We start from the raw sequence: 72,089 nt of genomic DNA, 5'->3' as shown, positions 1-72,089 counted from the left end.
TCACAACACAATCTATTTTGTACTATAATACCTCCAATATGGTAATTACTATTGTTGGTTGTAGAAAACCGTAAAGTTTCAGTCTGGACAATTTCATCTGGCCTTGCAATAAAGCTGACTCCACTTTCAGTTGCTGTTGCTCAGCATATTAAAAATTATGTGCCACCGAAAACAGCAATAAATAGCCAGACAAAAATATATAATTGTCTGGTATTTGAGCATATCCCTTAAAAACAGATGATTCAAATGCAAAAAAGCTTTCATTAAAAATAGAAAGAAATTGCACTGAAATCCGCTATTGGCTTTCTTTTTGGTAAAATCCAAACTCACTGCTTGTGAGATTGTTTTCCAAGAGGAACAGCTGCATTTAGATCATGAGAAAGACAAAGTTCTGAACAAAAGAATACTGAGTATGTTACCTATTCTAGCAGCATGCCTCCAGCCTGGCACACCAGCTCCAAAGCAATGCCCTCCCCCAAGCCAGGCTACTAAAGGTATTTAGGACCACTGTTGGTCTGACATGCAGAAGGTGTCCAACCTCAGGAAATCATCAGTCCGAAGGACAGAAGGAAGTTTAATGTCCTGGAAGTTATTTCCTCTCTCTGTTTAATCTACAAAGACTTCATGGCTGCTTCCACAGCACACTGAAGTGCTTGGAGACAAAGTCACATCCATTAGGCCTAGCTGGACAGACAAATTGGATGTAATAGGAGTGTTTGAGACCTCTTGTGCTGAGACAGGTAATGCTGATGACAGACTAAAGGCACAAAGGGGCTGAAGTGATCAGGACCAGCCAGGACATGCAGGCAGTGATAGCAAGAAAACATATTTTAAGCCTCACTTGCAAGCTGGAGCAGTTCCCAGTGCAAAACATGTACATGTGCCATGTGACCACAGTGAAACTGGTCCTTTTGCTGTTTTAGTAATCAAACACAGAGAATAATTTTTTCAAAGGGCAGCTGTGCCGTGAATTCACGTTCTGTACCTACAAGATGAAGGCTACAGAAAATGTCAGACAGCTTCCTCCATGCCCCTCCCAAACCATCTCCAACATCAGGCATATGGGGCAAATCAGGGAGTAAAGCTGCAGGGAGCAGAACTCACTGTGAGACCCCCACTTGTGCTTCCCTGGGGCAGCACCTTTCCAGTGAGACTGCAGCTAGTTTGTAGGGAAGAGTGGGCAGTGCCAACCTCTTCCTGGTGCAACAGGAGGTCAGGATCTCTCCAGCTCCCTCTGATCCATCTTGGCTAGTTGTTCATTGCCCATTTCTGCAGCAAAACAGTCCGTAGATAAATGCTCATGTAACCTTTGTTTCACATGATATTTGCAAGGGAATGTCTGCAGAGCTGACCACAGGAGCTTAACTTGTGTACTGTTCTTTAAGAGGTCTGCAGATGGAAGAGCAGTGAAATTCGTTTTCTTCATCCCTTTGGTGGCTTCATTTGAGAAAATAAAAATAAGACTGTCTATATCCTACTAATGTCCACAAAATTACATTCCCAGATATTACAGCAACCACAATGGCTTTAAAAGAAAAGCCAGCTTGAAATTTAGATTTATTAATTTTCCTGTCTAAGGCAGTTTGGGGCTAAGTGTGTATATTTTCAGGCTTTACGTGTTGAATGTTTTGGGAGTGCTTTGGGAGGTTTTTTTATTAATTTTAGAAATAAGTCAGTTTCCACTTAGAAAAAAACCCACGGAATTTGGTGCATAGGCCACAGGGAGAGAGGGAGGGAGGGAGGGAGGGAGGAAGGGAGGAAGGGAGGAAGGGAGGAAGGGAGGAAGGGAGGAAGGGAGGAAGGGAGGAAGGGAGGAAGGGAGGAAGGGAGGAAGGGAGGAAGGGAGGAAGGGAGGAAGGAGGAAGGAGGAAGGAAGGAAGGAAGGAAGGAAGGAAGGACAGGAAGGAAGGAAGGCAGGAAGGAAGGAAGGAAGGAAGGAAGGAAGGAAGGAGGAAGGAAGGACAGGAAGGAAGGAAGGGAAGGAAGGAAGGAAGGAAGGAAGGAAGGAAGGAAGGAAGGACAGGAAGGAAGGAAGGAAGGAAGGAAGGAAGGAAGGAAGGAAGGAAGGAAGGGAAGGAAGGACAGGAAGGAAGGAAGGAAGGAAGGAAGGAAGGAGGAAGGAAGGAAGGAAGGAAGGAAGGAAGGAAGGACGGAAGGAAGGAAGGAAGGAAGGAAGGAAGGAAGGAAGGAAGGAAGGAAGGAAGGAAGGAAGGAAGGAAGGAAGGAAGGAAGGAAGGAAGGAAGGAAGGAAGGAAGATTTTGTGATTCATGGGATTCTCCTCTCATTTATAGGAGTTTCACATTCATGTTAATGTTTGATTTCAGTGATTGAACACTGCTATGAACAGAGAAGTGTTCAAAACCCAGGAGACCAGTGTTTCCAATCAGAGCAACTGGAACTTGAGCCCAGAGTGCAAACATTAATGAAGATATGTTTGCAGAGCAGCTACAGACCAAGATAGATTCTCAAAGAAAAGTAAATCAGAGTCAGTATATTTAACAAATTTATGCTCTTTACTGATGCCATTTGGACTAAGTTCTTGTACTGAGTTAAGAGATTAAGGGACCGATTCAGGGGGGTGTAAAGTGCTGTAGTAGAGTGCTTTCAGCAAATAGTTTGAGTTTCTGAGCAAATAATCCACTGTGAAGCACTGCCTTTCTGCAGTCCTCACCTCAGGGGCTAATACACTCTAGCTTGTAATTACCTAGAGCTGTCTATCCAGTTTGGAAGCATTCTGTTGGAGAGGAAAACATTTAATCCTGCTTAGTATCCTGTTGGTCAGGTTGTCATGTGGGCACATGGTGCAATGCAGCAGGCAGCACTTTACCTTTCTGGAAAACTGTTTGTGCTTTTTGTTGAAGGTCCATTAATGGAATACCCATGGGTTTAGTTTCAGCAGGGACTATTTTCCTATGTGAAGGGTGTTGATGTTTCTAGAAGCCAGAACAGAGTGTCCTTCTCTTCCCTGGAATTAATAACTAGGTCATTTGAAACAAACAGGTTATTTTCCATCATGCCAGATGAAGAGGAAATTAATTTCAAGAACATAATGGTTTTAAACTGACAGTAGGCTTAGATAGACATTAGGAAGAACTTCTTCACTGTGAGGGTGATGAGGCACTGGCACAGGCTGCCCAGAGAAGCTGTGGAGGCCCCATCCATGGCAGTGTCCAAGGCCAGGTTGAATGGAGCAACGTGGTTTAGTGGAAGTTGTCCCTGCCCGTGACAGGGAGGTTGGAACTGGATGGCCTTTAAGGTCCATTCCAACCCAAGATATCCTATGGTTCTATGGTAACAAAGGAGCCCTTCTGTGTTAGACTCAAAGGTCCACACAGCTCACTATCCTGTCCACTAGGGTGACCAAATGCAAAGAAAGGATGTAAGAAATAAGAATGATACAGAGTGAGATAACTTTGGTCTGACCCTCCTGAGCCAAGCCTTCCTGACAATATGGAATGGAATTTCAGTCATTTCAAATGAAGTTTTATTTCTATTATTCAGAATAAACATTTAGTTCAGATTTTAAACCTGTACATATATAGATGACTGATTTCTTTCCACTTGGTAAAATACCTGAGGGAAAAGGGAAAACAGGCTAGCTATACTTTTTGTTGTCATCTAATTAAGCTCTGCAAACACTTTCCCCCTTTTAATTATGATTTTGTGTCATTATTAACTAGCAGCTTTGGATATGGGACTTCTAAACTGCAGATTCCTTAAGCACTCAGAGATTTAGCTGTTCACACAGATTGAATTCGAATTAGGATGATACACTTTTCTTCTGGTTTTGGGATCTGATCAGAACTGGGATCAGTGCCAGAAAATAATCAGGTCCCTGAATACTTCCCCAGGGAGCATGCAACCCAAGGATGTCCCAAGGGAGCAGACCACCTGGTGATTCTCCTGACAGTCCTCTGAAAACAACTGAGGGTGAACCTCAGGGTCAGATGTCAGAAGATCAGCCTACAAGCAAACCTGGGAGCAGCAGCAGATTCCTGAGAGAAACTCCTTCAGTCTAAGCCTGTGAATCTTCTCCCACAGCAATCAGAACCCCAGGAAGAGGCAGAAGGGATTGCTCCTTTCCCATGTTGCTCATCAGAGCTTATTTCTTTTGTTGCCAACTGAGCTGGCAGTTCTCTCTTTTAATGGAACTGGGAGCACAACAAACTCAGAGACTCCCTATGTTGAAAGCAGCATTTTGCCTTTTGCTTTTTGTGGGAATGGTTTGTTCCTCTTTGCTTCTACCCTCTTCCCTGTGCCTTCCTCCTACTTGTTTTAGCAGTGTTTATTTACAGAGTGCACAACAATGACCTCTCACCTGCAGCCAGATAGTCAGGCTCCTTTTTAGCAAGCTTCTTGTTATAAACCCCCAAAAGTCTTCACCTCAAAACCCACATGTTTGCTTCACAGTCTTTGTTCTGCAACTCCTTTGGAAGTTCAGGGACTATTTCTAGGGGCTCTGGGAAGAGAGCTAAGAAAAAGCAGCCTATAACCAGCTCACTCGGTGTCCTTGAACACGGCCCTCATGTTTCCCAGAAAATTGTTCATTTCTCCACAAGTCAAACAGGTTGAAATTACTGGTTTACTCTACAGCCATGAGATATGAAATGTTAAGAAGAAATAAAATTTGTGCAATCACTCTTCGATGACAGAGAAACAGTAGCAAAAAGGAATAACCACTGTCACCCAGGTGATATCAACACCCCCTCTCCCAGAGAGGAGCTGCCTCCCACGAGTCACCGAGGACGCTGAGGAAGCCAGGGTATTTTTCAGACCTGAAAAAGACCCTTATCTCTCCTTTGGGAGTAGAGAACCACACCATGAGGTCCTGCCAGCAGGGTTTTCATTCAGCCTCTGCCATGACAGAGAGCAGAGGTCTGTTCTCAGCCCCAACACACCATGGAGCTTAACAAGCCTCAGCACAGTAAGCTGCTCTCCAGCCCCTGCTCCCTTCCTCAGTTCTTCCTCCTTTGCTTCCTCTGCTTCTTTCTTCTGGCTACTGCATTTTATTCCCCCTCACTCTTGTCGGCAGATAATTTATCTCCTGCACTTTCCTCGACATTTCAAAGATTTCTTAGTATTAAAGGTGTGATTTGTAAGAGCAAACTGTCAATTCTTTATCAAAAAAGCAAATTAGTCAGGATTTTAAAGCTGCTCAATGAACAAACAGCTCAATGCAATTTGGCAGGTTTCAGGGGAAACTTGACCTTGCTGAGCTATCACATTCACATTCAGGATATTCCTCTAAAGTATAAGGAGTGTGCAGACCTTAAAAAAAAAAAAAAAAAAAAAAAAAAAAAAAAAAAAAAAAAAAAAAAAGTAATGGGGTAAATAAAAAAGAAGTTATTTAGAAGTTATTTTCTCTTTCTTCACATAGCATGCCATTTCAGCTTTTGCTAACTTGCCACATATCTGTGACTGATTTCTGTGGAGCTCTTGATCATTTCACTATGGTGAAATCATTTTCCTAGCCATCACAGCTGTATATTGCACGCAAAATTCACAATGTACTAAAACAGAGATAGATCTCGGATTTGAGTCTCTGGGCCATAAAAAATCATGACAAGTAATCCATGTTTACTTGGTGTGTTGTTTTCTCTTTAAATTCTCTGTCATCTTCTCCTTCAGAAGTCAAAGAAACAAGGACTAGACAGAATTAAAACTTGGATAAAAAAAAGATTCCAATTTATTACAATATCCAGGCTGTACTGTTCAAGAATAATTTAAAGATCCCAGTCAATGTTTATTAAAACTGTAGGAAGCTTTTGAGCAAAACATTTGCAAACTTGTTGTTGACTGATTTTCCCTTCCAAATACAGAGCAGAAAATTCACGTACAATTGTTGCTATCAGTTTTCTTGCACTTTTAGAAAAATAAATACCAGGCTGTTTCTGATTGCCAGAGGGATGAATTAGTCATTTGCAGTAGAAAAATTATTAAAGAAGTATTTAAATTATTAAATAAATGAATGTCACCCAAATCTTGCTAGGTCGAATGAGAGAATTTAACAATATCCAATAGCTGAGAGATTTGTATTTCACAGTTACTATGGAGAAATAATAACACCTCTGTGTTTAAGTTTGCAGCTGCAATACCTGTGGTAAATCTGCTTTTGATTTTCTTTGCAATACAAAGAAATAGGAAGGAATGCTTCTTGACATTTGTGGAGTTGTAGACATGCTATGTGACTTCAGGAGTCATATGGCACTTGACCAGGTATCCTGCTTCTCATGTGGTGGCAAATCTTTTCTTGGGGACTGAATGTAGTATATGGGGATCTCAGAAGTGTGAGGGACAAACCTGCAAATACCGTTGCATTATGTTCAGACCACTTATTTCTTGTGACCTTGATGGAATTTCCAAAATGCTTTTACACAGTCATGCTGCCCTGTAGCTCTGTTTCCCTGTGCTGGCTCTCTACAACTGGATGAAGCTCAGCTGAGTTTTTCTGTATAGATTGGCTTCAGAGAGAATCCATTTCATATCAGGAAATGAAGCTGTTTCCATTCCTAGCTGCACACCTCTCACATAAATGAGCTCAAAATTCTGAGGTCCATAGGTCTTTGTAGGTTAAGAAACGAGCTTAGTGTTTTGCTGTAGGGTTAACCCACTCATCATTTTGGGCTTTGCTGACTTTAGGGTTGATGGAGAACGGGAGTAGAAATATCTTTGGGAGTTGAGGATCCCTTTTTTTTTAAGCAGAGTGTGGATATTAAGCTGTAAAAGAGGAGAAAAGGCTCTCCTGCACCAGGAAACACTGGCTATCCAAGAGTCACTAAAACAGAATCCCTAATTCTGACTTGAATCACCTCATTTTCAGCTGTGTTTCCAGCCTGTAGGAAGTTGATCCTGAGGCTGTGTTTTCCCCATCTAGCTCGTTCAAAAACTCACGTCTTGCTTCAGTGAGAAAGCAGTCTGAGAAACTAGCCCAGCATAGATTTTTCTAAAGAACCTTCATGTTGTCTGAAAATTTTTTCAGTGGTTACTGCTGGAAAAAAAGATTCTCTGTAAATAAAACCACTGTAAGAGCTTGGGTCATGTTTGAAAGCAGCTGTGAAATGCCTTTCATGAATAGTCTTAGCACACCAACAAAGATATGTGGAAGTAATTGCAGAGTTTGGGTTTTTTCCTTGTGTTCCTGTCAATATTCCTGTATTTATTTCTAATTGGCAAGAAGATTATTCATGTTTTTTGTATTCTGCCATAAAGACAGGAAACCTCTTTCAACCCTGTTTAAGGACTCAATTACCTGACATGATATGAATGGTTATCCATGGCACATAATGGAACTTATTCTGTTTCTTTTATTTTGTCTCAGAAGCTGTTGCTATAGAAAGAAATACAATGCCATTAGCTCTGTACAGATTACTTTGGAGGCAGGAAAGACAGCAGAGTGAAGAGAGTTCTGAGGTCTTGAGAATATTTATTTTGAAACCAATGTATCTTCTACATTGACATACTTGGATTTAATCCTACCAAGAAAACACCTGGAGTTAAATTTTTCAAGGTGTTTAACAGCTAAAGCTCAGAGAGATTTTCTTAGTCTAATTTGTTTGATTCCAGTATAGTGATCTCACGCTCTACAGGTTTACAATGACACTGAAAAAGACCTGCAATGCTTTTGAAAATGCACATGGTGCCCGCCTGCAGCTCTGGATTCCTACATACCTTGTAGATTATGTGCTTTATGCATCAATATCCAATAGGCATGGTAAGAATTGATAGCCTCTATCAAATCTTCCTAAACAGAAGTTTACATAAAGATCCTGCCCTCAACAAAGGCATGAGCTGGTGAGCCCATAGACAGTCCCAGCAATATGATGGTGGCTCAGTGGGATCAGAGGTGATTAACACCCTAGGGAGGAAGTGCCCTTCTGGCCTTTATCAGGCAGACCCTCACAGATCACAGCATTTCTACAATAAGAATTACTGAACCACTCAAAATTATTTATTCATTTCACATTTCAGGAAAATAAAATTCCAAAAAATATTTTCTGATCCCTTCAAATCACTTGGACTAAGGAAACATTTCAAAGAAAGGAAAAAGAAAAAAAAAGGAGGGGGCAGGAAAAGTGTCAAAGCCAGGTTTCAGCTTTATTCATACATTGAAAGAATAAGAGGTTTACTAGTAACTGGATTTTTTGAGTCTTATTTCCACTGCATTTTGGTGTGATGTCTGCACTTGATAAATAATAAATTACGCTACTTCTGCTTGTGAAAGACCAGGCATCTCTGTCGTGCAGCATGGTCTTTACCATGGTTTGCTCATAGGGAAAATAATACAGGGATTGAAGGCCCCTCCAAGCTGCTCCAGAGCACTGACTCCTCAGCAATGTGGCTGCACCAGAGTTTGAATTCTGATGGACACCTCTGCATCACTCTGCTGCCACTGCATGTAGGTGCCTGTTGGTTGTTGTGGGATCCATTGAGCAGCACCTTCTCTGGCTGGTATCCTGCATCTGCTCCTGGCACCAGCAACACTGCTGCTCCTCAGGGTGTGAATGCTGGCACAGCTGGAGAAGAGCAGGGAGGAGGAGCTGCTGCACCATGCTGTTCTCCACACAGCTCTTTACTGTCCCATAGACTGTCATTTTGAGAAGCAGGAGCTGAAGGGATGGTACAGAGCACACTGGTGTTTAACTGGAGTGAGCAGGTGGCTAGGGAAATAGCAATGCAGAAGGAGGAGGTTTCAGGAAGAATCTCCATAGCTGTTTTTCTAGCCAAGAAAACAAGCAGCAATTTGACAAGAAACTTAACTTGTGCCAGCTTATGGTTGGTATTCAGCACCTTGGGACTTAATTCCAGTAAACTTGAAATATGGTCTATACAAGTGGGGGGAAAAAAGACACTAGGACAGATTCCTGTCCCTAGTGCAAGACACAGCCATGAGAAGAAAATCTGCTTTTGCATGATAAATTACACAGTGCTCTCAGCTGGCTCTACATATTGCAGCCAGGGCTGGTGTGATTCGAGGGAAGTACAAATGATATTGTTCTTTACAAGGATCTAATTCAAAGAATTAATTATGAGATGCAGGCAACTGAAGAGAGGGGGAGCAGAACAGGCCTTTGACTTTGAATCTTATCCCTCAGACCTCCAGTGTGAAGTGAATCAGCTGTATAAATCTCTGTGGGCCAGCCTTGGTAATCTTAAAGCTGTTTGCTTTGGAGGGGGTCACTGCCTACTGCCTTGCTCTGCACCCCGTTTAGCCCACACTTAATTTGATTCACCAGCATGCAATCAGCATGCAATCAGCATGCAATCCAAGAAACTGAATTCAGAAACAAAAATTATAAATAAAAATTAGACATCCCACTCTCTCTCCAAGTCTACTGGCACTCTGTTTCCAACAGAGGAGCATTACCACTGGGCTGCTTTTTAGAGCTCTGATTTTCTTCATCCCTTTTGGAATTCATTGTGGTCATGGGTTTCACAGATGAAAAATATACATGTAAAAAACATTCAGGTATTTTCTTTGCTCATCTGCTGCCTGAGCAGTATTATTGTCTGCTTGCTAGATCCTGCATTATGCAATAAGACTTCTAGGGAGGTTCACTGAAATCAAAGTTACACTGGGACTGAAGGACAGTACCCTCTGTCTCTTGCCACTGGTTCCTTCCCATCTCATAATGACCTTCTCAGACTGGGGAGATGACAGCCTGTAGAAAGTTGAGCTGATGGAAAAATATCAGGAATATAAATTTCAGTTTATGGATTAAAATTAGGAAGGAAATAAAGTTTTATCAAAAGTGCAAATGCTGACTTACAAACCCAGTGCTTGTACTAGTACATCGAGTTGCTGACTAATCTTTTTTCCTATTTTACAATCTCCACATTAAGTGAAATTTCCACAGCCCCAATTCCTGTAATTATTTTCTCTTAATCCAGGAAAAGAAGACAGGTGAGAACTGAATCTGTGAGAGCACAGTAACCTTTGAACATGTTATTGGTAGCAGGTATAGGCTGACTCGTGAAATTATGAAAATACAGAGATGATACAGTTCTGGAAATAGTACTGTATTTGTGAACAGCTCTGGGATTTTATGGCATGATTAAATCTAGTGATTAAATTTCCTAATGCAAAACCTGCTGCTAGGAATGGCTGAGCAGTACATATGTTCTGAAGCATAGCTACCAGTTTCTCCCATGCCAATCAACACAAGAGATTAACATTTTAAATGTGTGATTTGTTATTTAAAGAAAAAGCAGGGGCATTATCCATTATTATTGAATTTGATGGTTTGTCACAGTTTAAGGATCAATGAGGAAAAAAGTACAAATACAAGACAATAAAACACAAACAAAGTTAACTGCAAATGAAACAGTTGAGCATTTCTTAAGGGCTGAGAGCTGTCAAATCTGCTCCCACCATTGTTGCAAGTATCATTTCAAGTATCTAAAGGATTTGACCGAAAAGAAGCGTGAGAAATTGATTAGAGAAAGCATCTGAAGAAACAGGATATTAAGCAAACAAAACTTTAGAAAGGAAATCAGGAAAAAAATCCTAATAATTGTATTTTCCCAACTGAAGAATCATTTCCCAGAGGAAAATCTGTAATCTCTCTTGGTGAAATGATTGAAAGTGAAGTTGAATAAAGTACAGGCAGTCTTATATAAGGACATAATTGGTCTTTCACACTGTATTTTTATTATTCTGTGCTACGGTTTCCATCATTTTGTGCTCTAAAATGACTGTCAATAGCAAGACAAAAATCAACCTTGCAAAAAAGAAAGAATCCAGTGCAAGAATAAACAATTAGCTCTTTCCCTAAAGGTTTGTCTCCTCTAGACTATATTTATTTTTTAATAGTAGAGTTACAAAAGCCCAGAGGCTGGAGTTCTCCATCTTTTACAAGCTAAGAATTGTGCACTCATTTAGAAACTGAGAAATTCCCAAGGGGACAGTGACGACAAGCTTCACCTTCATTTTAAACAGACTGTTCCCAGGCAGTGTGTTCTTCTGTCCATGGTGGGACACAGCAGACCACAGCTCTGGTCCCTGCCCTCCTATTTCCAAATCCCCAACTGCATTTGGATTAGCAAACCCCTGGTTATGATCCAGAGTGTGCCCAGGTGGCCCAGAAGGCCGATGGCTTCCTGGCCTGGATCAGCCAGGGTGTGGCCAGCAGGAGCAGGGCAGTGACCGTCCCCCTGTGCTCAGCACTGCTGAGGCCACAGCTCCAATCCTGTGCTCAGTTCTGGGCCCCTCACTGCAAGAGAGACATTGAGGGGCTGGAGCGTGTCCAGGGAAGGGCAACGGAGCTGGGGAAGGGTCTGGAGCACAAGTCCTGTGAGGAGCAGCTGAGGGAGCTGGGGGTGTTCAGCCTGGAGAAAAGGAGGCTCAGGGGGGACCTCATCACTCTCTGCCTGAGAGGAGGGTGCAGCCAGGTGGGGGTCAGCCTCTTCTGCCAGGTAACAAGTCATAGGAACAAGAGGAAATTACCTCAAGCTGTGCTGGAGAAGGTTTAGGTTGGGTACTAGGTTGGTCCTTTCCAACCTTAAAGATTCTGATTCTCTGCTTATTGTGAAGCAGGACACAAAATTGTTCAGATATTTGCATTACTCTTTGGTGACCTACCTGTGATTTAGTGGGAATAAAAGAAACGTTTATTACTGTACAGGGGAGATGAGCCCATTCCACAGTGTTAAAAGCAAAGAAGTACTCAGAGAAGCTTTGCCAGTGTTTGCTGGCAGACCCATACAGATTTGCAGGTGTCCCAACTCCCCACCGGAGAGGCTTCAGGTTCCCTTTTGGACCACAGAGTTTCTTTGGTCATATTTGTGCCGAAGCACAGCTGGGCCATGCAAACTATTCCCTATAGCTGTGCATGTCCCCAGTTCAGCCCCAGGCAGGACACACAGCCTTTGGACACTGCTCTGGTTCATGACTGACTGCCACAGCCTACTCAGCATAAAGGGGGCAGCAGGCCCCTTCATCTTCAATTTTAACCTCTTCCTCATCATGCTGCCTACTGTGTCCAAACATCCAGCACCAAGGGAGCCACTCACAGCCGCTGTGAGTATGCCAAGCAGAGAGCACCTGGGGGACAGAGATCAGATACACCTTCCTCTACTCCTGCTCCACTTCTGCACTCAAGAAAAGGAGTGCAGAAATGGAACTCCCATCTTACCTGGCTGCTTCACCCAGTTTGCTTCAAGAATAGCTCCAGAAGTAGTTTTGGCTCTGTCTAATGTCCCCCCTTGTTATAGTAGCCTCTTTGATCTAGGTCTAATAAGCTCTTGGAGGTCTATAACACACCTAAGCTTAGCTACCCTTGGAGGCATAAAAATCAGCAGGATGGCTTCTGTTGCAGTGTTGAAAACAAAAAAGTTTAATAAAAGGCAAAATAACAAACCAAGCTAGGTGTTAGAGGTTCTTGCTCTTGGTAAAACACCTTAGAAAAGTGATTAGTTTCTTTGTTCACTTTTTTTCCTAGTAAATTGCCCAGGTGGGACTTTTTGGCTTCTGTCCAATTAGCTCTCCTTAAGTTTGAGGTGAAGTCCCCTAGGCCTATGAGGGGGCTTTTTCACCTAATCGAGGAGAGAAACTCTGGGGCTTCTTTCCTTTTTGAGGGCACAAAGGAAAGTCACTCCATCAACAGGGGGCACATTCCTATACTCCCTGTTCATTAGCAAGGCTTAGTGGGAAACACCAGCACAAACACACCCCTTCACAGCCAGCACAAGGAGCAGCACCTGGAGCCTTTAGGACCACAAGACACACCCCAGCAGCATTCCCTGCCCCACCTGTTCAGCCCCCAGAAAAGGAACAGGCATGTGTCCCTCTCCCTGCCAGCCAGGGGGATTTGCCTTCCTGTGCTGTGGCTACACATTTACCCAACACTTTGCACACACAAACAGTCGGCCCACGGGCACAGATGGTGCATGATTCACTCTGGGGCTCTGATCACTGACTGCTGCTGCTGCCTTGGATGGGCCCCGCAGCTCCGGGAAATCACCGCAGGCGACTGGGTCACTCCATCATGATTCTGCAGCCAAAGGCTCCAGCTGCCCTTCCGTCAGTGGCAGCTTGGAACGAGGAGAGCAGCACAGGACAGCAGGACTTCAAACATCTCCTTACTTCTGGCAGCGCCAAAAGAAAGAAAAAAGCCCAAGCTGCGAAGGGTTGCACACTGGATCAGCAAGGCAGACTGCTGCAGCCTCCTTCTGCCCTCCTGGTACCTGTGGTCCTGCTGGCACTTGGTACATCCCACTGGATGCAGGGACAGTCTGGTAGAAACAGCCAGGTCAGCAGCTGGGACACTGGCCCTTTTGCTCCTGGAAATGCTCAGCATAATTAATTCAGGGACAGATGCAGCTGGATGATTTACCTGTACCACAGCAGGCTGGAATTTTTGCCTTAGCATGTAGATGCTTTCCTCTGTTATTATTAACAACTCTAGGAGAAGGCTGCTTTCTTTAAGCCCCTATAAACTACTGCAAATCCTGAGTCATCCTTCCAGATGGGTGCCCATCACAGGTAAGATTTTGTGAGTGTGGCCACCCAGCGACACGTATTTAAAGGTTCCCTAGGGATGTTATCCTGACACTGGCTTTTGAGAACAAACTTTAGGTAGCAAAAGGGGTACAAACAAACACCTCTTCTTTGGTGACACATGGCCCCAGAGCCCTCTTGAGACTTTGCAGACAGAGCATTTGGCTCAGTTCTGAAGCCCCTCACCAAAGGCCATCAGAGAGCACTGCAGGTGGAGGACACCCTTTACCACTCCAAAGGTAAATGTATTATTCACCTCTGTGCTGCCTAAATACATCTCTATGGACCAAGGAAGAACGTTGATTTAGGAATGACCAGGCACTTCCCATCATACATGTTGGCACAATCCTTCAGACTTCTCTTTGTTCATGAAACCAAAATAATAAAGAGCAAAAACAAAACAGCTGGGAAACTGCAGTGGACATCACTGACCTAAGAGAAACCAGCGTATGGACAGCACTGGGGAACACATTCTCTTGGATCAATGTGCCAGCTTGGTGTTGTAAAAAAGCTTCCCTGATACTTTTATTTTTTGTTTGTAAATAATTACAAATATTTTGCCCAGATGGTGTTTACATAACTGCCTAAAACAGTATTAACATAGTTTCAAATTTAAAAACAATTGTGACAAATGCTAGTAATTTCATGATAGTTACTTCTAGGTACTAACTCAGAGCCTAACTCTATGAAGCATTGTTACAAATAGATTTGTATGGGAACTTTTTAAAATAAAATTTTAAGGTAGACAGTAGTTTAAAAGATTACCCATTTTTAGTTGTACTTGCTTAAAATGGAAATCATTAACTAACAAAATCAGTGGCTCTTATTCCATGGATACTGGCGGCATCAGAGTTGTGCCTGCATTGTTATAGAAGTGGTTTAACTGTACTATTTAGCCTTTAATTTAAATCTCTACAATAATCTTGAAGTCAAGAAACATTTGTCCTTTCCAAATTGTGAGCGGAAAGAAGAATATTTACAGAACAAATTCTCTTTAATGTTGATTTAGAGACTGTAGGGAAACCAATTTAATTTTAAAATAAGCTTTCTGGATGTGTTTTTCCATTAAAAATCCCAAACACTTTTTCCCTCTCATTTGACTGTCTTAGCACGTCCTTAAAATAATGAATACACAGTTATGCCTACACACAAAAAATAAACAGTGCATGCACAATAGCTGTGTGTTGTGAACCTTGTTGTTTATTAAAGGAAGCACTTGCTTATCTTTGTAAAAAAAAACTAGAGAAAACAAAAAGTTATTCACTCTATAAAAAGTCTGTGTAATAAAAGTCATTGAAGTGCAAGACAACAGATTTATTCCAATGTAGTTTTATGTTTTGAAGCAAACAGTAAAAATATAAATTTCACATGTAGTTTGATGATGTTTAAAAAGATATCTTCAGTGTACTTATTAACAGTCAAATACAGACCACTTGTGGCAAAGCAGCTGCTGATTAGAAGACAGGAGCAGAACTGGGCTTTGTGTTTATTACAGGCAGAAACCAAGGCTTTTTGAGGAGGTACTGTTAGCAGTGTCACAGCACAGGTTGGAGGTGACTGGGTTGGAGGGGACTTCAGGAGGTAATGCAGGTCTGTCTCCAGTTCCAAGCAAATGCAGGTCAAGTATGGAATACAACAGGCATGGATTTTCAAGAATTTGACTCAAAGAAAGAAGCAATAGTAACTGAGAAGCAGAACAGCCCAATCAAAGCCAAGTTTCTGTAGTCTCCTGGCATGAATTAAGAACTTCTAGACTGTACAGGAGGAAACATGCTTTCTTTTAAAGACTAGCACCCATGACCTGGTTCATGTTTTGGCCAGGCAGAAGAAGTTTAGAGACAACCCCCATGAGCTGCCTGCTCACAGAGATGAGTTATTATCCCTGACTGGCAGGTGGGCACTGTTCATAAAGCAGCTGCTGCTGAGGCCATGTTATTTGCAGCCAAACCATTTCATCCCCAACAATCAGCTGTAATGCCATAGCTAGAGATGGCTCCTACAAGGGAATAACAGAAGTGTGCTGCAGATTGGACATGCAACACCCATCATTGAGGTTTCCATTCTGGGGATTTCTTATTTTGTTTGTTTCCTGCCTTCATCAAATCTTCTGAAAACCATAAAATAATGCATATCCTTGTGTGCAGTGTGCCATATGTAATGTGAGCATTTTCTCTACACAAATTGAAAAAAAAATACAGCCAGGCATGAGATCTTTCTGGAATGGGCACTACTATTCTCCATTCCAAGAACTTTGCAACAAACTCGCTGTTCAGAAAGGAGAATGGATTTTCTTCAAGCCACTATACCACTTCTCTGTCATCTCTGGCCCTACTGTGGGCTAGGAATGATTCAAGAATGACCTTCACTCGCACCCAGGTACTATGCAAAATTAATTGAACTACTTAAATTCAACTAGCTGTGCTTACCCAAAGCTCAGTAAAGTTCAAGAAACTGATAAAACCTCAGAAAAATATGCAATTATAATCTGGAATTAAACAATGAACTCTAGACACAGAAATAAGAAAGGAGCAATTGAGACATTTATTCACTCTAAGAAGATATGTTGAAGACAGCAGCTGTTCATCTAAAGACAATAAGGCCAGAATATCTTTTAATTCCTACAGAGATTAAATAGAGAACTTGAATGTCTGAATATCAACTGAGCAATTTGCATGTAGTCACTCATGAAGTCACTGGTGCTGCTAGGTCAGTCTGGTGAGGAACTCAGGGTTTGAAAAGCTCATTAAAAGCTATGGGGGATGGACAAGGCTTTCTGACCCTAAAGGTCCAGTTCCTTCCTGAGGCTTGGTTATGTTCTCTGCCATATTTGTTCTCCTCCTACTCTGTATCTTTTCCTTAAGAGACACAGTGCACTTCAAGATGGAGCTACTGAGTGCCAGAAGGCTTCTCCAGGAAGGTGCAGCATCCATTAGAAGCCTGTACTAATTGCTACTCCCAGGCACCCTTTCCAGATCTGTGAAAGAAGCAAACTGATCCCAAGACAATACCAAGCATTTCACAGCCTCCTGCAGTAAAGGAGGGATAACAGAGAACTGCCACTGTGTTAAAATAGAAATTCATTGTTTTGTTGGGTCAGTGGTATTTTATGGGACTTTTCATGCCAGGAAAAAATTTAAAGACAGCTACAGATTGCCATATTTCTTCCTTACCATTTCCAAGTTTACGATCAATTGCCTGATCTTTTCAGGCCAGCAGTATTTGCCATGTACATGAAAAAAGGATGTGCAGGGGCAGAAAGAACCCTTGATATGTACTTAGAGGCTGAGGTTGGTTCTGGCATAACTATGTGATGGAATTATCCACCACATAAAGTGAGTAAAGGTATCCCTCACACACAACCCTGCTCTGCAGCCACATTTGTGGAAGGCAGTATAAACACACTGCAGCCATTGTCCTGACAATTCATATTAATAAGAGGAAATGTAGGATTTAAAAGCAAAGGGAGAATGAACACATGGAGCAATTGCTTTTTTGGATATTTGGGCCTGATTCTTGCTGAATTAACTTCACCACGCCACAAGCTCTGCTACTGCCAGATGTATAAAGTGGCTTCAGTGATAGCAAAGAGATTTTAATTTCTGTTGATTTACTGTAATTTCTTGAGCTCACTTTGCAGTGTTTTGAGGCAAACAAAACTCACCTTTGCAAAAACATGTCTAGTCAGGTTGGGGAATGAGAAGCACAATCTGGGAGGCTTTCTGCATCCCTGTCTTCCTGCCTCTCTGGGGAGTCTCTGGGGAGACTCTGACTCAATCCCTGCCATGTCTCAGTGTGAGTACCTTGGTGCAATGTTTTCGAGAGATAACGATACCAAGGTCGATTTTAGGAAACTGAGAATCAAAAATATAGGATTTTGTGAATCCTGTGACATATTTCATCTCTGATTCAACTTTGTGGCTAATCCCAGTGAAGCCTCTGGAAGTCTGTATATACAGGCAGCTGTGATATACTGAGCACAGAGGTCCTGCATCTAACACAATGCACAGCTGAAGTTTTTAGTGAGTCAATATTTTGGGACTTCAGGGAAATAATGTGCATTAATCATACACATTATTCATCTTTATCAACTGAATCAGCTAAAGGTGAGCTTGAGGCACTCCTAAAATTAGTGGAGAAAGGAGGTAAAGAGAAGAAAATTTATTGATATTATTCTCCTGGTCATATAAATAAATAAAATAAAAGACTTGTTATCTTTTTGCTGTTTCTTGCCATTGAGGCTGTACCCAAAATGCAGTTTCATCAAGGGTGGATTACCCTGACATATTTTCCCAGAAGTATCACATAACAGTTGTTAGCAGGGAAAGCAAAAAGAAGCTAGAAAGAATTGCAAAATGTTTGAGAGCAGGCTTAGGGGAAGGGCTGACTTTCCCAGACTGCTGATATCCAGCCATTCTAGAGCTGCTGACTGCAAATTCCCCTGTTAACCACAGTCCCTTGTGTTGTTACAGACTCCCTGGCTGAGATTAGCAACTGTTATTTATTTATCTTTGCTGAGTTAACTTGTACATTAAAAAAGGAACAGATCAACTAAAGTTAACTGATGAAGGCAGGATTTACCCTAACTTAACAGATAAAAATAAGATCAACATGACTTCACAAAAAAAAAAAAAAAACGAAAAAAACCAAAACAAAACAAAAAAACCCCACACCTATTTTCCATGGAGATTTGGCATTTAGGATTGTTGCAGGTCAGTGTAGTGTCAGCTGCACAAACATCACAGCATTTTGTGTTGCATCATCCCTCGACACCAAGTGCAGCCTAAGGCAGCCATAAACTAGCAGGCATGACCAGCTATTCATTGCCTTGGATCAATCATTTCAGTGGAGAATGCAGGATGTTCTGCTGGCACGAGGACCACTACCTTCAGTACAATTAAGGGAGACTTGGCTGTCCTCTGGGAGAGCCCTGCTCCAGTGCTCATAGTAATTTAGAATCACATCAAGCTACCATGGTCATTGTCAGCTTAGCAGAGTGTTTTATAGGTCATTTTCCCAAAGTTAAATGGCTTCAAATTATAAAAAGAAGTCCAAGGTTGCTAAAGTTAGTTGTCTGTACTGGGACACAGCCCTGATGTCAAGAGTCACTAACAGGAGTGAGTGCTACTGGTGGAAATAAGGCTTTTCCTTGACTCTGCTCTAGGATTGTGCCTGACATTATCAGTTGGCCACCCACTGCTGAAAGTGGGATTAGTTCTTACTACTGAAAAGGCCTTAGGGAGTCCTTCTTTCATTGATTTCCTCTCTCTGGAAGTAAAGCCCACTGCCTTTTATTCTGTTTATAGAGAGAACACAAAAGACAGCGCTCTGTCTTCTCCTCTACAACTATATTTCCCATACTTGAAGACTGCTGTCATATCATCTCCTCGCATTTTCTTTTCTGGCATAAACTATGGCAATTCATTCATCTGTCACTCTTAGGCCACATCATTCAGAAGCCTTTTGCATTTTCTCCAAATCTTTCTCAAAATAAACACTATACACTAGCTTCCCAAACTAAACACTATATACATTCTGAATAGGAAGATTATTTCCAGAGATCCCTTTTTATGTCCCAACCAAATGCTTGGTTTTCTTATTGACATACCCTAAAAATATTGACTTGTGGTTATTTTACAAACCATGTAAAACCCTAAGTCCCTTTTTTTGGAAATAGTACTTAATCTATGTTTTCCCCATTCAATTTTCATGCAACAGAGTAGTCCTTTCTGAATACAGACACTCCATCAGCTTTAAGAACTTTTCTCAGTTTTCTCCATAAAATTCCAAATTCCTTTTCCAATTTCCATGCACTTTCACATGCCTTTGTCATAGGAGAGTTTAACAAGCACATTCTCCACCTGGTCTTCCTATTACCATTTCACACAGATCTAGAACCCAGGACCAGTCTTCAAAGTCATTGCTCTCATCTTGGAGCAAACCTCAGGTAGCTACAGTTTGAGTGCAATTGGCTGTAGCTCAGCTCTCCCTCTAGCTGTTCTCATTTATTTAACCCAAGTGCAAGGCCCTTGGGGAAAGGTTCATGACATGAACTTCTCAGCTTTGTGAATCTCCATGGCCACACTGTCTTCTTTTAAGAGCGTAACACTTCACACAATCCAAAACAACAGGGCCCACATATAGCTGCATTTGTCCCAGGTTTATGGAACTATTCTTGCCATTTCTTTGTTGGTCCTAGACATATTCATTCCCACATTAATAGGCTGGCTTGAGCACAAGGCCTTCTGTTTCATAAATGAACATACAGTCTACAGGGCAGAGCCGTGACAAAGAATAGCTCATTGCTGACATGCTCATTTTTTCAAACAGCAATTAAATCAGTTCGCATGTCTACCAAACCAATGAGAAGCCTTGACATTTCCCCATGTGAGTGGCACCGTCACAGAATATTTAAATGTACACAGCTAGAGTTATAACATCAGCAATATGTTTGGCTCAGTATTAAAAAACAGAATAAGGAAAATCTCTGTGACACAAAGTGTATAACTATGACATATACTAGACAGGATTCACTAAGAGATGTCAAATGAGAATAAGGAGATGTTTTTTAATTCACATCATTATCAAAATCACGTCACACTCCTATTTTCCTTCTCTCAGACACTGCCATGAAAACAGGATGCTGCCCAAAAACCCAGGTGTTACCTAGGTGTCAACGTTCCATAAATCTGTCTAGTTTTGGCTGTGTATTACTGAAATACTTTGGGGAGCAAACCTGCATTAACATGGGTCATTTCCTGGCAGGGGAACTGGTGGACAAGTTCAAGGAAACCAAAAGGATCTGTAAGATGAGAGTTTGGTTTTCAGCACATCATGAACAGAAATGCCCTTGACCATTTCCCAAGATGGACTTCTCACCAAACCGCATGATCATTTTTATTGCTAAGAGTTCAGTGTATTAAACAGGAAACATCAACATTTTTGTTGTCAAGATCTGAATTAAATTCCCTCAGTCTGTTGGGGTTATTTTCTGTCCGTTGCTTCCACATGAAATTAAAGAGTCATCTGCCTTGCCACACTGGCTGTGGCACTCCAGCTGGACTTCAAGCTTGTTTATGCTATGTACATTTAAAACAAACTTGGCAACTGGAACAGTGGGTTCTTCCAACATACACCTGCCTCAGGTCTCCCGAGCTGTGACATATGGCTTGTGGGTAATTGACTGCCTCAGAAAATGATCCCATGCAAGCAACAACTTGGCCTTGAGTAGGCTCAAATATTTTACCAGTATTTCAAAAAGCTTGTGTAGGAAAATGGCATTTTTCCTATTTCAAAAAACTAACATGCCAGAGATACTTTCATCAGATGCTTTTAAATTGCCATTCACAGTCATACCCTGCTGCGCTTGGGCACAAGCTAGTTTTCCACATCAGGTGGCCATAAATGCTAGCTAGAATTAAGAAAGATAGTGCAGGAACTTTGGCCTTGATTCATCACTTTGTGATCCATTTAATACCAGACAAATTTCATCAGCGTTCTACAATAACCTGCCAGGAACTAGTGATGGGTAATATTAATACTGCAAAGTGAAACTGAGCCTTGTAAAATTAATCAGTAATTCATTCATGTGTTGCCAGAGCAGGGGGGAACCATAAAAAAATTAATAATAAGCCTAAATTTGAAAGATGCCCCATTGTTAAAATGCTAATGCAAGCACTGATTTTCCAGGTCCCCTTGGATTATTACAATTCCACGAGCTGATGACCAGGACAGAATCTGGTGGCAGGTTATAGCTCTGCTGGCTATTCCTACTGATGCATGTAGGAATACACATCAGTCGGAACAGCCAGCAGAGCACACTCCCAAGGACCAGAAGAGGGCCAGAAAGGCAACCCTTTGAAGGCATAGCCCCTTCTGAGAAGCAGAGACAATGGCCTGGTGTGGCACAGCTGAGCAGCCTCCACGCAGCTTTTGCAGCGTGCTCAGCATGAGGCGCTGTGAGACATCACCCTGTGGCTCCACAGACTCATGCTGCACCTCTGCTCTACACAGTTTATTGCAAAACAAATATTTTCTACCAGCTCAGTGCTAGGATTTAGTGTGTGACTTTGGGGTGCTCTTCTCCAAGGTTATCTTTTTCTAACAGAGATCAGTTCATCTGCATCAGCTTCATAACAAGTCTCATTCTTATTTTCAGAAAGGTCTTGTGTTATAACTATGTGTACTACATGGACTGTGGCAACACACAGATGTTCTAAAGGGGATGTAAATTGAGGACTTTGCTTAATAAACAAACCTTTACCCATAGCACAGAACTGATATGAAATGGCCTAGTCCTTTTCTTCCTGGAACTATTTCATGTCAGTCTCCACAGCACCAGCTGACACAGTGATGGGGAGTGACCCTTCTTCACTCACCACATCAATTTACTGTCACTGCTTCTGTTGCTTTGTTATTTTCCCCTTAGCTGTTTGTCTTTTCTAGTCCTTTAGTTCACTCATGTGAAAGTACTGGGGCAGTCATTCCAAAAGAGAAATGGAAAGCTATAATCAAAATAAGTGGGATGTAATTTATCTATCACATAGATTGTCATCAGTGGTTTTGTGCAAGGAATCCTCAAAAACAAAAGAGCTTGTGCTGATACATATGGGTTTCTCAATTCCAAGACAGTAATGATTATTGGGTTTTGACCTCAATTTGGATTTTCATTTTCCTCTTGAGAAAAAAAGCCCTCTTCATTTTCTTTCCGACATACTCCCTGCCTTGCTCATGAAGAGCAAGGCTGAAAATGCAAATATGCTCTGTTTGCTTGTTCTTGAAGGTTTGATGTTAGAAAAAACTTGCTGATTAAAGTTCTTCTTCTCCAGTTATTTTAGATGAGTCTCCCCTGCAATGCTAGAAAGCAGTGTCTGGAAAGCTTTATAAGCCATATAAAATATTGGCTCCTAGTGATGCAGAATGAGGCTTTTTTTAGCTTTCTGAAGGACAACATGTGTTTGACCTTCCTGAAACAAATTACTACCTATGTCCTTTGATGCCACCTTTCTGGAAAAAAGATAGCTCAGCTGTGTAAGGAGGTCCTTGGTGTCAACAGAGATGGCTGACTGGCTTTCCCAAATACCCCTAATTTTCAGTTTTCTCCTGTCTTTCCACCTGAAAAATGCAACTGAGTGACAGGAATACTTGCAAGCAAAACTGGGGCTCACATTTATGGACATGTAGATACATATACAGTCATCTATAAACATATACATATTTATTGCCAGGGGTTGATGAATCAAGGAGCTCAGTAGAGGTGGGGCTGCTGCAGCTCCATGTCCCCAGAACACACAGTCCCTGTATCAAGACAATGGTTAAGGAATGGAGTTTAATGAGAAGTCAGGCCTGGCAGTGCTGACCAGGCACAGGGCACGGCCAGATGAGTGCACTGACCAACCACTCTTCCCACAGAAGGGGCTCCTTTTGCCTTCATCTTTGCACACTCGTTCCTGCCCAGACCACCTTGATCTTTCCCATTCCCCACCTCCCTGAAAAGCCCATGAAAAGTCCTGTACCATCTCCTAATGTACTTCCTCAGCATCACACAGTGTCCCATGCCCACCCCTCTGGCAGTGAGCCTGTCAGTCTGAAGAGTGCTTTGGAGAGCCTCTTCCTTTGGCTGTTTCTCAGCCCCTGGTGCTGAGAATTCCCTGGGACAGCCTGGGAGGGCTCACATCTCTCACTGGTTTACTGGGACTCCCTCCTCTGCCATTTTGCTCAAGGACACTCTAACACAGTGCACATCTATAGATTTACCTGCTTTTCCTGTAGGCTGCTGCTGCCACTCAGATGATGTGCAGTACAGGAAGAGCACTCAAGGTCTTCCTAGTATCAGGAGAACAGAATAAAATTTGTAGTGAGAGAAGTCAGCATTCTCTGATTCTGCACCCCCTTTGGAAGCTTACCTAAACCAAATTTTAAGAGTTTTCAGTTAGCTCTAGGATAGCAAATAAACCTTAGCAACAGTAAGTTCACCTTTACTTTGCTTCACTTACCGTATGATGTGCTTATCTTCTTTTCTGAAATAAACTTTTAATTAGCAGAGTGACCTTGTCTAGGTCACTTCATCTCTCCGTGTTTCTCTTCTCCCTTTTGTTCAATTAAGACAATAAAACAATGCACCCACATGGGCATTGTGAAACTTAATTAACTGATGTGTGTGGGACACTCTGAGGTTCTGCAAAGGAGAGCACCATAAGCATAGAAAATTAATGTTAGGATGAGTATTGCATAATAACCTGACACAGCATCTGTAAGTGAACAATTTTTAAAAAATCACTTCAGATTTTCTTATGCATTGAAATAAGTTCTGCAGCAGGGCCTTCAGAGTTAAGTAGCCAAAAGCATAAAAGAGGGGAGTAGCTTGCAGTTCCAGGTTAACTGCTCAATTAAATAGAATAGCTTATAGTTAGACTTGGTGATTTTGAGGCTGTTTTCCATTGTAAATGAGCCTATGACAAGTTCCATTCAAGTTTAATGCTTAGGTTATGTATTCTCCTCTATATTCATCTTAATCTTCACATTCTTCTCAGCACTATCATTTGAATAGCAGGTGCAAATTGACCCTAAAATCTGAGCAGAACAGAGCATCAAACAACCTGGAAAGTTTTTTAAAACTGGTTTATTTTACAAATCTGGTCAAGGTATATCTGATGACCTAGATATACCTATTAGATTTCCATTTCAGGAGTATCTCTGCCACAACTTCTGTCAATGCACTTTGTTCCCATTTCTAGTCTCATGCAAAGCTTGGGTGAAGCTTAGTAGGTGAAGACATTAAGCTTAGTAGGTGAAAGCAATTAAATACCATACCACTCAGAAAAAGAATGGAGTTCTACATAGTAAAATCAGAACAAGAGTGTGTGAATTTTCCATATTTTAAAATAAGTTCATTTTGTAGTTTAATATACGTGTTCTATATTATTTTTTACAATATTTTAAATTACTTTACCATGAGTATCTAGCTGTGTAGTTGAGTAACTTCCCCAATTATGACAAAAAAATCACAACCAAGAGAAATGAAGTTCAGCTTTTCAACGTAAGGCATAGCAGATGCCAGGATCCTAGTGATGCCATGGTCCTTAGAAGCCAGGTAATGCACAGTTAATTTTTAGACAGTTACCAGAACAGAAGGCCATGAACAACTCCTTAATTTTCTTTCTGAATCTGAGCTGCTGGATTTATATTTCAACTATTTTTCCATCAGAGGTCTTAGCAATTGAAAGAAGATCATGCAGTACATTGGTTAGATTAGATAAGTGATTTTCTTTAGCAGCTCTAAGTACTCAATAAATCTATTCCTTTGTAAGTATAATATAAAATTGCTCTTTCCATTTTCATGTGCTTAGAGCTAAGAAATTCTACCTGAAAGAAAGAAGTGAAGAAAAATCTCAGAGCCATTCTGGGATATTGCAAAAAATATAAGCCTGCAATTTTGCTTTTTGTTTGGATTTTCTTTTACCTGTCATTTCTGTTTTGACAGGTTTCCCAAACTGCTGCTATCAACCTTTCTAATAATTAACATTAAAACATGAATGATGGTTTAACACACAATGAAACATTCAGCTATGCTACAGTTTTTTTCTACTTCTCCCCCTTGCTTCCACCAACAAACAACTGAGTTTGATATGCTTACAAAAGAAAAAAATTGCATGTTTGCCTGGAGTAGGAGAGAACTCAACTTGAGGATCAAGATGTACTTTCCTCTATTATTGTTCTATAGTAGCACTAATTTGTCAAACTGTCTTTTACACACCAAAACCCACACTTAATACTCCCAAGTCATCCAGAGTCTGAGCTCAACATTTTTTCAAGAAGAAAAAATTAAATAGGAACAAATGGAGGTATCATTCTATTTTAGCATTTCATGATTTTAAAAATTGGTGTTTCATGCAATCTAATCGCTCTTGTGCTTTTAGTATATAATCATCATCACAATATCTCTGTCTCACAGCACAGTCAACAACTGCAGCTCCTCACCTGATGAGGTTTCTATATCCAGCAGTGTGATCTCATCTCTAAGAGGAACCGCATGAAACCACTGCCACACAAAATGTGAGCCCAGTGTTTCAGATGAAAGACATGAAAATCCATATCATTTTTCCTCTTGAGGAGAATGGAAGACAGGAACAAGGAAAGGCTCTAACTTTTCTACTTCACATACTGTGTGTTACCACTCTGCTACTTGTCCCTGTCTGCAGGTCCTCAGTATAATGAGTTTATTTCCACTATTATTTATGACTGTTACGGCACTAGCTTCTACACATAAGCTATCCTGTTCAATTGCAAACCCAGCGTGTTCAGCACTGCAGGAACGCAAAATATCACATTGCCAGCTTGTGGGGTTGAGTCACTGCAACGAACTTAGAGAGCCTGTACCTACCTCCCAGAGGTTCTTTTGAGTGTTTCTGTCATTAGTGTCACTCTAAAGCACAACCCACTGTACAATACGTGGGTTGCTTGAAAGGCTTGAGTGCTACAATACACAGGAATTGGATGCTTTGCCAGGAATCTTATTCAAAGCTAAGCTGAGATGATGCCTCTTACTCCAGTTTTCTGTAGCATCTGGCATTTTACAAAGATTGTTCAACTATGCCTAACATTTCCCTTATATTGGGATGTGTTAGTAACCCCAAAATGTGTGGGACAAAACTGAAATAGGCAGTGGTTGAAAGAAATATTTTGCTGCCTGCAAGTCAACAACGATGAAGCTGACTGTGAGTACTTGAAGATCAAGCTCTGGGTTCATAAGTGGTTTGAGCTGACCTAAATCAGGGCTGTTATTTGAAGGGATAGCTCTACCTTCTGCTCTCTGGCCCTAGCCACATTTTCTCACTTGTGCCAACACAAGATCTTGTGTGGATCTGGTTGGAGACGGGAATTTACCTAACTGAAAATACAGAAAAGAAACAACCAGGCAGATGGTTTAGTCACATCAAATGGACCATGGAACTGAACCCTCAGGTTCAATGCCCCTGAATTCCACTTTGGAAGAGCTGCACTTGAGGTAGCTGGGGGAGAAGAAAACTAAAAGGACATTTCGCTGTGCTGTGCCTGTTCAACATGGGTTGGATCAGCAAAACCCTTGCTGTGCACGGAGGGCTTGGGCTGTCCCTGCCAGAGTGGCCCAGAGCTCATGCACAGTCCACACTGGAGAGTTCCCTTGTCCTGTGCACTCTCAGCCAGAGCACATGCTCAGACTTGGCTGACAGCAGCAGTAAAGGTGGCACTGGTTTCACGTTGAAGTGGGGGAGAGTGGGGGTAAGTAGCCCTCCATCTTGGCTGGAATGGCAAAGAGATCCCTTTGCCTGCTCTGCTCTTCCTCCTGCTCGGTGAGATGGTGAAGTTCTCTCACTTCTGCTTCAGTCCATCAGCATTGAGGTGACACTGTCATCGCTTCTCAAATAATCCATGCTTCCCATCACTCCCCACCTTCCTTTCTCTGGTACAAGGACTACAGGTGTTCTCCTTTGCCACAAATGTCCCCTAAGCTTCCACCTCTTCACCCCTTCTTACTGAGGCCCCACAAGCTTCTGTGCCTGGGGATGCTCAGCAGTCTCCAGCTCCAGACTGTATTTTTGAACTGCCAAACTCAGTCTGGGCAAATCCAGAACACCCTCCAAATCCTTCTATCTGTGTTGACTCGAATGTGCTCAAAATGCTTGCCAACATTTTGACTCAAACTCCAAATGGCCACCCAAGAATGGAAGGGGTCCTTCAGCCCCCCTATAAGTCACAAAGAAAGATGACAACTTGAATAGAATTTCTGTGAAAAAAAATTGCCTTGTCCTATTAAAGCAGATTTCAACTAATTGGAAACAATACACTGTGGGGGTTTTAAAATAGTTTAACCAAAATGATCCCCTTTGGCTATGTTTATCATTGAAACACAGCCATTTTATGAAACAAAAAGACAGAACTTGCCCTGGTTTGCAGCCAATGTGCTGATGGCTTCAGAAACAGTTTTATCATCATTTAAATCAAATTACAATGCTGAACATTTTAAGAAAACAAAGGGGAACAATGTAGGACCCTTCTGGTAGATGAGTCCTCTGACCAGTTCACAAAGTTTTTTATGCCCAAATGGATCTGAACTAGTTGTTTATTTCTTTTATTCTTATACTACCAAGGAAGGACAACAACTTGAGGGGAAAAAAAGATGACATCAATCTTCAATTTTTTTTCCTCTCACTTGTATAGAATGCCAATGAATATATTTCATTTCTAGCTGCCTTTTACACTTTATTGTGATAAGCATCTATTAGTTTTTGGAAGTGGTCATCCTTCTCTTCACAGTGCAGAGACGCAAAACATCCTTCTTAGGACAGAGGCCAGATTCAACTTCCCTAAATTGTAACATTTACTTAAGTTGCCTCCCATCTGAGCCTGAATCATCCTTCTGATGGTTATCTCCCTCCATTAACTACAAAGAAAACACAGGTCAAAAGAAATCAAAACAGACATCTCACTGCAGCACTTCCCTGGGTAGGAGGCACCAATGTCTGTGGGTACTCTCTTCAGGCTTTGTGCTCTTGTTTTTGTGTGCTTGTGTTAGGTAGACTAAACCTTGGAATTTGATGGTAAAATGGTAAAGTCACAGTTGGGGGAATCATGAGAACCTAAGGGGTCTGGAAAATTGTTTTCCAGCAGAAAAATATTTTTTAAAATGTACTTGATGTTTATTCATCTTCAGAAGCTTTGGAAGGCATTCAGCATCACTACACACTGGGAAAGGATCTTATTCTTTTATTCCCAGTTGCAGCATTGATCATTTGTGTGACCTTGGACAGATAACTTCCCAATTCCATGTCCTGTGCCCCTTTTCACCTTTTAACTCGTCTGTCTGTTTAGATTATGAACTTTCTGCTACAAGGACTGCAGTGTTATATGATAATAAAATGTGACAAGACAAATCTGTGTCATGAAAACGAGGGTTCTTCAGCGGAATTGCCCTTTGCCAAGTCTCTTCCTCCAGAGAGTGCAGACAGAGAGGGTTGGTTGGGATGTTCTCAGCAGTAACAGAACAAGAGTTAGAAGGAATTCAAGAGTGAAAGCTCTCTGTGGCCCGAAGGTGACTTGAGGGCAAGGCAAGCTTTGGGTAAAGGTACTGCAGAGGATTAGGGGCATGTATTGCACAACATCTCACGTAGTCCCAGTGGAACCTATGCTACAGGGTTGGGAAGCAATGAACACCCACTGATTTGCAGAGAAAAAGTCAAGAAAAGAGGACTTGGGAAGAGTGGCTATATGAAGCCTTCAGATTCACCTAATGTTTTTACCATGGGACACATTAAGAAACCACACATGCCCTCTGTGTGTGTCATGCACAGACTGAGGCATCACACCTGATCAGAGAAATTCCATTTGCATTAAGAGTCTCTACACCTCCAGCATTACCCATTAAAGCAACACAAATCCAAATTTCAGTCCAGTCCCCTGAAATCTGAATAGTCTTACTGTCAATGGTTTTAGAGACCTAAATGTCAGTCCCCACCCCTTATAATCTACAAAAGTGAGATGATGCCACCAGTTTTCCTTCCCCTTCTCTTCCAAAGCTATGCAAAATCTATCACTTTTCTGGTGATCCAGACATCGGAAATTCAGAAACTGAAATGAGTAATATTTTTTAAACCCTTCCAGGCTATCAGGAGCTGCACTGATCCCAGACTACAAGAGGAAAGTCTTACAGCTGTGTTGACCAGCTCTGACAAGAGGCTGTAACACTTTACTCTGAAATTGGTTTCAGTTCCCCAGGGACAATTCCGTACAAGCTGAGTGCCATTTGCAAACACGGACTGTTGCATTGTCCTTGAAAAAAGCACATGGAAATACACCCCAAAACTTTATGAAGCACTATAGTTTGCTCACATTAATTTTTGAAAAATTTATGCATGGCATAAGAATGACCAAATGTGATGTTATGTGATCAGTGATTGATGAACTGCTCACCAATGAAAGACAGGTTCTTCATTCTAGTACAGCAGAAGTTAGGGACACAGGCTTAATGAGTTAATGATATTTCTTCCAGATCTGTTTTCTGGTATTGCATGGTTATAATACTCTATCATATATGGAAAACTCATGCATACAGAAAAATTCCATGAGCACTCACCCTCATAACAGTTGTCCTTTTAAAACATTTTTTTAAGTGCCTGAAACAAGTTAACTTGCTTATCACTCAGATTTTAAATTTGGCAGTAGTGTCAGAATTTTACAGCTTGTCTACATGAATAAGTTAATTTCATGATCATCCAGAACAGTAGCTGCATTAACATTGTACTGAAATTCAGCAACTCAAGTTCTTGTCTTTTAGATTAGTTTTCCTGTAAAAATGATCTAAAAATCTCCTTGAATATGTTTCCTTCATTAACTGCCCACAATTCAAAAAAGACAATACAAAGTACTTGAATTTTAAACTGTCCAGTTAATTTAATAGAAAAGCATGCTATTTCCTATTAATATTCTACATGCCTACCTTTTCTAATAAGCAATCCAAAGCACTGCAGGGCAGTTAGGAAGAAGAAGCCTTGGTACACTGGATCCTTTGAAATGAGCAGATTATTCTGACATGCTCAAATTTTACATGATGCAGTTAAAAGCATGTTTGTAAGAAGCTTTCGGCACAGTGCTCAGTGAAACAGAAAAATTGTCATCAAAATTAGAGTAAAACAGTAGTATTTAGCATTACATAAGAAACCATTATTGTTGCATCAGCTTCTGGTTTTAATTACAATGTCTTTGCTAGAAGAAGCTTGTTGGCCATTTGCTCATCCTACCTGCATTTCTTCCCATCTCTGTCTCTACTGTGACTACCTTCACCTCTCTCCCTCTTCTTTCAGGCACATGATTTCATGGTGGCACAGATGCCACATGGCTAAAGCTTGCCCAGGCATTACAGCATGCAATGATAATGCAAGCCAAGGAGTGAAACTGAGCTTTAACCTATGAAAAGAGCAAGGTGTTCTCTGAAATTGTTATTACATAATTTTTCCTAACATTGCTTCAATCACTAATTGCTGTGGATGATCAAATGAAGCAGCAAGGAACAAAGGAAACAGGATCAGGGTAAAAAAGTATGGCCTTGACACATTGGGTCCCATCTGTTCAACCCCTTATAACCACACAGTAATTATCCAGGTCAAAAGCAAGTACCAAACTCCTCTCCATGGCACAGATCCCAGAGTACTCTCCACCACATAGTCAGCCTTGAGCTGCAGTTACACAGAGGAGCAAGTATGTCACCAGTGACACAGAATAATTGGGGATGGGGGGGAAGGGGAAAGACTGGCTTGTGGCTAAATAGAGCTGCTAGTCAGGCTTTAACAGCTGTGCTGAGTAGAACAAGGACTAAGAACTCTGACAATGTGATGGTCTCACCTAGAAAAAAAAATCCTCTCTGACCCCAATCTGTTAATCATTTTATTCACAAGTGCAGGACATGGTATGTCTAAAGAATGCCACAGGATGTCAGTTCCCCTTGGACATAAATCCTGCTTATAGCTATGATCAATGTCAAATGCATTAGAGAGAGACAAAAAGATTCTTTACAGCCCAAATATTCATCAAAGGAGAAACCTGGTGGTTCTTATGGAGTGCAGATAAGCGTTAGAAGTGCTAACATGGATCCATCCAGCAGTAATGTATCACAAACACAGAGCCCACCAGGCCAGTTTCAGATCCTTCAGATGTCTCCAGAGCCACCAGATCAGTGGAATAACTCCAGCAACCTCTCACAAACCTGATAGTGTCCCTCACGTTTTACTTCATACCTGCCTTATGGGAACTGTTAATAATTAACCTCTACTAAAAATTAACCTATGGTTACCAGCAGACATTTCGTAAGGGACACTCAATGCTTCACTTCAGCCCAGGTAAATAAAGCCCCCCACATTCTACCTGCCTAGCATAATCCATTATCTCTCAGAAGAATTTGCACTGAAAAGAGAGCAGGACTCATGCAAACAATAAAATACTCTGCTTGGATTTCCATTCCAGGTCAGAAAATATGAAATTAATCCAGGCAAGATAAGGAACTATCAGTCAAAAAAAGCTGATAAAAAACCATCCCAGCACAACATTAGACACAATAGTTATTTTTCTGGCTGGAGGGGTAATATTACAATAGACTGGGGAAGAATTTAAACTCAGCTGTCCAACATCTGAGGATTCTTTTCCACTCTCCAAGGCTGATGAATCTCCTCCAACATCTGAGGAAAAGCCCATGCTTGTGAGTCCCAGGCACAAAAAGTCATCAAGTCCCTAAGGATTTCTGCTTAGATTAAATAATTTATTTTACCTAGCTTTAAACTCTTCTTATTAACTGCAACTAAATAGCTTGGGAAATCTCACCCAGCCCAACAGCTCTTACAGCACCCATTCTCATGCTTGTCACCATTCTGCCAGGTGACCAATGCTAAAACAGGAGGCCAAAAAGAGCAGTACCAGAGTTTAAGGACTCAGTGGTGCTAGACCTCCACAGCTGATTCAAGACCAGGGCAACAGTGGTTGGCAGAGGCTTTGTTGGGAGGTGAATCTCAGGCATAAATGAGAAATCTGGAAGCCCAAACTGGCCTTAAGCAGAATATCTGTGTTTTTTCTTCACCCACACAAATGGGTCTCCTGGTACGGTACCAGATGTGCTGGCAGCTGGTTTCCAGCTAATATATGCAGCAGCCAAAGTGAACTGACCAGAGTCTTCAGTCTCCTGAGTTGTGAATCATCTTCATTCAGTTCACAGTAAAATGTGCAGTTTTTTTTACATTTATGAGTGATTTAAAGGCCAGTGTCCCCCATTACTCTGTGTCTTGGAGAACAACACATCATGTGTTTCTACATCCAAGTACAGAACAGTTTTGCCACTGCTGGTAACTCTGCAGCAGACTTACAGCTTGTAAGCCGTGTCATTTTTGAGCAGTGACAAAATTGAGGTCACTCTCATTATAGAAAGGAATCTTTAAAAGAGCATATCGCTGTCCCATGGATGATGGCATTTACAAGTGTTTTGCTGTTTCCAGTGAGGAAAAAATATCACATATACTGGTAATATTGTAGTGGAAATACACTGCTGCTGGAAAAGCAAAATGCAAGACAATGCAACCTCTTCCACGAGGCTAACAGCAATACATCATCACACATGAGTTTCATGCCCAATAAATCCACTGGAAATTAAACACAGCTGACAGTATTTCAGCAACTGTTCTAATTCTCTCATAATCAAGCACATTAACAACATACCATATTCATTTTCAGTGGCTTCAGCTTCTCTGCCTCGCATATTAGAACAATTCAACACATCTGGGACTGAATTAATGTCACAAACAATTTCCTACACTTAGAATGATCTTCTCACTTTGCATTACATAGAAGGCAGTTCTGAGAGCCAATGGTCAGTATCACAACAGCCAGGGGCTCAGCCACTCAGACCATGGGATTCACTTGAAGAAGCCTGGTCCTGGGGGCTGCTGGGGTCCATCTGTTGGAGAAGGGGAAGAGCCTCTTCAGTCATAGACTTGCCAGGTTGGTGAAGAAGGCTTTAAATTAAGGTTAGAGGTCCCTTCCTAACCAAGTTATTCTATGAGAACTCTCTCCCTTGTTTCAGTCACCCTTAGAATTGAAAAGAGTTTTTATTAATTAGAGGCATATCCTCTGTGTTTATACAGCATCATTTTTGTGCCTGATATATGTGAACATAATCACTACTCCATGGAGCTGATAGTTTAAATTGTGCAGATAGCAAACCACATCTTCATAAAATTATTATAGATATTAATAGGGAAAAAAGGCAGAGCAAGACAAAACCATGGGGAGTAAATACATCTGTTTTGTAATGGGATCTGGGATAGGATATGAGGCTATGCAAGGCTAGAACTGCTCTTTTAATAAGTGTATCAGCTGTAATACAGAATTGGGAGCGGGTGGAGAGGGTTTTCACTAGATCAAATGCTGAGGAGATATATATATATATATATATATATATATATATATATATATATAAAGCTACTTCCAGTAAAAGATCTGGACACTGCAACTTGTGAGTCTTGCCCCCTAGTGCATTAGTTAGGCTTCATCCAACAAAGGATTTATGTGGCTAGAGCAGGAAATGTTCCCAAAGGCAGACCCGAATTCCCACACCTAGTTGCTGCTTGACCCTGGACAAACTGAGGAATCAAGATGATGCCTCATGTTTCCCAAGTACTCAGAGTTTGCTGCTCCTTCTTTCTTTCCACTGCCACTATCAGTGGCTTGGAGTTCATCAGGATAGCAAAGCCTGGAAGAAGTTTCCCCAAGATTTTTGCTTTTATTGTTCATGTCACAGCTTCCTTCCTACTTATCACTACACCCCCACCACACAAAGGATTTTGACTCTTTCAGTAACTTCTACCTTTCCTCCAAAATGAAAGTGCTTTAGCTGTTTGAACCTGACCTGCACCCCTCAGGAGTTAGGAAGCAATTTCTGTATCCATCTGTGAGGTTACCTGATGGAGCAGATAATGCAAGAGTACTTCATGCCTTTCCAGACTACTGAAAGTCATTCCCATGAATCTATTTATACTAACAAGTCCCTTTTCTAGAACAGGTGATGGTTTTCCTCCAATGTGATGCTGGGCAATACCTTTTTCTCTCTGTACAACAAACATGTAAATGAAGAATGCAGATTCCTTGGGCTCATACAATTGTTGGGACAATTGCATTTAAACTTCAGGCTCTACACATACACATCCTGCTGCTCTGTGGCATTTCCAAAAGCACACAGAGTGCCACTAGAGGAGTAGAGTGCCACTACTATCCTGTTTCTACCCAGTAACTTGTAAAGTTTGGCCTCTGATCTATAGAAATGCTGTTTGTGAATCTCATAATAATTTTAGCTTATCACCAGCCTTAATTGTAGTTTAAAACCCTGAGTTAATCCACTGATATTTTCTTTCCCGGAATTGCCTTCTTTGCACACTTCTTAACCTTTCAGTTGATCTCTTGAAATGAAGTATGCAGGTGAGGAGACTGAAGTACTGAGGCAGGCTGTACCATTATGCAGCCAACAGCTCTTGTCAAGTGTATTGCAAGACTTCTGTCAGTCAAATGTGTCATGCAGAAGTGAAGGTGTGCTATGAGAAAGCAAAGAGAAACCCTCACCTCTGGGAAATGCTAGCCTTGTTACAAAAGTATGGAAATGGTTTTCGTTCAGTTGTCAGTTTCTGTGCAATATTTTTGCAAAATAAATAGTTTCCTTTACAAAAAATTACATATTTCATGGTGAAAAATTTATCTTACCGCTCAATAGATTGAAGCCTAAAGGAAAGTGATAAAATCATCTTGTCCAATCTCCTGTAGAAATCCATCTCAGGAATGTCATTAACCAAAAATCTTTGCATCAACCTTATAACTTCTTTAAAAGTAATGACATTTCAAAGTTTGAATGATAAGAATCTGACACAGCTCAATTATCTCTACTATCCATATCATGCAGCATCAGCTACTGCACTGTCACATCAGGATATTCTATTCAATTCTGGCCAATTAGTTCCCATCAAAAACATCTTTTCCATGTAGGATTGTGCACAAATCACCTTCCAGGTTTTTCTTGGGTAAACAGAACAGATTGAGTTTTTTAGGTTCTCACTAGAAGGCATATTCTCTGCACTATCCTGTGGCTGTTTTGTGAATTATTTATCAGCTGAAAAAAATATGCCAACTTGCTTCAGTACTTTGCCTTGTTACTATCTGCATACCCTAGGAAACACTCATTGATAAGCATGAATGCTATTGTCTTTCTCTTAGGGCAAATCAAAATGAAAATTCCTTCTGAGATGAGGCTGGAAGATAATTGTTTTGGTGCCACTTCCTTATACTCTTACAAATACCCACAAGTTTCAACAACTGATGACACTTCATTTTTTTTTTTTTACAAACACAAATGAAGCCGTTAGAAAAGAACAAATAACCCAAACTTTTACGAAAGCCTCATTAACTTGAAAGCTGAATGTTGGGCTTCAAGAAGACTCATCAGCCCAAAATCTGTGTGAGAGAATTTGTATATGTATTATGAACATACATACATCCATATCTATCTCTATCTTTATATAAACATAAAAAAATGGAGAACACACTTGCCCTCTGTTTTGTATGCAGCTCACTAAGGAGCTCTCTGATGGAGACATTTGAGCAGAGAAATATTTAGAGGCAAAGCATAAGATTTTTTAATTTTTTTTTTTTTTTTTTTTTTTTGTCAAAGAGATATTGGAACAGTGAAGGCAAGGATAATACTGTAAAAATAGAGTGGAGGACTTTTTGTGAGGCAAAATTCCATAGTGACTACCAACATCTCATTTATTTCAGCTGACACCTTCTGAGTAGGTACATGGTTGCATATGTAACACTTCCTCATAGTTTTCCCCCAGGACACAGTTTTGTTTGCACTCCCAGCGCTGTGAATTTATAACTGAGGCATCATTTGGGTTATTGCATGTCATAGGAACTGTATTTTCACAGATGGCTCACCTTCCTTGCCAGATGTCTGTTTTTTTACAGTGTCCTAATAACTACTGCATATGCTAACTTCATTCTGTATATTATAAAATCTTGCCTTTAAGGGACAAATCTTGCATTTTTCGCTATTTTTGTAATTACCAAAAAAACTTACAAAAGCATGAATTGGATTCACCCAGCACTTGCAAGCTGGAAATCAGCTACCACTCCTAAAAAATGAATGCTTCTGAGCCACTGGACCTGAAGCAGTGGAGGAGGCAGGCAGGAGACGTGAATTACTGGATTAAAATCCTGTTTATGACAGACTGCAGATAATTTTGCAGCTATATGCCTCCAGATCCCATTTTAGTCTTAGAAATCTATGATTCACCTTCTGAACAACTTTCACACAAACATCACAATTATCAAACAAACCCTTAATTTATTGCTTCAAAAGATTACAGTCTGGAAAACCAAAGGAAACAGACAATGCCTGGGGGGCTGAAGAAAGAGCCTGTAAACAGCACAGATGGGCTTCAGAGATATTGTTGAGCAGCACTGCCAAATCCAAACATTTCAAAACTCTGAGTCAGGCACCAAAAAAGTCTTGAAATTTACTTACAATTCACGAGATGTGAAAAATAACTTCTTTCACTAACGCCTGCATTATAGTGCAGGCCTATTCCCTGTCCAAGTGCTGTCAGCTGTCCTCCCCAGCAGTTTTTGGGTCCATTGGCCAACTATGTTTGAGCTGAATGTTGTTGGCTCCTTAGAATACAGGTGGGTGGCTGGGCTGAGGATGGAGAGGAAGGCAAGGATAACTGAGGCTTTGTTGGCACTGGCCAAACTGCCCTCACCTGGGCAGCTCAGTGCATGCCACCTGCAAGCCAGGCAGGTCAGGATGGGAGCTGTAGACCTTGTGTGGAGCTGGAGATACAGAGGAGCAAGGGGCTATTTGGGGAAATATGAAGGCTCTCATTCAAAAGGCAGAGGAAGGTTGCAAGCCAATGCAGTTTTATAGCATAGGGTATGAAGAAAGCTGTGGGCACTGTGGCAGAGGTGTGCCAGAGCCCAAGAGCCAGCTGGAGCTCCACAGCCCCAGAAGGCTGTCGATATTTTAACCCCAGATGTCCATGACAGGGATCAAAGCACATGGTCTCATTAGCCCTTCTTCACACAACTGTTCTGAAGGGTTTAGTGCCCCTGCCCCCTTTCCCATGCTGTTGGGAGCCTCCTCCAGAGCACACCCAGGGGCTGTTGCCCTTGTGATTCCACAACTCATTTGCCACACATTCTTGCAGCTGTAGCAAAACTTGCTTCAGAGTAGAATAAGTCAGTAAGGTAAGGAAGGTCTGGAAGAGTGGTAGAAGAGGGCAGGAGACAGGGAGGCAAATGGAAACCTCCTCATGCTGAGATGTTCCTTGAGCCAAGGTACCATGAAGTAAAAACTGGAGATATTCCTTAACAAATCACCAGCTCTAACCCAGCAAACACTTTCTTTCTGAAAATTGTGTTTTCCCCATGCCTTCCATGATGGGAGGTGAGTGTTTTCTCTTCATTTTCCTGCTGACAGCTCATGCCATCACAAGTTCACCAATTCCATCAACCTGAGGAAATCTGAGTTCCTCCTCCTGGCCCCCCACTGCAACAACCAGTGCACATCAGCAGAGAAGAAACATGGTTCTCTGGTGGTGAAGTCCCCAAGCTATGAGCACATAAAGCTTTGTCAGCCTGGTGTCTTTCAGCAGCACACCTTTCTCACGTGGATTCCAGCATCCTGTTGTTTCCTTTATTTTGACATATTTCGAGTTTCTGCTTTCCAGAGCGTTCTAAAAGATTTTTTGAAAAGAAACAAAAGAGGCCTAATTGGAGCAAAGCAATCTCAAGAGCTTCTCTGGAAGCTGTAAAAAGTTTTCACTTATAAAAGGCATTATGTTCAGATCTGATACCAAGAGTTGTGTAATGCTGTCATGTTTTCTCACTTGCAAGCATAGGGGCTGAGGAATCTGCCCTTAGACCTGCAGTCTGGCTGCAGTGCTATGCAAACAGTCCTGCTAACACCCGTCTGTCACACATCACCCACCTTTTCCACTCCTACTCCAGGCTCATCCTCATCCCCTTATCTCAGGGAGAACTGACCTCAGAGAAGCTCTGTCAGATAGGTAATGGCTCATAGTCAGCTCAGCTCCAGCAGCAGTACCTAAATCCAAAATAATTCAAGCAGTGAGCAGAGATGTTTTGCACTTGCTTCATTGTAGACAGGTAAAAAGTCGTGGCCATCTGAGGATTTAATAGGTATCTTGCTTTCATTTTGGATGCAATCATTGTTTACAGATTTTTGCAGAGACCCCATATGATGATCTGGACTGCTGTCCTCCTTTATACATCATGTTTACCAGATTGAACAAGCTCTAAGAAGTGTGCTGGAAGTGAAGGCTCCCCTATGCTGCTGCTGAGGCCTGTTCAAAGGATGATTTAATAGAAACTCTATTTCTGTAATGAAAACAAATAGACTCTAAAGAGTTTAACTGGAGTCCATAAACAAGTACAGGCTCACTGACAGCAGCAAAGTAAAAGGATGTGTCTAAAAGCATTCAAGACCACATGTAATAGGATGGATTGTGATAATGTGATTTAAAAGAAGAAAATGTGGACTGAGTGGCTAGCCATTACTAGACATTCAGTTGATCTTGTCTGTCCCACAGGTTTTACAAATATTTGTATATTAGTACTCATAATCATGAGTACTAATATACTCTCCCTAATATACTCTAATATACTCTCCCTTATTTTGTCTCCTTTCTACAGTAACTGATGCTTTTCCTTACAGTAGTGTTCCCGTAAATGATAGAAAGATAGACATTATAGATATAAAAGAATGATGATTTCTCAGCAGTTCCAGCCTGTGCTATTGGGTTGGCAGCTTAATCAGGAAATGTGATGCTGTTCCAATGCCAGTAGACTATGCTGGGGATTGTGCTGGTATTTCTCAGGCTGTTTTGAAGTCTAGCACTTTCTCAAAAACTTGTGTCTTGCTGCAGAGTGGTTGGGCTGTGGGTAAATGTGTGACAAGCTGGACCAAGATGACATCAAAGTCCTACAGAATCTTTGCAGAAATCAAACCAACTGATGGTTTACAGTGAGGAATTTCCTAATGTCAGACATAGGCTGAGATTAACCATTAGGAGGAAAAGACAAGCTGCCCAACACAGCCTATCCCTAATGGAAAGGGCAAACAGACAGGCTCTCTAGTGGAAAGTCAGAGCAGGACACAACAAAAGCAAAAGAAAAGTGAGCAAAAGCATGTTACATGTAGGTCAAAAGCATGTCACATGTAGATAATCCCAAGTGATCCTTCACTGTATGGATGGTGAGTGAAAAAACAGGAGCAACCCATGTGACCTAGAAATACCGAGAAGTCAAGAGTCTGATGACACTGGCAAGGGATAGACAGCCAGCAGAGACTGAGATCTGGTATTTTCTTGGGCACAGTCAAGGCCCCACTGAATTCAAGGAAGTTGTGCCATGAATTTCATTATTTTATTCCCAAAAATTATCTTTTCCTATATTCCTATCACCTTAGTCAGCACTCTTTTTAAAACCATACACGGCTGTTTTCTGCACTGAGAAAAGAAGTGCCATATGTGATGAATAGGTAAAATAAACATTAGTTTTCTTGGCTCTCCTCCATAATACGTATTCCACTTCAAATTAAAAATTAAATTGAGCCTCTCGGTGTGACTGTTCAAGCATCTTGCCCAGCCATGCGTCTCCCAGCTGCGCAGTGTGCCACTTGGATCTCGCTGCCAAGTGCAAGCACTTGAACAATCCAAGCCAGGTGATTACAGCATAAAGACTCTTCTAATTTGTATTATGCTCTGAGTATTCTTTTATGTAGATGATGCTCAATTTATTCGTTTCAGGGCTGTATATTTGCAGGCTCCAACTCTGTTCAATAGATTAGTTACATTATTATATAAAGAGCTTGGAAGCCGAGAGCCTTACAATGTGAGTAACAGAGCCAGGAACAAAATTAAGGCACTGCTTTAGAATCCCAAATTCACCCCACAGCCTCTCCTGCTTTTACTGTATTATAGAGCTAATATTTTCACCTTAGAATCTACTATACTGGCCCCTTGTTTATGGCAGTCACAATCCCCTGGGATACCATTTGAAAAGTTTTAACCTGTACTTGGTCACTGACTGTGTAGTAAGGAAAGGTAAAACCATAAAAGCAAAGCATGTGTTTTATGTAAGTTCTTTCTAAGATTTTAGATTAAAATTTTCCTTGATTGGAGGTGGTATGAGAAACGGAGGTCAAAGAATTACTGGGAAACAACAACAACAAAAGTCTACATGATTTCATTCTGCTATAAAATGTCATAATGTTTCCTGTTTATATGTCCGTATTTTGCAGTTTTTACTTTAAAGTCTTTGTCTTCTTAGAAAAGTAAGATACTGAACAGATTATATTGCTTCATTTCAAGGAAGGAAACAACAAAGAAAAGCCAACTGGAACACTGGATTATATAAATAAAGGCAATCTTTACTGACAGGATTCTGATCCAAATATTTATTTATTTCCTAACTCATACAAAATTGATGCTTGTAGAGGTATTAGGTTAAAAGGGTTGGAAAATTAATTCTTCTAAATATCCACAGAGAACACATAGTACTGATGAAGCAATGAAAACCTCTTTGACTTGAATAAGAAATACATTACACATAATTTACAGAAAAAAGATCTAGTGTCATATAGAAAATGACATTTTAGAGCAACAGGATCAGCAAGGACATCGATACTTGTCTCTGCTGTGGCTGGAACGGGTCGCCCTTCTCCCAGGTCCATCCAGTGGAAGGGGAGGCTTCCCTTCCACAACTCCACACAGGAAAGCCAACTATTTCCATTGCCAGGCATTTCACCTGTTTGCTTGCCAGTCACCTCTCTCCTCAAGGCTCATACACCATCCAGTTCTTGCAAGATCGTAACACATTTTCTACACTAATGAGTTTGGCTGGATTCAGTCCAGAGACCAACATGGAAAAGACTAAAAACAGAAGGAGGCTCTGTCTACTAGAAATTTATTTTGCAATCAGATGGAAAACTTGGCTTAGGGGAAAAATGTTGGACACCTGAAAGAGATGAGTAAGTCAATCCTGGATAAAAGTAGTACTAACTTTAAACATAAATGAAAGTGCTATTAAAGGTTTGTATATATGTCATGCCAAATTCTACAGAGATGAGAAATGTAATTAAACGGTATCTAAGTCATTATAAATTTTACTATTTACACAAAGGAGGAAAAAGAATATTTCCTACATCATTTGTCATGTTTCCCTTCATATCTTGCATACTTATTAAAATGTAGGGTTTCAAGTACCCATAGAAAAAATGTGAACATGCAGAGAGAATAACCACAAGAAAGAAAAAAAAGCAACTAAATTCTATAACTGGATTTAAAATAATTCAGTCCTATATAAAGTGTCAAATCTTGTTCTTTTTTCCTCCCTACATTAAAGTTGCACTCATATTCATGACAACAGAAGAAAAAAAGCACAGTTGCTTCATAACACTGGACACGGCTTTCCAGAAACAAGATAGCAATTACTCAAAAATGCTATGGAAAACATTATTCACAGAGTAACTTGCTATTTACATTAAGGATGCAGCCTCTAAAATGAATTTTAAATTAAAAAAAAAAAGCTTTCTTTTTTCCATCATAGGACAGTTTTGTCAGTAATGTGAAGTCTCTGTTCTTTGCTTTTTGTCCAGCATTTCCTTTGAGATATATATCTATAAACTTACAGATATACATCTGAGAGAGATGTATCAAAAGTTAAAACATGTCTGGATGGAGAGCCCGGCAAATTTTATCTGAAGCTACATTTGCAGTAGACAAACCCCCCCCAAAAAAATGCCGGAAATGATATATTCTAAGAAATTACATTCCCTGTCCATGATCCACGTAGGAACCTAAGTGCCTCAGTCCACAGAAGCAGAGCTAACAGGAGCAGTGCAGGTTCCCCAGTGCCACCAGGCTGAAGCACCCAGCCCTCGTGGGAGGCAGTGGTTTCCATCCCCGTGAAGCCTGCTAGGACAGGAGCAGAGCAGGGTGGTGATGTGGAGAGCTGTCACCTTCCGTGCGGGCTACAGACGGGCTCCCGGTCCCTCGGCAGTCAGTGCAAGCCACTCCTGCTGATGCCAGCGGGAGCTGGATGAATCCCCAGGGCAGCAGCAGGCTCTGAGGACAGGAATGCAGCACGAGGCATCACTGATGCTCCAATGCAGTCCCAGCACGGCCATCACATTGCCCATCAGCTCTCTTCTCACTGGGCTCTACAAAAGGAGTCACTGCTGTCATGCTTCTTCCACGGAACAACGGCTGAACCGGACAGGAACTATTGAGCCCCACAGCACTTCATTCTCTTACACACGCGGGATGCTAGTGGCCAACCAGCTCCAATTCAGAACCAGGAAAATCCAGCTGGAGGATTTGAGCCCCTAACAGAGCGAAGACAGTCTGTGCTTCCATCAGTCAGCACACAGCTGCCCAGTTGTCATTGTCACTCGTCAAAACCAGTGCAAATTCACAGGAAAAAGAACGTCCGCATCGAGAGGGTAAAAATCCTTCCTCGTGTTCGAGAAGGGTACAAGCATTTACCCAGCATCTCTATCAAATATCGTAGAAAAGGTTACGCAAAAATATTTAAATATATGGATACAGATACATAGATATTACACTTGCATAAAATATGTATATTCAAAACCCTTTGGGCAGTTTCACATTTAGCTGAAAATGTATGCTTTAGAAATATGAACAATTTTCTACTCTTTTCTAGTTTAAGTAGGAGGGGAAAGAAGCATCAGCCTTATTAATACTGAATGCTAAGTGCAGAAGTTTAGCTGTAGCTGTAGGGTTTTGAAGCAATTGATTTGACAGAACCTCCAAGCATAAACTCTGTTTTAAAAATCCACATCTATTCCCTAGATTGCTTATTGTTTCATGAAAAGGAAAACCTACGTGTCCTGCTTGTATCAGCTAGATCTCCTGGGACCATTCAATTAAACCTCATAAGCTTGCTATACCTCAAGATAGGGCTGTGTACTGGGAATATGCACGAACCTTATTGCAGTAATTCTGTGTGATAATAGGAATTTACAACTTCTCATATCTTGTCTAATTTAACTTTAGAAATAAAAAACCTTAGATGACACCACAAGAAGCTCAGAGTTCTGCAAAAATTAAAGTCAGTATGAAATTTTACTAATAGACCATATAATTTACACAGATTTACATAAATACAGAGATATTAAAATATTAAATCAAAGCTAATTAACAAAGGATAGAGTTTTACATGATACTATTTTAACTCTAGTCACACTTTTGCAACTACTTTCAGTGGCATGAGGTTATATAAATAATACATATACCTGTATATCCATAATATATATATAAAGATATATATATCTATCTCTCCATCCTTCTTTTTTTCTTCAAAAATAGGGCAATTTTATAACTGCAATGAGATGTGACAAGCAGTACACTTCTGGGGAATTATTGCATGCCTTGAGTGCATAAGGCAGAAGGAAGAGTATCTGACTTCAGACACTAAAGAAGTGGAATCATCAACCAGAAACGCACTGGAGTGACTTGGAACATCTTATTGCTTTTATAAAACTCGAAATTATACACTGTTGGTTTGGGATGGGGTGGGGGGTGGTTTAAAGGCACAAAATAAAGGGGAAAGTAATACCTCTCTATTTAGTGGAGATCAACGGTCAGGAAGCTCCATTAGTGCTCACTGAACACTCCTCATTGCCCTAAATCTATTCCCTGTGGTGCAATACTGTGCCGCAGTTGCATAAGGAGGTTAAACACAAAAGTTCATGCATCCTTTATTAGGGGGAAACAAAACAAAGCCAATTTCCTTGCCCAGCAACCACGAAGTAGCCATTATCAGCAAGAGCCAGCCGCGGCTCCCGTAAACACCCCTCGCTCAGTCGCACGCACGGCAGCTCTCCACACTAACCTCAGCGGGTGGAGCAGCTGCCCTGGTACAGCTCTTCCCTAAAACGATGGAGGCACGGATCGAAACTTAACAGCAATTTCCCACCACACCAGGAAAGATCAGGAAGCGAGAAAAGTGGGTAACAGAAATACTGCCCTGAAATCTCTGCATTTTGGGGGTATTATAGGAGTATGGAGGACTTTTGCCATTCTCTTTCCCAGTTTTAAACTGGTTAACGACATTCACCCACAGATTACAGCTCCAGACCTCCTGGTCTACGTGTCTGGGATTTCTTCAGTCAGACACCCTGGCAGACAGAGCATGTATGAGAAGAAATACAAAGGATACAGAGTATTAAAAACTGTGGGCTATTACTATATCCTCAAATCACTTTAAATGATGGAACAGAAAGAAAAGAAAAAGAATAAATCCCTCGGGATCACTTTTTCTTTGCTGCAATTTTTAGATGTTGGTATGCACAGTAGAGGGCTGCCTCTGCTACCATATCACACTGTATAGTTTCAAAGTTTGGACACGGCATGCTGTTAAGGCACCTTCAAGTAATGGTCATTGATCTGATCACTAAGCAAAGATGCATTTTCTGTAAACCACACTGCATCCTCCAACACACACAGTACCAGCAGCCACTCACACCTGCCATCCAGAGACAACAAAACTGTCTGTGCTTACTAGGGATAAACTACATCACTTCACGAGAGCCCCTTCAAAAATAATTATCTGCCAGGGTTTGGGAGTGGACATTTTCAACTGCATTATTTGTTCCCAAGACAGGACATACGATAAAATTAAGTGTTTTCTGTCCCTAATTGTCTACGAGATTAGGAGGGTTGAAAATACACATCAGCCTAAAAAAGTAGAAGCAAGATCTGTACTGCTGCAGGATTCCTTGCTGGGAGACAAAGCTGTAAGCGCAGGCATTCAGTGCAGGGTGCCTGGTGCAGAACTGGATTGTTTCAGGACCAACAGGAGGTACAAAGACAACTTCCCCCGGGAGGGCACAGGTCAGTTACTGCACATTACCCCTCCCTCCCACACGGAACAGTACTGGGGTTGGGTTCCACGGGTCATGGCATGGGGAAAGGGGTGCTTTTCAAGATGAAGGGAGCTGATGGGAGAGGAAAGCTCAGGCACCACTCTATGGAGACAGCTGACTCCATCCTCCAGATAGTGAGTGGGTCACTCAGTGCTGCAGCTGGGGGCACAGGGCTGTGGGGTTGGAGGGTGTTTGCAGTTAAGCCCAACTAGGGATGGCCATTACTACACCAAGCTCTGGAACACCAGTTCTGGAAAGGAGTGAGAGGGGTGGGACAGGGGCATAGATCCCAGCTCAAGAGGAGAGACCACAGTGCACCACCAGTCTGCTCCGACAGAAGGGTCCAAAGGCACGCACCAGACCTGCCTCTCCCCCCACACCACAACCCACACCATGTAACAATGACACAGGGTGCAGTGAGAATTCCAAGAGCAGAGGGAAACCCCCTGTACTTGGGGTAATAATGTCCAGAGGAAAGGACCCCCTACCCCTGACCCTCTCGTGCAGGTGGATGACTTGATATTGAGTAGCTGTGTGCAGCTCCTTCTCCAGTAAAAAGATGCATCCTTTCCTCACAACAGTCAATGAAAACGCAATGTGATCTGTCATGCGCTTGGATCATGGGCTTGTTCGTTCATCTGAATTAGCAATGTTTTCTTCTTCTTCGGGGACTAGAGTAATCACTCAGATATTTACAAACATCAATCAGTGCCTTCGCGAGGTCTCCCCCAAACCATCATGACAAAATCACCGTCTGCAGGAGCCCCACGCCAGCTGTGTCCAAACAAGCCTGTGCTTGCTGAGAGCTGGGGGCTGCCGAGGGAGAGGAGCGCTGGATCTCCGAGTCCTGGGGGGGTCTTCCCAGTCGGCTGTCTCTTCCTTGGGGCGCCTCTCCCTGCACCACCGTCCCAGGGTGCTGGCTGCTGCTATTGCTGCTGCGGGCGCAGTGGTCCCGTTCATACTCCTCCTGAGCCTTTTGCATTTTCCGCTTCTTCATCTTCCTCTTGTGGATGTGGAAGGTGGTGAGGGAGAGGAGGATCAGGCAGAAGATGAGGGTGACCAGGACAATTAAAACCAGGGTGGATGAGAAGGACTGAAAGAGTTGACCCACTTGCGTGATGCAGGTGCTGCTGGTATTTAAGGTGGCGGATGTCCTGTTCAGAAGACAAGGCGGCAGGGACAGCCTCAACTCTTTGGAGAGCTTGGCACTCATTGAGGAGGCTACGGAAGATGAGGATCTTCCTCCCCTCTCCGAAGACGTCTAAATTTCAGTCGGTGTCGGGCTGCCGGCGGGCGCTTGCTGGAAATGCCCGGGATGCTGCCGGCTCAGCCTCTCGCTCGCTCTGAAGTACCCGAGCAGCCTGCAAAGGAAGCCGGACACATCAGCGCCCCGAGGCACCCACCCTCCGCAGCTCCCCCCGCCCCAAACCCGGCTGCGGCAGCCTCCGCCCTGCGCCCCGCTCCGAGCGGCCCCGGCTCGCTGCCGCCGCTCCGACTTCGCCAATTCCTCGGCACCCCGAGCAGCTCCGCCCGGCCGCTCCCCCAACTAGTTGCCGCGGGAAAGGAAGCCAGGGAGCGGCGGCCGGGTGCCAGAGCCCCGCGCCGCGGCGGCTCCGGGCTGCCGGAGCCGAGCGGGTCCTGCCCCGCCGTGCCGGAGCCGCCGCCCGCCCCGGAGCCCCCCTTACCTGCGCGGCGAGGGAGCGCCCGGGCGCCGCGGGCGCTGGGGGCTGCGGCAGCGCGGAGTGAGCGCAGGAGCGGAGGCACCGCCGCTTCGGGGAGCGCCACCCGCAGCCGCAGCCGCCCCGGCCGCTGACGTCAGGGCCCGGCCCGCCGGCCGCCGCCCCGCACGGCCCCGCGGCGGCGGCACCGCCCGCGCCCCCGGCCCGCCGCCGCACCCCGCAGCCCGCGCCGGCCGCAGCGCCCGGGGCCGCGCAACCCCCGCCCTCCCTGCCCACCTCCGCCGCCACGCTGAGAGCGGCCCGCAGCCCCTTCCCCAAACCAGCCGGACGTACCGCCAGAGGCACCGACTGCAGCCAGCCCCGTCGCCCCCGGTCCCAGCCACGCAGAAGCGCCGCGGCCAGAGCGCCCGCACCGAGGCACCCCCGGCGCCTTCACCCCGCGGCTGCCGTGTGCCCGCCCGCCAGGCACGCTCGCACGGTACCGCATCGCACCCGGGTGCCGAGCCCCCGCCGGCCCCAAAACCCCGTCCCTCCGCGCAGCCAGCGCGCCCGTCCTTGCTCGGGGAGGCTGGTGTCAGTCTGTGGGAGCGAAGCGGTGCCAGGGACTCCTGGTGGGAATATGTGTGAAAACTTGCCTTACCAAAGCTAAGTGCATCGCAGGCGTTTTAGTCAAGAACAAACAAGTATGAGCTCCCCATTAAGGCAATTAAGCCAAAAATCGGATGATTTCTAAAAGTAAGAAAATCTATTATTTGAAAAGTTCTTTCAGAAGTGCTAACAGGGCAGAAAAAATAATTACCATTAGGATGGAGCTCTTCACATTTCAAAAAGTAACAAACTGACGTGGTAGTGTCTGGCAACATGGGACAAGATCTGACGGCCAGGAGGTTCCACTGGTTCCATGTTGTGCGCTCTAGACTAACCCCATGTGCAGGAAGGAGAGCTGCTATAAAGCTCTGGTGTAAGTTACAGGACTATAGGAAGAAACAGAAAATATCCATCCTTTCTAGTGGCTGAAAAGCCTGGAGGAAAATCTGTACAGGGTAAGCTGTGACATGAGTTGGAAAAATCTTCAGTCAAGAACAAAGATCCCTTAGATCTGCTGACCCTGATAGCCAAGAACTTTTCACAGGGGTGGACAGGTGCTGGCTAGCTGAGCATTTAAGCACTTTGCTGCTTCGAGGCAGATTTCTTCTGTACTGTCTTTTGTCTCTGATAAGTATATGCACCACATCTTGTGAAATTTGGCCAGGCACTATTAACTCTGTGATTGTTCTGGAGAAAGATTTATACTGCAGAGAATGAACTATATTCAAGATGGTTGGGATAGTCCCATTGATTTGTAAAGGGACTCAATGCTTCCTCTAAAACCAGAGGAATAGGTGTTTCCATTACTCCTCCCCCTCCCCAGAATCATACAGCTTAATGCTGGAGGGGTGCTGCACAGAGAGGAAAGATGTTCAGTCCAGTACTGAGACAAGCCCACTCATTTGCCCACTGCTCCTCTCACTCAGCTCCCTCAGGTGCATAGCTGGGGTCACTGCTAAAACACCCCTTCCCATGCAGGGGGGTTGGACCCAGCAAGTGTTAAAAGTCCATTCCAGCCCAAATTATTGTATGGTTCTATGATTCTCAGCCCAGCATTCCTTGCACACATGTCCAACCCTTCTCTCACACACACATCCATAGCCTCACTGGCATTCTGCCTGCACTTTTTTCCTTCCTCCTTGCCTTCCTCCAACGTGCACGTCTGAGGTCTGCATTAATCAGTGCTCTATACTCGCTGCCTTAGAGGAGAAAACAACCACCACAGGCTGAAACAGCACATCAATCCTCAGGCCATTCCCTCTTTCCTCCCACTATTCTTTGCAAAGCTGCAGCTGAATAGGGGGGCTGCAAAACAGGGTGAGGGGCATGGGGACCACTCATCCTGGCCTGTGCCACTGGAGAACGCTTCTGAACCCACACAGAAGCAACCAAGGTATAGCCCAGTAGTGCTGTGCTCCCTGACCAGGCTCCACTGAATCCTTTAGCCTAAACTGAAAGTGGGAAAAGGATAGAATTTAATCCCAAAAGCATGTGCGAATTTGTGAAGGTGCAGCAGTTTATCTGAGGCTGCTGTTCAGAAGTTACCAGATTATTAGAAATAATTGATTTTAAAAAACCCAAACAACACCATAAGATTGGCCTTTTGCACAGAAAACAATATTAGGAGATATAATAAAAGTATGAAGATACCTTAGAATGTTAGCCCTGTTCATGGTAGAAATAACCAAATTGGGGGTTGGATAAAGCTCAAAGCCAAAGAATTTACTAACTTGAGATGTGTTTATTGCAAAAGTGAATAGCTAGGACTACTTATTTATTGAACTAGAATATACGATTGTGTCTTCATGCTTTGCATATTGGGAGAGGCAATACAAAGCCACTGCAAGTTAAATTACCTTAAATAAATTGAAAATCCTTTGTGCATTAATTTTACCTGTTGTCCATGGCCTTCAATTATTCACATTATACCTTGCTTTTAGGATTAGAAAATAGTGAAAATGTGTCTTGTGTATTAGTATGATTATTATTCCAAGGTTTTTCCTAAACAGTAGAGAGTGAAAACTGGATTCAGGGAGTGGACAGTAGTACAGACCTCAGCAAATGTTTAACTCCTTCCCTGCTGTCCCAGCCCCTTCTCTGTGTGTTCATGTACAATTTTACAATATTTCTGTATCAGCTGAAATGAATGAAAAGCAGAGATTGTTCTTGCTCTTTCTGGCAACTAATTTTACAATGTTTAACAAGAGTCAGAAGAGAAGCATTGTAAACTAAAAGGGAAATAACACACACCTTCATATTCTGGTCCACATTGGCTGTGAGCCAACCAAATGGAATACCCATAAGCAGAAAGTTTCAGAAATCAAGGAAGAAAAAAATCTGTGTTATTATTGTGCATTAGTCCTGTGTGCTGATTAACTATTATAATTACATTTGAATATATAAATAAAAAATATAGATGGTGCAGTCATGAAAAACCCTTACTTTGTCTGGCATGAAAATAAAGGACACAATATCTTCAAGAGTGCCCTCTTTCAAGAATAAATTGGTCATTAGTTATAGTGAATTCAAGCATACCATATAAGCAGTATGACATTTATGGGGATTAGGTTTCTGGCTCAAACAGGGTTGGCCACTGTGTGATAGAGGACATTATATTAAGGGGATAGATTTTGAATTTTGCAACAAGGTTTGCACTCATTAGAACCTTGATAACTCCCAGTTTTCTCTCGATTCCCATTGTTAAGAAGCAGACAGCGTACATACTTCTAAATCCCACAACTGGACTTTCATACAAGAATTTTTTTTTAGTCTATAATTAGAAAAGTTGTTCTTGCAGATACTAATTCCTCAATCCCTGTATTACAAGGCCCTTTTTTCAGTGAGGCAATTGCCTAATGAGATAACCTCTGTGAGCAAAGGCTGTTCATGTAAGTAAAGGTTTGGTGGTTCAGGCCCTTGCCTATTAATGACCCTTCTTGCAAAAAAAATTATTGTCCCACCAGTGTTTAAATTTAGCACTTGATTGCATGTAGAATAATGCATGATCCCTTTTTCACCAAGATTGATGTCATCATTTACCAGCCAGACCAAGCACTCCATGAATGCCAATAACCCTGGTAATAATCTGCTATCTCCCCATGGGATTAAGGCCATCTGTGTGGAAGTCTTCCAGGACTTTACATACTCCCACTACGTGAAACCCAGTGATTTAAACATGGTTTGAAAACCTAGGACTATAGATAGAATGGATTTTACCACCAAAATAAAATAAATTTTTGTTTCGTATGCACTGTTAAGGTCAGTAAAGATCCTGCAAAGATACTAGAGGTGTCCTTCAGAGATTCTGAGCTGGAATGGTTTTACTATGGCTGACAATTCTGCTTCCCAGGCTGCCCAGCTCAGAAGCAAATGTTCTTTTTCTTTCTTTCCCCACACCTTTTAGAAGAAGGTAGTCTGGATGATATGGACTGACAATTATTTCAGTTTCAGGAGATGATTCTTTATGAAGCTTAAGGACAATTTTACATATTCATTTTCTATTCTTACTTTTGAAAAATATTCTTTTCTTGCTCTGGTAAAGAAGAAACCTCCCACATGTGATGGTGAGAATTTAAAAAAAGAAAAAAAAGCATGCATGTGATGCCGACCGAGGAAGGTTACTAGGCTTTTGCTGAATTCAACAGGGTGTTAAATGGTACTAGGAGTAGAACACAGATCCAGACTATGAAGAAATAAGTAGACAACCATGAGCTTGCCTGACCAAATACACAGATCTAATTATAACACCAGAATTCTAAAGCTGCACATGCATACATCTACTAATGCAAAGTGGAGCTGAGTAAAATTATTGCAAAGGGAGGGAAGAAGGACAGTATTTTAACTGTAACTATGCACTAAAAATTCACTAAAATTTACTTTATTCATTAGCCAATACATTTTAGAATGGCAGGATCAGAGTAATGACCTTCCCCATTTAATATTTTTGCTCTTCTTAATAGTTTACAGAGTTTTCAGGGAATTTGGAGGAGCTGACTTTGCTTATATTTTTAAATAGAGAACATGGCTAGAGGTTGGTGAAACATCAACTCACTGTAGCAGTGGGTATCACCGAGAGAGAAAAGAGAAATTTTTACTGCTCAGTTAGACTGGAGTGAAGTTTAAGCATAACAATCCACAATTTAAATCTGGTCACGTGTTAACAGACCCTCACGTTTCCCCTAAAACAGTTGGGATGCATTTCAGAGCCAGTTCCACACAACAGTCACTCCAGCTTTTGCTATGGAATAAAGCACTTGATCAGTCAAACCCTGTGCCTGGCTCAGACCCAGCCCTGGAGCACAGTGGGCTTGTGCAGCCTCAAGCCTGAATCCCTTTTGCGTGAGCCAGGGCACCCTGCCATGGGGGAGCCTCCCAGTGAGAGAAAGAAACAACCTCTCTTTCCCTAGGTCATCCCATGGGCCAAAGGCAGAACAGTCCTCACATATGTCCATGTGATCCATCTGTATATGGACAGAGTGTAGAACAGCAGCACTACGAAAGGGACACTTTGGGTGACAGCCTGGCAGCTGCTGTCTGCAGACAGAAGGCTGGGAGGGAAGGGACTTGAATTTGGGCCTTTCAGCTCCAGGCAGCATGTCTCAGCCTGAGACAGGAGATTTTCTTGTTCATTCCATGCACATAACAACCCTCCCTCTCCCCATAATATCCTGGCTTTGTTCCAGGGAGGGAATCTAAGAAAGCTGGGAAAGTGTAATGGATGACAAAGCCATTTACCTCTAGCTCTACTAGAAAAAATCCATGCTCAGTCAACTCCAGCTCACTGTGCTGTTCATCAGCAACGCACATAGTTCAAATTTTGCCCAAGGCCTTTTACATATATATATATATTTTATTATTTTAATCAACTACTGTGTGATGAAGGAAGTTAGCAGCACTCATTCTTCTCTGCTCTTGTCTCCTGGGCCCTGAGCATCCAAGGTACCTTGGTTTTATGCCCACTTTTCCATTATTGCAATGCTAAAAGAAATCCTGATAGAGCTGCTGGAAATGCATTTTTTTTGCATCATTGCATAGCTGAAAGTCTTTGTGGACAGCCTTGTTCTTTCAGTTTGTCTGTCACCCTGTGTGTAGCCAAGATTTTAACCACTTCTCTTACAGAATTATCCAACCCAGGATATATGTTTTACCCAGGAAGGGTAAAATTAAGTATGCCTGTTGGACTGGACCGAGCACCTTGCAGCAGCAGCCCCTCACAGGTGCTTCTTTCCCTCCTTCCCAAAAACCCATGAGGCAAACAGAGCTGCCCAAGCTGCAAAGCCAATGGCCTCCAAAGAGCCCTCCATCCTCTGAGCTGCATGATCACCTTGTAAAACAGAAGATGCTCTGACAGACAGATGAGCTCAAGGTTTTCCTTCCATTGTTCCTGGCATTTACCTGCTATCATGCACGATGTGCCTGTGAATAATCCTTTTGTACAAAAATAGCATTGTTTCAGAAGTGCTTATTTTACCAGTGGTAATCAGCAAGAAAGCAGTTGTTTACTGTGATTTCATTTTAAACTTGCCTCACCACTGTGTTTATTAGACTCTGCTGGAGAACCATGTAATCTTTTATTACCGGGCTCTTTGGTTTTCTCTCTGTATCTTTCTCCTAAGTTTTATTATACTCTTTGCCATGTCAAGTCTGAAATTAGACTGAAAACACATTGGGAAAGCAACTGAATGATCTGATTTTAATCAAGAGGTGCTCTGAGAGAACATAAAACTCTCTCCAAAATAAAATAAAACCAACTGGAGCATCTGGAAATAAGGAGAAAATATCAATGCAATAAACACTCAACAAAGTTGGCCAGTTTTTTTAAAGCTCTACAGGAACATGTTTGGATGTAGTAATGTCCTTGCATGATAGCAGGAGGCTGATTAGCTGTTTTGTACTCCAAGAAAGTATTGATACCATAACTTTTCTTTGTGTGCTGAGGTAAGAATACACCAAGGAATCCTGTTTCCTGCTCTTTCTGACCTTCACACTTCAGCAGTTAAAATTAGGTCTCTAAATAATTGCTATAATACAAATATTTTTCCTTGCCTTGAAGAGCCCAGGACCAAAGCTTAGCTAATCAACCTCTCACCACCTTTGTGGGTCACACCAGAGAAGCATCAGTGTAAAAAGGAAAAGCTTGGAAAGCAGAGGGAAAACTGAGTTGACAGAACAGGGAGGGCTGAGTTTACAGGATGGGGGAAATCTGGCAAAAATTAACATTTTTATAGAAGAATGCGTTTTGTAGAACTATGAAGTGCAGGTGGAACATAGGAGGCACAGTGTAGAAGTGACAGTCATAAATAGCTGTTATTTGAGGAGCAACATATAAGTGAGAAGAGAGATTTCAAGAAATTGAAATTGCATAACTGAAATTTATACAACATAAAACTATCATTTGTCATTTCAGTCACAGGCCTATGCAGACATAGTGCTATATGTGGTTTCAGCTGCTCTAGTCAGAGAAATATGTAATAATTCTTATAAGAATACACATTTAAAAGTTCCATAAACTGTGATAGCATGAAAAAACAGAGAAATGTTAGAGTATTCTCAGGTAGGCAGGTATCATCTGTCACTTTCAATCCTATGGCTGTCTATTTACTCCACAAGTTTGAGTAAGAGTAGGACATTTACCACAAAGTGTGTGTTAAAGTAGAGCATAAGCTCTCAGGAACAGGCACCAGGAGAATGGGATGTATTCCTAATGAAGGGACACGCAGAGACACAGCTGAGATGGGATAAAAAGCTGTATTATGTGAAGTCTTATAGGAAAAGAATAAGGGAAGGGAAGGGAAGGGAAGGGAAGGGAAGGGAAGGGAAGGGAAGGGAAGGGAAGGGAAGGGAAGGGAAGGGGAAGGGAAGGGAAGGGAAGGGAAGGGAAGGGAAGGGAAGGGAAGGGAAGGGAAGGGAAGGGAAGGGAAGGGAAGGGAAGGGAAGGGAAGGGAAGGGAAGGGAAGGGAAGGGAAGGGAAGGGAAGGGAAGGGAAGGGAAGGGGAAGGGAAGGGAAGGGAAGGGAAGGGAAGGGAAGGGAAGGGGAAGGGAAGGGAAGGGAAGGGAAGGGAAGGGAAGGGAAGGGAAGGGAAGGGAAGGGAAGGGAAGGGAAGGGAAGGGAAGGGAAGGGAAGGGAAGGGAAGGGAAGGGAAGGGAAGGGCTGTAACTAATAAAGTGATTGGGAGACATGGAGATCTGGTTTAAGAGCAAATGAATAGGTCATTAAAGAAGAATGAATTAAAGATCAGAGTGTAAAGTGCCGACATGGCGCAGAACAAATGCAGGGAACTGTAACCTTGTTAATACAGAAAACTATGGAACAAATTGCACAACTAGGTTCTCTTCTCCATGGCTGTCAGGGTGTATAAAGACTGTGTGCATGACTGCTGCATCCACAAAATGCAGGATTCAAATCACCTTGAAAGAGATCTTGTTTGCTGAAACCAAGCATTTTTTGTTCTTCAATTGGGGCAAGTAGAAGGGAGCAAAGTAAGCTTTGTACTTTTATTTAAGGGATCTATTCCCTTGGAAAGATAGACCTTTAAGGCAGTATGTATTACTATGATAATTCACCAAGAACCAAGTTTTGTACCTGTAGGCAAGCAGACCACTGACAGAGGACAAGACTTTTACAGTGTAGTTAAAGGAATGACAAAGATATCCTGTTGTTTAAAAGAAGAAGGAGGAGGAAAAGAAGAATAATGAAAAAGGAAGAAAAAGAGCAATACACTATTTTTAAGCAATCATATTGTGATATTGAGTGTCATACACTTCTCTTATGGGAGGACCATGCTTTCACTTCTCAGGGCATCTTCAGTTTCTCACAGGACTGCACCTTGTGGTCTTCTGAGTAACCTCTCATGAAAATCTTTATTTTCTTATGACATTTGATGACAGAGAAACAAAGGAGAGGGGTGCTGTCAGTGGCATGTTTTGAATCTAAGATACTGTTTGAGCCAATGCAATGATTAGATTGCCTTTTCAGATTTAAACAGTCCTGGAAAAGGCATAAATGAGGTTAACTGTCTAGTTTCAACTGAACACATTTGTGTATTTCATACCAACTAAAATATTCTGGCTAAAAAAAAAATAGACAAGTGGCTTTAACTTGATTTAGTAATTGCATATGATATTTTCACATTAAAAGAAAAGACTAATTAATAACAACTGTTGTTTAAAACCCAGCTGCTTCACAAAAGTACATTTCTCCATAGATTTCCATCATGGTTTTTACAAAGACTAGATTAGGACACAACATCAATACCTAAATACTTCATTGCTCAATAGACTAAGCTTCATTTGAGCTGTTCTAGTCTATTATTCAAATTGTATAATATTAAAATTTATTGATAGGTATTTAATTGGAAGATGACAGCATCTCTTATTAGCTACTTAAACCGAGACCAACAGCTGAAAAATATCAGCATGAAAGCCATACAAACAAAAATCTTGCAAATCAAAGAATCATACTTATTTGCTGAGATCTTACACTGAACAAAATCACTTCAATCCACAAACAACAATCATGTTAGTGAGTAATTAAAGCAAGGGACAAAGTCAGGACTACAATATTCTATTCCCAATTCAGCTACTGACTCACAGTGTGATTTTGCTCATTTACCACCTATAAAATGGAAGATGAGATAATGATAATGACAGGGATAATAATGCCTACATAAAAGAAGTGCTAGGAGTCTTAATGTTTGAAAAGAGTTTTGAGATAGGGCTGCTATATAAACACAGATTATAATTAACATGGGACTGCAAGCTTGCACAATTGGTGTGTTCTTTGGGCTTTCAGAAGCAAAGATAGGTGAACCCTGTATCTGAGATACCACGAGTCCTCTGTTGTAAGAGCTAATTTGGGAAATTATGTTTCACAGCTGCCATTACAGTGTATAGGAGCCAGGCTTTTAAGAGGTCCTAACTATTTGCCAGTTATTAACACAAGAAACTTTAAAGGCAGTTCAAAATAATCTCATCACTGTGACGACTGGCTCCAGCCTGTCTTATTGTATTCTCTTCTTAGTAGAGATGTGTAACAATGCATTTATATGAAAGACAGGAGAACATGAGCACATGAACCTGGAGAAGAGGTTCAGTGCCTTAGTGAATGCTGAGTGCCTGAGGCATAGGTGAGCTTGGAGGTTTTCTTATACTATAATTCCATGCCACCAAAGTCTCTGAAAATGGTCAAACACAACCCCAGCAATCATTTTCCTGACCAGTTCAGACATCTGCTCTGAGAACAGTGATATTCTTCTGTTGTTGAAAGCCTTTGAAAATAATGGGTTGCATTAGAACAGAAACCTAGTAAAAATATGAATAAGATACTTTGGAAAGATGAAGCCTCCCTTGCTGAAAGGCAAATCAAACAATAGCTTTGGAAAGATAATATACTCAACAAAAGTTATAATAATAATGAGAAGCAGATGTATAGATTATAGGACTTTGTAGAGCACAGAACAGTATCAGGCTGTAAAACAAGTCAAAGGCATCTGCAAAGATACATTGGTCTCTTTTTCTCATATAATCAATTAGATGTTTTTAACAAACTAAATCAGCTAAAAAAAAAGAACAGTCTGTAAGTAATCTTTTTGTGCAAACAAATTATTAGTGCAGAGGAGCAGCGAAAAACATATTTTAATAGCTTGTTTTGTAGGAAAAAAATTGTACAGGGCTAGATTTGTGTAAGGCTGGCAGACTGCAGGAACATGAAGAGATAATAAAGGGGTATTGTAGGTATACATTTTCCTGAAAGATATTCCAATGCATAACATTACCGATCCATTTCTATTTCCCCCCAAAACATGGAAATCTCTCAGACCTTCATGAATTTAAAAATCTCCTAAGTAAAGGCTATAAGAAAATTGTTTGATTCTTCTCAGCTAGTTATGTTTCATTATTAATAATTAGGTTACAACATTAGAAGTCCCCATTGAGTCAATGTCATGATACTGAGGCATTAAAGAGGGATCACACTTTGCAAGAGCACAATTTGTTTAAAGGTAACAACAAGGTAAAGTGATTTAGCTGAGGCCACAGAAAGGGTCAGTGGCAGAAGAAGAGCAGCCCCTGGATTGCAACATTTGCAATGTGCATATGGAGCATAAAGACAAAGCTTCCAGCATAAATTGGTAGGCCACTGCAAACTTGAAGAACTTAAAAAGCTGTAAATACCTTTCACCCAATCTAGCTGCCCTGCCATGTTAGCTTTCATTGCCCCACTCATCTCTGTTTAGCCAGGTCTCTGGAGCTGCATCCTCCTTATTTCATATCTCCATTTTGTTATTTACCATTTCAGAGCTGAAGAACAGTTAGCTGGTTACAGGGTTCCAAGAAAAGCTATGGGGAAGAAAAAAAAGAGCAGGATGGGCTCGAAGCATGTCACTTGGTGTTGCAAGATTTCTTACTGATGAAAGAGTTCATTTTGTGACAAAGAGTCCAAAAAAATGCTCACATTTCTGTAAAAGCAAAAAAAAACCATAGAATGCTAAAGCTTTCCTCCTAAAATAATTGAATAAATGATGGTGTGTCACTGAGTAAGAAAGACTGGGAGGAAATGCATTTCATGAAGATTCTCTTCTGTAGCTGCCTTTTAGTCTTTTCTGAACATCTATCTGAAATGCTCAGCGCCATTCTCAGCAATAGCCTAGTTACTGCTTGTGTGAGGGCTGTTTTTCTGTTCTTAATTGAGCAGAAAGTTTGGTGCTTCTCTGATTTGTTAGTCACATTACTGGGGAGCAGGATCTGGGGAGAGATTTCTGAGGACAGCAAGTGGGATAAACCCAGACAGAACTGACATAAAACATGAAATGTGAAACACAAAACTTCTGTGGATGGAAAAGAGACATTTGTGCTGTTGTACTAAACACAATGTTTGCCAGGATTTTTGCCCACGGAACACTGAGAACTATGGGACCACACGAGGACCCCAAATCCACAGTGATGAGAGGAACAATTCCCTATTTGTACCCTTATTTGCAATGAGGGTTCACATCATTTGCCCCTCAGAACCCCTTTGAACACTTTTGAAACACTTTTGTTTTTCTACATTAAAATAACTTTGATAGGCATTGCTTGCAATAAGAAGGAAATTGTTTCTTCTCTTTCAGAGATGTTCCCAAACCACAAAGAAAAGCTACAATGAAGGCTTTAGAGACTGTGGTTAGGCTGTGTCCAATGCTTGTTTCATGCTGTATTGATCCTGGCACTGCTCTTCTCAGCTTAAAAATTGGTAGATTTCCTATTTTTCAGCCTCATTTTGCCATGACCCTCCTGAGGAAAACTGAGTAGGAGGCACAGAAGTGTGTGTCAATGGAGAGTGTACATTTGTGAGGGTGGCTGGGCAGCATCCAAATGAGCAATATTTTATGATATTTTGTACATTTTAAGTGAAATATTTTATAATATTTTAATTAAAAATAGTCAATATTTTATTTTAAAAAGTCTTACAGAAGATTCACTGCCTATTCTTTCTATCCAGATTGTCGCTCTCCTTTTGCTTTACCACAGCTCCATCATTAATACTCATTTTGCTTTAAGCTTCCTTCACTTTCTTCGTATTTGTTTTGCTTCAAGCTTCATTCACATTCTTCCTAGTGTCCTCAGCAGGCAGCTGGCCTGCTTCTATCCTCTTTTTCAGTGTCAGTGTCCCCAGGAGTTTCCAGGCCCTGTGTGATCCCAAGTCCCTGTAATGTGGGTGGGAGAGATTTGTAGGCTGGATGTGTCATGTGTCCATCACTGGATCTCACGCACACTTCAGTGGTAATATCTCCATTCTGGAAATCTTGTATCTGAAGCCTAGGACAAACTTCTTCAGACTTTGGCTATAGAGAAATAAGGTCTGTGGTTTCAAGGCAGTGGAGTCAGGAGGTGGAGAAATAAGGTCTGTGGTTTCAAGGCAGTGGAGTCGGGAGGTGGGGAACACGATTCATGTAAGTGGCACATATGCACTCAAGAGAATTTCTACAGCTGAACAATGCATACATGGTATTTTATATATGGTCCTAAAGTTCAAGAAGAAGAACTGAAAGCCTTAGCTACACAATTTCAGATTCCCATGGTGGCTGGCTGAAAGACATTCTTGACTTCTTGTCAGGTATCAATGCCAGCTGCCTGGGGGGCTGCTGAGCCTCCAGTGCTCCTCTTGCACTTTTAATTACCATTGCCACCACGGAAAAACTGTTTGGCATACTACTGCAGAAGTGACTAAGGACTCCAAGAATGTTCACACATCTATTCTTCAAATCTAGCAACTTTCTTTGTTGTGTGAAAACGAAAGCATTTCTCCTATTTTTAGCTCTTTGCAAATGTGTCCTGGGGATCTATTCTGGCCTGGGCTTTCTTCCCTCAGTGACCCCTCCTCTGGCTTCTGAGTCATTGCCCTGCAACAATATCTAGATTTCAAATGAGCAAATGAGCACAGTTCACACCATCACATTCTGGTTTCTCCGTCTTTGGTTTGCACTGCCTGCTCATCCCTCATATCCTACACATAAGGCAGATTTCTCAGCATCTTCAACTTACTTCCTTTATGGATGGCATTTCTCAGATTGTCAGTTCCACATCGTCTCCAAATCTGCACATCTTGTTCTACATTTCCTTCTGTAGGATAACCGCTACCTCCTATATATAGCAGAAACAGAGCAGCTCAACATATTGCCACTTGTCACTCTTATCCCACTGTCTCTCCCTACCCCTCTGTCCCATTTGCCATCTTTGGTTTCTGTTAGCAAACCAACTGAGCATTTCATCACCACCAGTGTTCCTTTGTTAACCTTACAGATTACTTTCTCAGTGGGCACTGAAAGCTATCCAGAAGTCCTTGTGAAGGATGCCCACACATTCACCCTGTTTCATTCCCATTTTCTTCATCTGGCCAAAATGAGCCAACATGGCCAAGTTTGAATTTCTTTTTTTCTGCCTATGCTGGAAGTCTCTAACTAAACCATGCCTGTCCAAATGTTCGATATTTGCTTTGCTGTGTCTTAGAACAAAAGCCAGAAAAAGGTTGTGTAGTTACCATTTCTTTTGATCTTTTTTTTTTTAGAAGCCAAAGTAGATATCTGTTCTCTAAGTGCAATAGGCTCAATCTTCAGCTGGCATCAGATCAGTAGAGCTATACAGTTTTTAGCCCAGTAGAAGTTCTCTGTCTCTTCAGCTTCTAGCACACCTATCACTGCATAATCTGAGATCTGTGAGCAGTTCATGTCACTTTAACAGGTACCACTTGTTACTGAGCAAACACATGCTCACAGCTGAGCTGAAATTCAACAGGCACCAGCTTCAGTTCTGTGAAGGTGGTTTAAGTTAACACATTTTTTCTCTTACAGCCAGGAAGGTCTAAGAGCATGCACCCACACACTTATGAAGCCTCAGCATATGAATGGTTATTTATTAAGTGGCAGAACCCAATCACTTTCAGCTAGTGCCTATATTTTAGAAGCAAACTATTCTGTCTCTTCTATTTCTATTGGGAAGTTTAGGGTACCAAAGCGCCCTCTTGGAGGTTTCTTTGACTCTGGCTGTGTTTCTATCCTTCAGACTTTTGCTATGGCAGGCTTCTTGAAGCACACATAGCAGACAGCATTAATCTTCTCTTCTGCTTTGGTTTAAATATGCTCCTCTCATAGTGCTTTCTTTGTAAAACCTTCTACCTTTGGGTACTGGAAGACAAATGAACAGCTCTCTCTGAAGTGTCAATGCCTATGCTTGACTGTGTTGCCGAGGTGACAGGAACAGGACAGGTTTGTTTCCTTTTCTGTCTGCTCATGTCAGAGATTCCACAGGCGATTGTCTACAGTGGAACTGCAGAACACACCCACTGTGTGTTGATAAATCTACTTAGATTACATGGTTCTGCTTCCTGTAGGTGAGCACTTACTCTGTCCCAGCAAGGAAGGACAGGACAGCACAGGAGCCCTCCTTCTCTGCACCTTCTCCCCCAGCAAGTCTAGAGGAAACTGCTTGGGAAACATTCTGAGTGAACACATTTTGGATGCCCAGAGAATGTACTGGAAACAGGATCCTCTTAATGATGGAGAGGCAAATCAGACCATACCCCAGAGCAGAGTGAGGCAGGGGGACACTTTTTTTGACCATTCCAAGTCTGACCTTGCTGGAGACAAGCTTGGTTTGATGCCTCTATCTGTGAGACCTGTCCACTCAGAGCAGAGCCTGAGCACCACCTCCAGATACAGCAGAGGGACAAATGGTTGAACAAGCACCAGCTCTGCTCAGATCTGCATTTCCAGCAAGCTTAAGCTGTGGAGCACTCCCTGCTACAGGATTTTCACCTTCCTTGTTCTGGTAGTAATGTTAACTCACCTGGTTAATGCTTGTCAATGTTCTGATAGTAATTTTACCAGAAACCTTTCATCCTTGTTCTAGTCACAAGCTAGGAAAAACAAATAAATCTCTATTAGATTTCAGAGATATTATGGGATTTATTGGAAATACAGTCATGTCAGGAGACCATGCTACCTTTCTTTCCCTAAAGAATTTTTGGGATCTTCCCCTACACATGTACAAATGTGATCTCAGTTATCTATATCTAAAGCAACTTCTGGAGGCTCTGTATTAACTCACAGTCCTCTAGCTGTTTTCTTGATTGTTTGAATCAGTGTCCATATTTGTGGAGCCTGAAATATTTTTACCACTTTTTGTCCGATCGGCTGTGTGTCTCTGTCGGACATGCGTGGGGTGGCTCGCGTGGGACGGTTCGCAGGCAGCCCGCGATGAACAGACGAGTCTGGACTCCTCTATAGTTCGGTCTTCAGGTTGTTTATTAAAGCTTATCTCTAAGGTTTTTGTTCTGCCCAGCCGAGATCTGACCAGCAAGGCAGCCACAAGCACTCTCTGCCCCTTTAGGGCGGTCGTACATTCTTATACTGATAATTGCGTATGTGATATTTACAATTTTTCCCCAATGCCCATCACCTTTATTAAACAGTGCACTTTTAGTATGAACCAATCTAAAATGCACACATCACAGAGAAGATGGATGACAAGAAGAAGGAGAAAAGCCACGAGGTCGGGCCTGAATCCTCCATCTTGCCTCCATTAGACCCCCCTGTACCAAAATCTTAAAACCTATATTCTATTCTATAAAAACACCTGCCCTACACCATTCAAACCTCTGAAACTTCCATATCCTCATGCTTTGATAGCACGACCCTTGAAGGGTCAAAATCAAGCCACCAGGTGCTCTTGGCTACATTCCAGGACTTCTGAGCCCCCCAAGGGGTCTCCCTGGGACTCAGAGCATCCGAGGTGATGCGCTGAGTTCCCACAACTTTTGTTTTCACTTTTGAATATGATTTTGAAGTTATTTCCAAATGTTTGTTTTATAAGCTGCTGTTATACATTCATCTTAAAACATATCCTGCTTTATGCACTGTTGTTTATAATCTCTTTGGAAGCTAAAACTTCAATATATTTGCTGTATGTATTTCTTTCTGATGGTAAAATACATATTGTTTTATGATGCTAGGATTACTGACATCTGTTGGGCTCTAAGCAACTTAGCAAGATCAAAGGAAGAATCAAATTCCTATTTGCACAGCAAGTATAGCCAGGGCTATAGCAGTTAATGCTAACAACATTAGCAGGGGGTGTCTTAAATGTCATGTCTTAAAAGAATCTAGCTTTCAGAGATTAGAATGATATCAGAAGTGTGGGCCATGTAATCTGCCCACTGATAGCACTGATGTCTGCGTCACATCTTCCCAGCTTTTGTGAGGATCCGTCTAGTTTTCTCTCTGGAGAAAACAATACATGCAAAATCACAGAAACAGTGTGAGCAACTTCTGCTCTTGTTGCATTTGGCCCTCTACTCTGCAGCACAATCCACTTCGCTGCAAGTGGACAAATAGGGGCCAGAAAAAACTCCAAAGCAGACTTTCAGACTGAGGTAGGGTCTGGGTATGACTCTGTATTTCACCTGTAAGATTATTTTGCAAGGGTGTCTGTGGTTAATATGCGCTATGGTAGCAAAGAGGGTTTATTTTTTATTTCTGATTTGGAAGGAGCCCTTAGAACTGCCAATTGATAATGCAAAGGAAATGTTATAGCCAGTTAGTTAACTTCCTCCAACCTTCGTTTCAACACAGGGGAACATATCTGTGTTTGATCAGCCAAAAATTACACACCCTGAGCTCAGATTCTGCTTTGATCTTCCTTTGATCATACACTTCCCAGGAAAAAGGATCTTGCTTGCATTTAGAGTTGGACTGCAGAACAAGGAAGCAGACACATTGAACGGGAGGCAGACAACACATTGTGTTGATTCTAATTAGTAAGTAGTTCAGTTCAGATGAATATAGATATGTATGTATAAATGTGTGTACATATACATGCACATGTATGTGTAAGTGGAAATAAACATATATAATTTGAAAGACCATGGACACAAAAAGGGATATTTTCTAGTATTTTTGAAATCCAGCGTTCTACTGTGCTTTGGTTTACAGTCAGTGGTATATTTAGAGAATATTGTTGCAGTGGTTTCTTTCCTTAGTTGTAGACCTCATCTTTCCCACATGAGGGTACAACTGAGCAAGATGTAAATTCACTTGTGGATGATCAAACATTATAATGTGAAGTAAAGCCATCCCCTTCTTCATACTAGATGAAGCCACTGTTAAATGTGGCTTCTCAGCCTGGAGTTGTCAGTGAGCTCAGTAGTGGCCAGCTGAGCCATTTTTTGGCCAACAGCCTTTTTTTTGGTGTTATGGTTCTTATTTTATGGAACACTAGAAAGAAAAAATAATTTAGGAATACAGCAGTGTCTTCCTGGTTGGATGGTGAGGTACACGAGAAGCCATGCTTCACAGAACATCTGCCATGTCTAGAACCCAAACCAAAGCACAATATATTCACAGGCACAGAACCCCAGCAAAGCCCTTGTCCTTTCCCAGCTGCAGCTTGCACAGCTGTGGACACCAGTGCAAAGCTCTGCTCAGCACTGTGAAGCAAGAACAGCAACAAAATAGATGTCTAAGTTACTTATGCTGCAAGTCAGTGAATTAGTTAAAAACCTAGTTTTTAAAAGTAAACCTTGATTTTTCAGGTGAATACACAGATGAGTCCATAACATCTCACAGTAGGATTCTAGGACATGTAGCTCTGGATGAACTTGCTCTCCAGGCAATATTCGAATATTTATTTCTCTTAGGAAAGGAGAAAGGTGTACTTCTTCATGCACAAAAGTTCAAACCAGTCAACTGTACCCCTTAGATAACTTCACCTCCCTACCTCAAGGCAACCTAACTTTACATTCTTAAATGTCTGGCTAATATCTTACACCAGAAATGAGATTGTGTTTGCTGATGTTTGGTAGTGGCCAAAGGCACAGGGCAGCAGAGGAATGGAGTGGTCAGTAGTATTGCCCTTGTGCAAATAAAACTCAAAGTATTTTCAGAAGCATAATGTACCTTTCAAACTTAGACACAGCTGCAGAATTAGTCAGGAAGAAACTATGGGGCAATTCTAGCAGTGTTTAAACCATCTATGCCCTGATCATCTTCTGATACAGGCACATAGGCATAAAATAGTCAGACTTTGGTAGCACATCCCTTGGGGACCTTTAATACTTCCTGACAAAAATCTATTGGCCATGAGAAACTGAAACAAAAACAAAAACAAAAACAAAATCACATACCAACAAACCCTCCCCCCCCCCCAAAAAAAAAAAAAAAACCTAAGAAAACAAACATATGATTCAACTCATTCTTCCTGGGTTCTCTTAAAGCTACTGTAACATTCTTCATAAATTATCTTGCAAAGTCTTGAGTTTTAGAAGCAGCAGTGATGGCCATGTTCCACCACATCTCCTGCACCATCAAGTGGTTGGAATCACACACCACAGGTGTGTGGAAGTGCTAAGAGGAGAAGGAGTCAGCTATGCTTTTATCTGTCCTCCTTCTGCCATTGCTGAACAGAAAAGCAAATGTGGCACTGTCTCAGCATTCATAAAAGAATGAAGAAAGTTCTTACTAATTACAATGATATACGTTTAGCTTCTAGTGCTGGAAAAAGACAGAAACAATAGAAAAAGTCTTCTTAAGAAACAGTCACTTCATTTGCAGAGAATAATGCAATGATGAGCAATAAGAGCAGGATTAATGAAGAATAGATCTTGCCTGACAAAGACAATACTTTTTTTTATGGGATTACCAAATCAATGGATGAGTGGAACAGAATAAATGTAATACTCTTGGATTTAAGCCATTTTTTTAAACAATTGGTCTGATCATCCTCTGCCTCAAAGCCAGGTTGCTACACTGACATAAAACTGGAGAGTATGAGAATGGAAGATTGCCTCCAAGTCTTCCCAAAATCATTCTTAAAAAGCTTGACTGAACTTGCTTGTGAAAAAATATATCTCATTTGGTCTGAAATCTGGAATGAAGGACCAAAACAAGGCTAACAGACAAAGAAAATAACACCAGTTTATAGGGAGGACAGGTAAATATTTAAGGATCAGTGTTTGGTTTTGCCTGATGTAATACTTCCAGTAATCACAGAATTACAGAACAATCTGAGTTGGAATGAGCTAGAAAGAGGCATAAAGAACATATTAATAATAATCATGGGTGTTATGCTAAATTGAGAAAAGACAAGAAAAACAGAGAGGACAGCAACATGGGAGAGAGGGATTCCTTAGTAACACAGGCCAAAATTAACAGAACAAGAATCACCTTGGAAAAACACCGTAAAGGACAGGCACTAGAGAAGAGAAAATTAGCTTGGAAGATGATTTCTATTAGAGGAAGGTTCTTTGATGACAGAAATGTCATAAGGACTAAGAGGATAGAACCCAGCAAGTTACTTTCAAGCGTCAAAGAAATGCGGTAGTAGGAAAGGTCAATGTAGCTTGTGCGTGTGTATGCAAAGATGCAGCAGCTGAGAGAAGCAAGAGTCATTCTCTGCAAGACTGAGATGAAATGTGTGGGGAATATTGCTTCATTTCTAGGGAGATTTTCACAGACTACAGGGCTGTTTAAGGAACCACAGCACAAATAAGAGCACTGAGAAGAGCTGGTGCCCAAGGAGCGATTAAATTAGAAATGCATAGATTGAGCAGTGACCAAGTATGTGACATTCACGTTGAAAAGGTGCAATTAGCAAGCAAGAAAAGACTAGGAATAGAGGCAGCAACAGGAACAAAAAGTCAGCAAGAACAGGTTAGCAAGAGAGACCCAGAGGACTTTTCTCTCTTTACTGATTTTACAATAGGCATAACAGACTTAACAGCTATGCAGCCTGGGCTTGGCTAGAGATCCGTGCCAGACTCAATGTGCTGAGTCTTCTTATTTCCCTGACTCTTTTGGTTGTACCTTGGGCTCAGTTCTCAGTGTCCTGAGAGCCTCTTGCTCTGATTGCCCTGGCCTTGTTCCCAGTCAGGTCTCTCTTGGCACTGAGCCAGATCTGCATATTCTTTCTTTGAGATACTATCCTATAACATGGAGGTCAGACCTCACTCCCATCAGGACATATTTCCACAGGACTTGCTTCCTTCCTAGCTACATAGTGCTTAGACTGGTCTCTGCATTGGTATTATTTTGAGATCTCAAGAGATTTGTCTGGATATTTCTCATGTAGTCTTAATTGAGATTCTTTCCCAGCCTATTCCTGGCACGAGAGAAGGTGCAGAATTGCAGGTTAAATTGTGTTCCTAATGAAATAAGGAACGAGAGTTTGGAGTGAGAAGGGTGAAAAAGCAAAATTGTATTAAAATCTCCCAGATGATATGCTGGGGTAAAAGAGAAATTGTCCATAAGGAGGCCGCCTATGGAGTGTTTGGCACAAGTCACTAAACATAAAGGCTGACACACTAGAGAAGTTGACCAAAGCATCTAGATGGAGCCAAGGTTAAAGCAGACATAGAGAATTTTCTAAAGGGTTAGGTCTATCATTGGTAGGTCATGTAAAGAAAGATGAAGGAAATGCTTTCTGTTCATCCTAAAATACCCAAGCATTGTCTTATTTTACTCCCTCTGTCTCAAGACACAGCCTTTATGGTCACAGTACACATGAAAGGTTAAAGATTTCTGCTGCAAAACCACAAGAAGCTTCTCTTAAACATTTTTTCACTGGAAATATCTCCCTACATCCACAATCCTCCTTTTATAGAATGAATTTTAATAGGTATCTTTTTTCTTTTGTTCCTCTTGACTGCTTCAGTTTTATTGTGGCTTTGCCTCTGTTTTCATTTTCATGCTCTTTCCCTTCTACTGCATTATGAATTCTCATTTTACTTGCTGAAAGTTAGAGCTACTGTACATATATTTAGAATACATGGGGGTGTATGTGGATACAGATATTAATAGATACATAAGCATTACATAGCTCTCATTACTGTTCCAATATTATCAATTTTATTCACCATATGTCATGCTATTCACTTCTCACCTTCACTAACTTTATACGGGTCTTTGCACATGGTCCATTAAAACCACATACAAATATCTAGTATTTCAGTATTCAGGATACCTTTTGATTATGTTTCTTGGCTCAAATGTGATACAAAAAACCTGGTAATAAAAGAATATCAGACTAGTGTGACTGACATTTGCCCTGAAGAGGGAATTTTATGACAACTAAAGCAGCATCAGCATAAAGCTCTTTTATCACATTTAAACAATGGGCAAAGACATCAGCATAGACAATCAGAAAACAGGTTACATCCTGTTCATCAAAGATAATTCATGTTCATTTTCATTCCACAGCATTTGTCCTCATTTTTACATCATAAGGCCAAGGAAAAAGCCAGTCTATTGCCATCCAGTACTTTATAAATCATAGCATTTGAATATTTTGTTCTGTATGAATGGTTGATGTACCTAAAACTAGCATATCTTTTTGTATTTTAAAACTTCATTTTACATGAAGACACTGGACAGAACACAGCATACTGCCATAATAGGCAGGAACTGATGTTTTAAGAATTCAGCTCTGCAGGTAACAAGAAGTTAAAAAGCAGGAATAAATTCGTTTTTGATATAATTCAAAAATCTCACAGCCAGATACTGTGTTTCATTTTGATCTCTATACACTGCACTTTCAGCTCCATTTTCTAAGGCATTATAATCATTCAGCCATTAATATTTCTCATCCCCTTCTAAACCTCACACCGGATAGAATCAGCCCCTGGGGAAATTCTCCAGAAAAGGAGATGCTGTGGCAGCACAGAGCAAAGAGGTTTCCCCGTAGCACCATGCATGGTCATAAAAGGAGGGAGGAACCAGCAGTTCTTAACCCACATCTTCCAGCAGCTGCATCCACGTACCTTGCTCTGCAGGATACAATCACAGCCATGTATCACCCCCATTAGGATCCAGACTGCATCTCTCTGATTGTCATGGAGACTGTTTCAAAGTCTTGCCGTGCTCCAGCAGCAGCAGCAGCAGAGGACAATAGCACTTGGTCTTAAATGGCTGAAAAGAAAGCAACACAGCACAGTGTAAAAGGGAAGGACCTGTGGCTGAAAGGGATATGAGAGCAGCAAGACACTCTTCCCACTGCTGCAGAGGGCTAGAGGTGTAGGTTAGAGCAGCCTTCCAGAGGTGGATAGCTGTGCCTTCAAGATAAGCAGAGGAAGAGCGTTCTCAAGGATAGCACATTTCTCCTCCTTCTTTCTCCCCCTCAAGCTAAGTTGCTGGGGTGTTTTAGATTAAATGTGTTAATTAGGAAACTATTTAGTTTATGAGGTCTTCTGCTTTTTCATTCCTGTGGGCACTGTAAACATACTGAGTTTTGGAGTTATATACAGTGTCTCGGAACGAGAGACAGGCAGAGGCACAGGCAAGTACAAGGAATTAACAGAGTTGGTAGTTTACAAGACCTGAGGCAAGAAAGTGATTTTCAGAAGAGCAAGGCGACAGTTTTGTGTCAAATAGCAAATTTGCTAAGAATTGCAATTTATGACCATCCATAAGCTATTTTTAAGTCAGGTCAGTTCTCAGAAGAGATGGGAGTAAAAGGTACAACTGGGAAACATAAAATGCAAGCAAACATAACATGCAAAATTCAAATGAAAAACCAATGAGGGGTTTAATCCCCTCTCAGAAAAAAAAAAAAATTTGTAAGACCAAACTCTGACTGTAAGTGTACTTAATAAAATAGAAGTATAAACCTCTGAAAAACTGGTTGGTGACCTACCTGTTAAGATGTTCATACTACCAAAAAAATGTCACAGAATTTCTCCAAGGACTGAGCAAAAGCATTATGGATAATTCTAAAGTTTTGATCTGAATCAGTGCTTTGAAAATGTGAAGGACACTAGGACACACAAAAGGGGAGTAAAAGGCTACACTAAAATCAGAGAAATAGTAGAGCTAAAGATGTTTCCACAAGCTTTTCCACTGCATTTAGAGCAAACTTGATGTAAGAAGCAGATCTGCTGTAGAGCAAACCAATACACTGGAAAATCATGCTCAGAGTAAAAATGAAATATTTTCCTTTGGAAAATGGAAAAGATGAGTCTAATCAGCACGTATGCAATCTTATGGTAATAAGCAAAGCAGGCTTCAGATCTCCTGGGAATATCCTCAGCAAAATTCTGCACCATGAAAACTTCACTGCTTATTCTTACAAGAGTACAATTCTTTGGGGTGAGAAAATTCCTGTAACAGATCCTTTCTCGAGGAAGACATGGAGGAACAGGAGCATGAGATAAAACAATTGTTAATGTCTGCCATTGGAAAAAACCTGCAGAAATTATGAGAGTGACAACAGAGTGACATTTCTAAGAAAAATGTTCAGATCAAGGCACCCTGCACAAGCCCAACAGCTTTCCAGCTTGCTTGGAAAAGCAGCTGATTGTGAGCAAAGTGAAAGGAAAAGAATTTGGGAAAAATTAGTTTAGGTGCTATTTAGGGGTCTAGGAGCCACATGGGTTTAGGAGCCTCTCAGTTTGGGGGGCTGGAACAGCCTGCAAAGCAATCACTTTGCTCCCAGGGGCCGTCAGGAGCGGCGGGACAGCACCCACACCAGCACAAGCGTCAGGTGATGATGCTGTGCTGTGCCTGGGCTGATGTGGAATGCTTAATTCAGCTGAGAGAGGGAATTCCACCTAATGAACAAACAGCTCATGACTAAGGCCCACTGCCTTGAGCAGGAGCACTCCAGCTGGTATCTGCAGACTTCTGCTGGTTGCAGGACTGACTACTGTGTTTTATTTGCACACAGAAGAAGAGCATGAAAATGTAGGTAAGAAGCAGTTCTGGGGTGCTGAATTTTGCACTCTGCATTTTCCTTTCTCTGTGCTAGGTCAAGCAGGTGAAAGTAGGTTGTCATGTTTGAAACTTCAAAAAAATCCCTTGTTTACCACTCTGCTGTGCACGTTTCCATCCCTGGGAACAATGCCTGAGAGAAGACACTGCAGATCACAGAGTCTGATGGGCAGAAAAAAACACTATGTGAGAGGGTCAGGTTTTCCATGTGAGATATTTCATATAATTCTGAAGTAGATTTCGCTTTGTGGGCCTCTTCCTAAGAGATCATTTTATACATATAACAAATCCCCCTAGTTTCTCTTGTATGTATGAGGTGCCCTGTAAAATAAATATCAGTTACACAGCAAATTGCCTTTACTATACTGAGCACAACTTTTTTTTAATCCAGTCAATTACCTGGCTTCATGTAGGGAAAATTAGTAATAGAATAATTTCCTCTGTCTCTCATGGACAGAATTATACTGTCATTTTCATGTCAGATACCTGTGGGGTGCCCAGGAATGCTGTGAAGCTTTCAATGCCTGTCTGTTCCCAAGCTTTTTGACACAAGCACAGAGCTGCAGCCATTTTGTTCAGGAATAACACACCTCCCACATGGTCACAGCCTTCATCAAAGGGTGATATATAATGCTTCAAGAAAAAAAAAAAATTTTAGTCTCTCTATTCATAAAGCATAACTGCTCAGACAGAAGGAGATTATGTCAATAAACATTTTGTGTCAATAAACTTTATGTCAATAAACATTTTGGCACCTCTTCTGTGGGGAAAGCCTGGAGAAGAGAAGGCTTTTGGGGGGGGACTTGATTTGCCCTTCCAGTGCCTGAAGAGAGGCTGAAGATGCTCTTCAGTGCCTGAAGAGAAGAAAGACAAAAACCATTTCCAAGGGAATGTAGTGACAGCACAAGGAGGGTAGGTTTAGATTAGATGTTAGGAAGAAATTCTTTACTGTGAGGGTGAGGGCTGTGAGGCACTGGAACAGGTTGTCCAGAGAAGCTGTGGATGCCCAGTCCCTGGAAGTGTCCAAGGCCAAGCTGGATGAAGCTCTGAACAGTGTCAGCCAGTGGAAGGTGTTGCTGTCCATCGCAGCAGGGTTGGGACTAGGGGATCTTTAATGTCCCTTCCAATGCAAGCTGTGCTATGATTCTATGAAATAAAAACTCTGAAGGACAGCAGAAGAAGGCTCTAGACATCAAACAAATCCATGTGAAGCAAATGTCATCAGCAAGATACTGAAAAAGACAATATAAGCTGATCAAAATGAGATTTGCAGATAAGCAGTGTGATAATGTGATCAGATGCACAAAATACTGAGGATTTTATGGTTTTTGCCTTGAATTTTTCTGAGAAAATCAGTCAGCAAGAAAATCAGTTTTTTTATGCATTAAAACCTGTATTTTTGCAGCTACCACCAAGTTCAAACCCCACTTAACTCTGAGATCTCCTCAGATGAGGATAATGTATGTCACTCAGTCAAATTTCTAAGGAAAATAATCTTAGCTTTATCCCCAAAGTGAGCAGTTTTGAGCAAGTTCTCTCCAGGAGTTTGCTCATGCTGGAGGTGCCTCTGCAGGCT

The 72,089-nt window shown here is 41.8% G+C and overlaps 1 protein-coding gene across 2 annotated transcripts; it reads right to left on the bottom strand.

The window, feature by feature from the left end:
- Positions 1-40,512: 40,512 nt before the first annotated feature.
- C1H11orf87 (chromosome 1 C11orf87 homolog) lies at positions 40,513-68,845 on the bottom strand. 2 transcript variants are annotated; one of them, XM_018908462.3, is made up of 2 exons: positions 68,569-68,845; positions 40,513-46,379 (listed from the first exon to the last, which is right to left on the bottom strand). In XM_018908462.3, the coding sequence occupies exon 2, from the start codon at positions 46,229-46,231 to the stop codon at positions 45,755-45,757; it is 477 nt and encodes a 158-aa protein (XP_018764007.1). In that variant the 5' UTR covers positions 46,232-46,379; positions 68,569-68,845; the 3' UTR covers positions 40,513-45,754. The 2 variants fall into 2 exon arrangements, with proteins under 2 accessions (XP_018764007.1, XP_050829861.1); XM_050973904.1 differs by lacking the exon at positions 68,569-68,845 and adding an exon at positions 46,704-46,784.
- Between the last annotated feature and the right edge of the window lie 3,244 nt (positions 68,846-72,089).

Source organism: Serinus canaria, chromosome 1, assembly GCF_022539315.1.
Source record: "Serinus canaria isolate serCan28SL12 chromosome 1, serCan2020, whole genome shotgun sequence".
In the NCBI taxonomy this organism is placed as follows: Eukaryota; Metazoa; Chordata; class Aves; order Passeriformes; family Fringillidae; genus Serinus; species Serinus canaria.
Note: the sequence above shows the minus strand (reverse complement) of the source record. Positions and strands in the feature narration are given on the sequence as shown.

Bases quoted from the DNA above. Each gene is read 5' to 3' on its own strand.
- C1H11orf87 (XM_018908462.3), bottom strand. From the start codon at position 46,231: ATGAGTGCCAAGCTCTCCAAAGAGTTGAGGCTGTCCCTGCCGCCTTGT.